The sequence below is a fragment of the Papaver somniferum genome, unplaced genomic scaffold (assembly GCF_003573695.1).
Source record: "Papaver somniferum cultivar HN1 unplaced genomic scaffold, ASM357369v1 unplaced-scaffold_19, whole genome shotgun sequence".
Taxonomy (NCBI): domain Eukaryota; kingdom Viridiplantae; phylum Streptophyta; class Magnoliopsida; order Ranunculales; family Papaveraceae; genus Papaver; species Papaver somniferum.
In genome coordinates, this window is record NW_020628818.1 from 6829071 (window position 1) to 6901159 (window position 72089).

Here is a 72089-nt window from a genome sequence, read left to right on the forward strand (position 1 = left end):
CTTCTTAAGCTCGCAGACTAGGTTCGCGAACTTAAGCAACCGGGCAGAGTTTACAAACTACAGCAGGAAATCTCGGCAAAAGATCTTCCGTCGGTTCGTGGACTGGTACTCACGCAACTAGTTTGTCAACTCCAGCAGAATTTTTCGGGATGAGAATTTCGGCAGTTCGCGGACTGAGTTCGCGGCCTTGGCAACAAGCCATTCTTCCGGTTTCTCTTCATCAACAAAGTTCGCAACCTTGGTTCAAGGAATATGACTTATATATAAATGTGTTTCCACAACAATGCTTATGTCCATCATTGATTATGTAACCTAAACTCTCATTTCAATCATTGAAACATTATTAGAGGACGTTTTATAGTTGTTACACCATTTCTCGTCAAAGCAATTTTCAAAGTGATTGAAACATATCATGACTTTCATCACTAGGTAAAGATAAACTTGATCGAAGCGAAAAGCTTACCAACACATATTTCGAGATATAGATGGGCGAGGTATACTCGTCTCGAAATACCAAGTGTGTATAATCCAAGTCTATATATATAGGATACGACTTCTTGTCTCAAAGAGTAGGATATAGATTAGATATACTTTTGAATGATAGATAAGTTCAAGTCTTCACATACCTTTTTGTCGAGAAGATCCACCGGTTCCTTGAGTAGTTCTTCTGCTTGTACGATGAATCGCCATGAAGTCTTTGAGCTAAACTACACTTTCTATCATAGTCCGAGACTTAGCTATAATAGACTAAAAATCAAGACTTATAGTTTTGATCACTAACATTGACAAACATGCTTGAGATAAAAACGCATGCGAGGTTGACCAAGCAATGCTCTAACAGAGATATTAAACTCTTTAATATACTTTAATCTAGGTTGAGTTTGACTGTCTAGTTTATTCTCTAGAAAGTATATTGGAGTAAGTCCTCTCATATTTCCAAACGAATTGTTGGGTGTGGTTATTGTACCCCGGCATTTTCAATTGGTATCAGAGCAGGCAAACACATTAAAGACCTCATAAGTTTGTGTTTGTAGCGATCTGATATGGACAAAGGTGTTATCTTTATAAACGTACCACCATCATTCGATGGCTATAATTACTTATGGTGGAAACTTGCTATGCGTGCCTTTCTTCAAGCGCGTGATTTTCAATCATGGGTTTATGTAGTTAATGGATATGATGCTCCCGTTTTGACAGTAGGGAATGTGAACGTTCCAAAAAACATTGGTAAATACAATGTTGCCGAGATACTTGCTGCAAAGAAAAACTCCGACGTTTGAATGCCATCATACATGCCATTACCCCAGATCTTCAGCATCATGTGACTATGTGCACTAGGTCTAAAGATACTTGGGATATCTTAGAAACCGTATTCGAAGGTAATACCAGTGAAAAGGAAGCTAGGCTTCAAAACCTTAATTCCGATTGGGAAAACCTTCATATGGCAGATGAAGATTCATTTGATGAGTTTAATCACAAAGTGTCTGAAATTGTTAATGCATCTTTTGCATTGGGTAAGACTATTCCTGAAAAGGACATTGTGATGAAAATTCTCAGATCGCTGCCATCTAGATACGGTTCTAAGAAGCATGCCATCGTTGAAGGAAATAACCTTGACGTTCTTTCCAGAAATACGTTGGTTAGAAAGCTGAAGATCTTTGATCATGAGCACACATACAAAATCAGAAAGGATGTTGCCTTTAAAGCACAAAATAACACTAAATTACTCGACAAAAGTAAAAGTGTTTATGTCTCTGAGAATGATCTTTCTGAGACTGATTCATCAGATGAATATCTTGACAAATCAGTCTCTATGATCACAAGACAGTTTAGGGATTTTCTATTGAAAAGAAGTAAACGGTTTTCAAGAGACAAACCTAGGTCATCAGTTAAACCTCACAATCGCGTTCCTCCTAAAAAAAGGGATGCTGACGAGGCTGATGACGAGGATATGCCTCAGTGCTTTAAGTGTAAAGGTTTTGGTCATTTTTCAAATGAGTGCCCAAATCGTAGAAAATACACTGGAAACAAAGGTCTTCCTGCAACTCTTGATGAAATGTCTGATCACTATGATTCCAATGAAGACGAAAAATTAAGTGTTGCACTTCTCTATGAAGATATCTATTTTGATAACTGTAGCAATACATACATCAATCTTGATATTCTTCCAGAAAGAAACTCAACCAATCTGGAAGAAGAAATTAACATTTCTGTTGGAAACTTTATGTCTGATTTTTCAGGATCCACTATGTGCCTAGCAGCTTAAGGTTAATGAACTCTCAAAGTGTTTCAAGTATAAACACAAGATGAGACATGTCAAGATACTTCAACGAAGAGCAAATCGTCTAGCAAACAATCTCAAACTTGTTCGAAAAACCGCTGAGGTATGTAAGATTTTATCCTCTTCAAAGAAGTTGGTTTCCAAAGATAGGTCAAGACCACCAGAGAAAAGAGTACGGTCTAAACACCTTGATAGACAGGGATCTATGAATTCCATTAAAAAGGGTCATGGTGGACAAATTTTTATTCACCGCATCACAACTTAATTGTGTTGTTTTTGTGCATCTTGTCTCATGTGCCTGATTAAAAGATACAAGAACTTGCACACCTTAGGCTTAAAAAGAAAAGAAAAAAAAATCTTTCTGTTTGCTTTTCTTAGATTTATTATATGGTTTGGAATTCTTTCATATCTAATTGATATTGGAAGGAACCTCCCTGTTTATCAAAAGAGGGTTATTCTCGACTATTCTATTCTCTTTAGGGTCGTGAATCGTGCGTGCGTGAACCGGTGTTAAAAGGTTCCATAACCCTACATTCCTTTTTCCTTCTCTGAAACTCTTTTCATCTTAAGACTGCCTGTTGAGTTTATATTGTGATTTCCTCTCACAAACCCATACACGTATGGAGACTCCAAGCATCATGAGTTCTGATGGAAAGGATGTTAATATGATTGTTAAGCCATCAATCATAAAGGAAAAAGAAAAATCTCAGTTGCTTTCGACTTTGAAAAGAAAAAGAATGAATGTGAGGAAGACAAGAGTTGTTCCTTCAAATTCTCAGAAGTTTTGTGATGTTCTTGAAGAGTTGAAAGAAGCAAGGAAGGAGATTAAGCAAATAAAGGTTTTTGTTATGAGAACTCTCGAAATTCATAAGGCCCTGGTTCGACATCATCATCCTAGAAGGTTTGTTGGAATTGACTCCTTTCTCCATGAACCATATGTACCTATGGTTGTTGACGACAAGGAGTTCGGGGACGATAATGAATTCTTCAGAGGTCTCAATGTCTAGTAAATCTTTTTTTTTGTGTTTTTAGAAGAATAACTTGGGTTTGGAATAGACATTATTGTGAGTACACATAGCTATTTCCAACGATTTTCATCCTCATTATTTTTAGATTTATTTATTTAAATTCTAAAGTATTTTTTGGAAGATGATTTTTGCAATTTTAATATTTATGATTTTATATATTGCGAATTGTTATGGGATATGTTGTTTACGTCCGTGAACCTGTGACTGTCCCATACTTGTTCAAAAGTTATCTCTATTATGTCGATATAAATGTATTGATGAAAGATAGAATGAACTTTTGGCATTACAAAAGTTAAAGCCTTTTATGTCATGTTTTTTGATGGAAGAAAGGATAAAAATTTTGTTTACAAGGATTAAGTCTATTATATATCATTGTGCAAATAGTGATGCAAAATATAATGAATTCTTGTCTATTCCGTAGTATTTGGTCGATCTCCGATCCACAATCTTTGTGCATATACTGTGTTGTTCCATAAGGTTTCTTATGTTTAGAACAATCGACTGAGTTGATTATTTTCTTATGATTAACTTAGTCGTTGCTCCGTGAGGTTCCCTATGTCGAACATGATCAACTAAATTAATCATTCTCTTTTGGTTATTTAGTTGTTGCTCCGTAAGTTTGCATATGTCGAGCATGACCTGTTAAATTGATCATTTTTTGTGATTAATTTGGTTGTGTATTCCAATTAATCATGGGTTCTCTTGTGGTTAATTTGGTTGTTATTGTTTGATTGAACTAACTATGGGTTCCCTTGTGGTTATTTCAATTGAATTTTGTGGATACAAATTCATGTTTTCATGTGATTTGTTTGTCCAAAAGAAATCTTTATTTTCTTGTGAAAGTAAGGTTGGCTTTGTTGTTCCTTCGGGGATGACATTTTATGGGGGAGAGTTCATTTTGAACTTGTGCTTAATTGCCAAATCTTTGTTGGAAGTGCGGCTGTGGAATTTTGAGGGGTTATCTTGTATCTTCATTAACTCCTTGGTGAACGCATTTAGCTTCGGCTTTATGATTGCATCTAAATTTGTTGGTATGTTGATATACCTTTTGGTCATGATGTATCTCCATGGAAATTTCATTAGGATCCCACTAATTTTCGTACCTTTGCCAATTTTGTTGATAAAAAGGGGGAGAATTAATGTGTAGTTCATACTACAAATACATATGGTTTACGGATTATTATGTAAGGGGGAGTGGTTTTCATGTTGAGATATGTATTGACTAAGGGGGAGTGATGCATATCACCATAGTGTTATTGTCAAAGTTGTGATACAATTGAACTTTGATGCTGTGTAATAATACTATGACACTGTATAACAATGACCGAGAATATTCTGTTTTCTCATTGTTATAGCTACGGATCTTCAACAATTGTGATGCTGAACTTACAATCTTTAGGATCATGGAGTACTTGGAAGTGACGAAGATTTGGAGTCGCGTTGAAGATGTCAAGGAGATCAAGCATGTGGATAAGAAGCTTTTTTTTTATCTTTTTTGTAATCTTTATGTATTGATATTTTTGTCACTAAAATTGACAAAGGGGGAGATTGTTAGAGCATTGCTCGGTCAAACTCGCATGCATTGCTATATCAAGCATGTTTGTCAATGTTAGTTATCAAAATTATAAGTCTTGATTTCAATCCTATTTGTAGATGTCTCGGACTAGGACATAGATAGTGTAGTTGAGCTTAAATATCTCGACGTTCATCTCTTGAAGACGAAGAACTACTAAGGGGAGATTGTGGAACTTCTTCGACAAAAGGTATGTGGAGACGAACTTATCTATCACTTGGAAAGTCTATTTATACTATTTCCTATATTGAGACATAAGTCGTGTTACGATATAGTTTTCTCTATACACATTTGAGATTTCGAGCTGAGAATATCTCGCTCACATATTTGGTAAGCTTTCGCTTCGACCAAGTTCATCTTATATCATGAGAAAATTGCCGAGTAACATCTTACATGGTTTGTGTGATACAATCATTTGGTGTAAGACTTGGAAGGTTTCAATATTGATTATTTCAATATCTAGAAAATTGCTTTGATGTTGATAGTGTGTGAGCACGGATATTAACATTATAGAAGAATGTTTCAATGATTGGAATAAAGAGTTGATGATGTAACCATCTTTGGATATAAGCATACATAGTGTGTTCGCACATTAGTGTATAAGTCCGTAAACCGGAAGCCAAGAGTATGCATGTGTGTATACGGATTTGGTGAAGGAGACAGGTTAAGTATGCGTACCCGTACGCATACTGGCAGAAGTTCTCAAACCGAGAATTTCTGCTGAGTTTGGTTTTGGCAAAACTCACAAACCAGTCACCTTAAGTATGCGTACCTGTACGCATACTGGTGAAAGTTTTTGAACCGAAAATTTCTGCTGAGTCTGGAAACTTTACAAACTCAAAACCGGTTGCTTAAATACGCATATCCGTACGCATGCTTAAGATGGTTACTTTGTCAAATCGGTCAAGTCCATGAACTTAAACATTTGAATCATAAGGGATGCAATCTTTGCAAACCGTGGCTATAATGTTCATGATTGATTCAAGTGAATCAAACCGTTCTGATTTCAATTGTGTTTTCTAAACAATTGAACAACTTTTAACTAGTTTCATTTGAGTCATTTGAACTAGTTGTGTTTAAGATGAATAAGGTTGATATGAGAGTAATTATATGGCTAACCTCGGTTAACTATTTGTGAACCAACATGGTGTACACGTTTAGGTACGACTACATAAACCTAAATGAGGGTACATTTCATTTGTGTGTAACAAGATAAGTTAGATTAACGGTTGAAAGATATTAGCTTGGTTGAATCAGGTTTTTCATCTAACGGTGAATATTGAATGCTTTTTTACCAAGGTAACTTGGATTGCAAACCCTGATTTGAAAACTATATAAAGGAGAACTCTAGTAACTGGGAAAACTAACCCCCACACCTCATGTGTGTTACTAGTTGCATAACTAGAGTCAATTCTCCTTTAACCTTAGGTTTCTTCTCGAGACCCTGTAGGTTAACGACTTGAAGACTTCATTGGGATTGTGAAGCCAGACCCAACTATTATTTTTGTAGTTGCGTGATTTGATCTTCCTGTTTCCATCGTGTTGAGTGCAATTGAAATAATTGGCTCGAGATTGTATATCTCCGATAGGCAAGATAGAAAAGTAATCACAAACAAAATTCGTCTCATCGTTTGTGATTCCACAATAACTTGTTTCGCTAGTCGATTAAGTTTATTGTGGGGTGATTGATAATACTAGGTTTTTCTTCGGGAATATATGTCTGGTTTATCAATTGGTTCCTGTTCACCTTGATTTATCAAAAGACGGAACAAAAACTGTTGGGTATTTCTGTGGGAGACAGATTTATTCAATCCTATAGACTTTTCTGTGAGAGACAAATTTGTCTATCAAGTCTTCGACTTTGGTTCGTAGCAACTCTTAGTTGTGGGTGAGATCAGCTAAGGGAATCAAGTGGGTAGTATCCTGCTGGGATCAGAGACGTAAGGAGTGCAACTGTACCTTGAATTAGTGTGAGATTGATTAGGGTTCAACTACATTTCAGTCCGAAGTTAATTGGTAGTAAGCTAGTGTCTATAGCGGCTTAATACAGTGTGGTGTTCAATCTGGACTTGGTCTCGGGGTTTTTATGCATTTGCGGTTTCCTCGTTAACAAAATTTTGGTGTTTGTGTTATTTCTTATCCGCATTATATTTTGTTATATAATTGAAATATCACAGGTTGTGCGTTAAGATCAATCAATTAGAATATCCAACCTTTGGTTGTTGATTTACGTTGATTGACACTTGAACATTGGTATTTGGTACCGTTCAAGTAATTCCTCGTATATTCAATCAGGCTCGCATATTTCTATTTGCTGATTGCGGACGGAATTAATAGTTAGATATATTAAACTCTTTGATATACTTTAATCTAGATTGAGTCTGACTGTCTAGTTGATTCTCTAGAAAGTGCATTGGAGTAAGTCATCTCAGGTTTCCAAACGAATTGTTGGGTATGGTTGTTGTACCCCCACATTTTCAAGATGGGGTGTGAATATCCATCACTTGCATATACTCTTACTAGAGAATTATAGAACCAGAAAGTAATCTAGGAGAATGGATTTCATTAGTGGGAGAAAATCGGTTTTATTAGTTGAAGAAAATGAAAAGATTGAATTAGAAATTGAAACGTAAGGGTTATATATTGTCTTACTCACTGAAAGGCTGAAGCTAGGGCGTGAAAATAATTCTAGGGGAGCGTTTGGGTTCAAGCGATTTAGCGGTAGGTTTACTACTCATTCTCTTTGAGAATCTTTCTTACTTGTGTGATTTTAATTGAGATTTGAATTCCATGGTTTCTATGTGATTGTCTTCTACTTGCTCAATCTGATTTGAAGTAATGGTTTTGTTATCATGAATTTAAAATAAGGATATTTTGGTACTATGAAGGGAAGAAAAATAGGGTTTCAAATGATTGTTCTTACTGTTTCTTTTGGAACTTAAGGTGTTTGTGAAAAATCTTATTAGAACTTCAATTCCTGTATCCTGAGATTGTAGAATTTCTTGTGAACTTAAACCTTTTATTTTTCAGTTTATAATAGTGGATAGATTGCTTATTTGTTTCACGAGAATTTCGATTTTATCTATTAAAGTTTGCTGATTTTTGGTAAATGGAAATGAACTCCATATGCATAGACGTTTTCTTGTCGACGAATACCTTTCATGTTTGTGTGTTTTGATAAAGAAAGTCAGTTGAGTCCCTTTTGTGAATGAACTACACTGGATGTGAATGAAAATGAGATTTATTAAGAAAACTAATTGAGTTCATGTCTTCCGTTAGTTGGAACGTAGTTCTAACGTAGTTTCTTTACATTCAATCCCTTATGTTTTTCTGAGATTTTCCGCATATCTTTAAGGATGGGGACGTAATACTATTGAGTTATCATCTCACCCCAATTGACGTTTTGCAGATTTTATCGAAGGACGAAGCAAATGAGGAGTCTTTAGTTTAAGCGTGCCTGCTTCTTGTTTTATTTCCATGTACTTTGGTGTTCTTATTTGAGAGAGTGAATGTTCAAGACTTAGAAACATGAATTTATTCCATAAAGAGTTTATCTACTGACATTTGAAAGGATTTCCACTTTTAATAAATGTTTTTTATAAGTTAGCTTGAGGATTATAGTTGAAAACTCTATTTTCTGACAACTGTTATTGTGGCATGTTGCCTTTAAAACTGGACAATGGGCAGGGATTTAGGCAACACTTTCTTAACGAAAAATGTTCATCTATGTATCTTCTATAATATGATCAAAGGTATTAGTGTTTCGGTTCATAGTTTAGGATTTGTAGCGTTCAACGTTTAGTATGTCAGAACTGAAAAACTGTAGGTTCGCAGTTATGTGACCATCTTAGCACACTTGTTTCATAGACCAAAAATACTCCAAATCTTGATTTTTAACATGCATATGAAAGGTGGTTCTTTATACTTTCTAAATTGGGGTCAATCTCTATATTCCGACTTCTAACGGATCTTGTGGAGCCTTCCCAAGGCAGGTTGTCTGAGACGTGTTACTGCAACATTTTACCCATACTTTTACTGTGTACTTTTGACAGTCATTCCATTTTGTTTTCTTTCGATCTTCCCACATGTTAGGTTGATAAGAATTCTCTAAAATATGCTTAGTAAACCTGGTTTTCAAAATGAGAGCTTAAAATGTAAGCTTTAGAAAATGAACTAGAGTTCCGAGACCCTACCGTAACCCCGAGAATTCAGGTTAAATCCATGACCCGAATTTTGGAGTGTCACAAGTTGGTATCAGAGTATTAGATCTAACATAGGACCTTAGATACATTTTTTATTATAAAAACTCTCTGATTGATTTCTTGTTAAGTTTGTTTGAATCGCTTGGCCTGATTGATTGCTTATTAAGTTTGTTTGAATCGTTTGGCTTGATTGTCGCTTTTGTGATATTAACGGAACTCATTTGGATTGGTAGTTGTGAACCTAAGTACCTTGTTAAACTGTTTGTGAGTGATATAGATTATTTTATTCGTGTTGTTTATGAGAATTGCATTTCGAACCATTTGGGAAAATGTTCATTTGTCAACTCCAATTTTAAGTGTTAGTTTAAGCCGCATTTATCCGGTTGGTGACTATGAACTACCTAGAGATTTTTTTATCTTAAGAACGACGTCGTTGGATGTTATTTCAGGAAGGGATTGGCTTTCCAAGTATCCAAAAATAGTGGATTGTTATAAGAAACGATTAAATTTCTTTCCAAGGATGGTGTATCCTTTTGTTTTGATGTCGTAAGGAGTCCTTCTGATATCCCAAGTATTTAGTAGGGGGTTTTCCACTTTTATATCTACCATTTCAATTGTGCCTTTTTAATTTTGCGTTTCGTTTTATGTAAATAAATACGTGAAGTACGGTGTTTTCTTCACTGCCATGAATTGGTTTTGTTCTGGTTTCATTTTGGTTAAACTAATTCTTGATTTGCTTAAAGACCACAAAATACTAGGTGCATTTGTGTGTAGTTCTCGTATTTGGTTTCAATTGATTTACAAAATTTATATGCAACTCTAGCTTCCTTCCATTTGGCTCTGTGTTAAGAACTTAATTTTTTCAGTAACTATATTTTTCTTTGTGTCTTTTGTTTTGTTGATAACATCCTATTCATCTCCGTATCCTAGTATTGAACATCACCATTCTATCCAAAACCCTTTATACGTATCTGAAATTTGTATTTGGATGTGTGTGTTACCACAAATTTGATAAGCTTTTTCCACACATTTTCTCCAACCTCTCTATGTTTTTGATAACCTTGTATAACAATGAATTTAAGTACTGAATTGAGTTTCTAAAATAGACCAACACTTGTTTGTGAAAGTGACCCAATGAGATTTTGGCTTGAAACTCCAGCATTGGCGGAAACTAAAATTTTAAAGTGTTCCTACCATGTTTTATTGAGGCTTTTCAAAACAAATATATACTTCACTTCTTTTGTTATCAATTTTATTTCAAAAATGGCTTCCTATAGTTTCCAACAAGACCAAAAAAAATCCGAAATCCAACACCAAATGAATTTCTAACAAATTTTCTATTAGGGACTTACGAAAATGAACATTTCTAAACATGATGCTGCTATCATGTTTTGTCGAGATTGTTCTGCGCAACTATATATCTTATTAATTTTGTTTATCATTTTTATTTTAAAGAGGAATCTGTCATCTTTCTAACCAAAACAAATTTGCCTTATTCCATTTCCTAATGTTTTTTTTTGTATGAATTTTTGATTATACTATAGACTGTCAAAACTGCAATTTATGAAATTGTGATTTCTATCCTGTTGGTAGAGATGTTACGTCATTTCTATGAACTCATTACTTCTTCCTATAATTTTTATATGAAACAAGGGTCTCTAAGGTTTCCAACGAGACCAAATTTGCTTCATTTCATCGTGTAATGAATTTTAAATGAATTTTGGAAAATAGGTATGCAAACTGAATTTTTGTGTGGATTCTATGCCGTACAGTTGATGTGATGCACTTGTTGGCTCAACTCCTTTGTTCAGATTTCATAGGTTTAACTTTCCATTTACCATTTTTATATTAAAGAAAGTTATACAAGTTTTATTATCTGGCGTTTATATGGAATTTTCGGTTTAATGAATGAATGGGTTATTTGCTCCCTAATTTTGAATTGTTTTCTATCTTGTTTCCTTCCACACCTATTGTCTAGGAATTATTTTATTTTTTATTCAGCGATCTCCATCGGAGCTAATGATAGGTTATCTTCTGTTATGTTTTGAAATATGAGAATATTTTTTTATAATTTATGGATGTTTTAATGAATGCTTTATTGAAGTCACTCATTGCTTTGCCTACTGTGTGTTGTACAATTTTTTTTTTTTAGGTATGCCTAATCTTAATTTTTTGACGAAATTCCTATAAGGGTAGGAGGATGTGATACCATGTATCTTCCGCCACCCGTTTTATGTGCTTTCTGGCTCGGGTATCAACCATATTTGATAACATGTTTTTCATTTAGACCAAATTGAAGTTTGGTCTTGCCATATGTTTGTAATGTCCACTGGTTATTGTTGCGATACTAGCCCAGAAAAGTTTCTGCAAGCCCATACTACATAGGTAAAATTTAGAAATGTGACTAACTGAGACCCACCCACTTTGTATTAGTAAGATGGGGTGTGAATATCCATCACTTGCATATACTCTTACTAGAGAATTCTAGAACCAGAAAGTAATCTAGGAGAATGGATTTCATTAATAGGAGAAAATAGGTTTTATTAGTTGAAGAAAATGAAAAGATTGAATTATAAATTGAAACGTAAGGGTTATATATTGATGATTCTACTAAAGGCTGAAGCTAGGGCGTGAGAAGAATTCTAGGGGAGGAAGACATTTGGGTTCAGCGATTTAGAGGTAGGTTTACTACTCATTCTCTTTGAGAATCTTTCTTACTTGTGTGATTTTAATTGAAATTTGAATTCCATGGTTGCTATGTGATTGTTTTCTACTTGCTGAATCTGATTTGAATTAATGGTTTTGTTATCATGAATTTAAAATAAGGATGTTTTGGTACTGCGAATAGGGTTTCAAATGATTGTTCTTACTGTTTCTTTTGGAACTTAAGGTGTTTGTGAAAATGCTTATTAGAACTTCAATTCCTATATGCTGAGGTTGTAGAATTTCTTGTCAACTTGACCCTTTTACTTGTCAGTTTATAATAGTGGATAGATTGTTTATTTGTTTCCCGGGAATGTCGATTTTATCTATTAAAGTTTGCTGATTTTTGGTAAATGGAAATGAACTCCATATGCATAGACGTTTTCTTGTAGAAGAATACTTTTCATGTTTGTGTGTTTTGATAAACAAAGTCAGTTGAGTCCCTTTTGTGAATGAACTACACTGGATGTGAATGCAAATGAGATTTATTAAGAAAACTGATTGAGTTCATGTCTTCCGTTAGTTGGAACGTAGTTCCATCTTACGCCGGGTAATGATCCCCGATATAGAGAAATGGGTAACGATACTCATGGGAACTTAGCTTCCCGACCATCGATGGCGACTGTCCGTACCGAGAAATGGTAGGTGGATGTACGAACCAAGGTTTTCGTGCCGTGGACTCAATGTGTCAAAATCTAAATGACTTGATTTGTTGAAAACTTCATTGGTATTGTTACTTTTATTTGTTGAATATACCATTTACTATTCGAATTCTAATGTAGTTTCTTTACATTCAATCCCTTATGTTTTTCTGAGATTTTTCCGCATCTCTTTGAGGATGGCGACATAAGATTATTGAGCTGTCATCTCACCCCAATCGACGTTTTGCAGATTTTATCGAAGGGCGAAGCAAATGAGGAATCTTTAGTTTAAGCGTGCCAGCTTCTTGTTTTATTTCCATGTACTTTGGTGTTTTTATTTGAGAGAGTGAACGTTCAAGACTTAGAAACATGATTTTATTCCCTAAAGAGTTTACCTACTGACATTTGAAAGGATTTTCACTTTTAATAAATGTGTTTTATAAGTTAGCTTGAGGATTATAGTTGAAAACTCTATTTTCTGACAACTGTTATTGTGGCATGTTGCCTTCAAAACTGGCACCAATGGGTAGGGATTTAGGCAACACTTTCTTAACAAAAAAAGTTCATCTATGTCTCTTCTATAATGTGTTCAAAGGTCTTAGTGTTTCGATTCATAGTTTAGGATTTGTTGCCTTCAACATTCAGTATGTCAGAACTGAAAAACTGTAGGTTCACAGTTCTGTGACCATCTTAGCACACTCCTTTGATAGACCAAAAACTCCAAATCTAGATTCTTAACATGCTTATGAAAGATGGTTCTTTCTACTTTCTAAATTAGGTTCAAGCTCTATATTCCGACTTCTAACGGATCTTGTGGAGCCTCGCCAAGGCAGGCTGTCTGAGATGTGTTACTGCGACATTTTACCTATATTTCTACTGTGTACTTTTGGAAGTCATTCCATTGTGTTTTCTTTCGATCATCCCACATTAAGAATTCTCTAAAATATGCTTAGTAAACCTGGTTTTTAAAATGAGATCATAAAATGTAAGCTTTAGAAAATGAAATAGAGTTCCGAGACCCAACCGTAACACCTAGAATTTGGGTCAAATCCATGACCCGAATTTTTGGGTGTTACACCCAATCTTCTTACAATTATATCACTTCATTGGCGTCATATCCTTCTCATAAGGACTGCGAATACGCTTCTTTGGTGATTTTCCTGGAGCTGGCCTAGGAATACCAAGTAGAACTATGTCTTCAGGTTCATACACTTCAGGCCTATCGAAGTTGGGAATGGGTCGAATTACAGGAGCATAAGAATTACGAAAATGATTTGAACCAAAGTAAGGCTGAATATACATCAACATCTTAGCATCCTTGAGAGTAATAGCAGCAGTGGCATGAGCACAAGGTAAACCAAACACTTTCCATCTCTGGCAAGTACAAGTCATCTTCATAAGATCAACAACATGAGAGCTGGGAGAGTGCACCCTCATAGATATCGTTACCTGACTCGGTAACATTCCGTAGACGATCTATATCGACATGTTTCTTGAGTATAGCTTTGTATATGGGAGTCAAACTATCTAGATAAGTTCTACCAAGATCGCGTTTTTCTGAACTTATCCTCATAATCTTTATCCTGAGATCATCAACAAGAGAAGCTGGAAGCAAATTCCTTTCACGATGAATCCAGCTATTGAAAGATTCTGCAATACTTGATGAGTGTGTCCCATACCTACATCCTACGAAGAAAGCATTTTCCCATTGCTTGGGATCGATAATTATGAGGTACTCGACAGCCCAAACACATCCAATAATACATCTCATCCAAAGCAGACTCATATTTAGCAACGCTGTAACAATGCGCAGCTTTATGGAACAAATCCAGTGCTTGTTTATACTTCTCATGTCCTTTCTTGATCGGGAGGTTATTCTTCAAATGATAAAAACAGTAACTATGATGCAAGTTAGGAAAAACCTTAGGAATACTTTGCTTCTGCCCTTTATGAAGATCAGTGATAAAGTATATAGGACGATCGTCGACACAATACTGCAAGTTTTCCATGAACCACTCCCAACCTTCAATGTCCTCTGAAGGAACTAAAGCAAACGCGAAAGGAAAAAAAAACCCTATAGAATGAAAGAAAACAAAAGAACTAAAATTGTCAGTTCATTGAGAAAACTATCAGTTCATTTAGAAGTATGAACTAAAAGTTATAAGTTCATTAGGAACTATTAAGCTAGAAAAATAAACTAATCAAGAAGAAAAATAATCAGTTCGTTAAGAACTCAATGCATAAAGGTTCATTCTTAAAATAAAGACTTTCTTCTTAACAAAATAACAAAGTAACAGATAAACAAGCAGTATGAATACTTCTTAAAATGAAGACCTTAACAAAGTAAAAGATAAACAAGCAGCAAGAGTTCATTCCCACTTATGAACAGCTAAAAAACTTAACAAAAATAAAGGTTCACTCTTAAATTGAAGACATTCTTCTTAAAACAAATAACAAAGTAACAAATAAACAAGCAGCACGAATACTTCTTCTTTAACAAAGAAAGAGTTCATTCTAAAAAATGAAATCCTTAACAGAGAAACTTCATTTATTCACATTGCTCTTAAAATCAAACAACAAACTAACGTACAATGCATAAACTTAAACATGATTCGTTTCGTTAGTTCACTAAAACTAACTGAAAAGAATAGAACTTGTAGATTAGTTTGTTGCATCAAAATAAAGGTCTTAAACTCAATATGAACAGCTAAAAAACTTAACAAAAATAAAGGTTCATTCTTAAAATGAAGACCTTCTTCTTAACAAAATAACAAATTAATAGATAAACAAGCAGCATGAATACTTCCTCTTTAACAAAGAAAGAGTTCATAACTTACACTCTATATGAACTAATCAATAGAAAATAGTCAGTTCAGTAACAACTACAAACTAAAAATCAAATAATGCAGTCAGTTTATTTTAGGAAAAATATGAAACAAAAATATGAGTTATACAGAAAAGAAAGAAAATTTACCTTGGTTCCCATTCACGCCAGTGGAAGCCATCAACGTTCCCTTGAATCTCCTAGTGAGAAATGTTGCATCATAATAAGGCGTAGGGAAAATGAACTTGTATCCTTTGATACAGGCAGCAAAACAAATGAAAAGCCTCTCAAACCGTTTAGTCTGTTTATTATATTCAAAATTAACATAGCTACCAGGATTGATAGCCTTTATTGCTTCGACATACCAAACAAGATCTGTATAAATTTTTACATCATCGTCATATATCTTTTCCTGTGATGATTCCTTCTCTTTATAAGCATGATGGTATTTTATGTTAATACCGTAACAAATCTTCACCTGAGCAACCATGTCCAAAGGGTTTATCGACGGATTTGACTGTATTTGATCCTTGAATAGATGTTAAATCAATATCTTCTTCACAGGGGGATCCTTCAGCTTATAAGCACCACCACATGTATGATTCCTATTGAATTCCTTGATAGCAAAGACACTTTTATCAATATCAATTGGAATAGCGTGCAAATACCAAGGAAAATCTTCATTCCTACCACACTTGACTGTGAACCTAAGTCTATCATTCTTAACCTTTGCAACTGTATAACCAGACTTGCTGCAATATTTGTTGACAACTAAGCAAACCTCATTAACATCACCATGAAAAACTTGACCAACACCTTTAAAAAAATATCCTCTCAACCGTTGGACAAAAGAGTTTTTAATTCCTCATGACCTTCCGTCAGGTATTTAATCTTTGAACAATCAGTGAACCCACTACGTGATTCATTTTCACTGAGCGACTGCGTGGAAATACCAGATGAAGAGCTAGAAGCACCACCATTAGAAGCCTCCTCAACGAACAAATCAAAATGTGACAATTGCTTTGAACAAGAAACAACAATTAGACCTTGAAGAGCAAAATCACAATTGATGAACATTTTATCACAACCTTCGCCATGGAGTCAAATTTATCCAATAATCACAAACATAAATTTTCAGGTCACGAAGCATCGGCGGTAAAGAAACTTCCAATGGAATGCCATGTCCATTGTAGTGCATAACTGCATGACAACTTGAAAGAGACATACTGAACCTGAAAAATGAAGACACACAACAAGATGAACTTCATTCCAATAAATGAACACCTAAAATTCATAATAAAAAAAAGAGTTCATTCCAACATATGAACATCTAATAAACTTTAAAAAAATAAAGGTTCATTCTTAAAATGAAGACCTTCTTCTTAACAAAATAACAAAGTAAAAGATAAACAAAGCAGCGGGAATACTTATTCTTAAACAAAGAAAGAGTTAGTTCTAAAAAATGAAGCTTTTACAGAGTTCATTCACATTGCTCTTAAAATCAAACAACAAACTAATCTACAATGCATAAACTTAAGGTTCATTCTTAAAATGAAGACCTTCTTCTTAACAAAATAACAAAGTCAAAGATAAACAAAGCAGCAGGAATACTTCTACTTATACAAATAAAGAGTTCATTCTAAGAAGATAAAGCCTTAACAGAGTTAATTCACATTGCTCTTAAATCGAACAACAAACTAAGCTACAATGCATAAACTTAAACATGATTCGTAAACACACATTAGGTTTCATTAGTTCACTAAATCTAATGAACTCCTGATATAAAGAGAAACACAGTCGATCTACAAAATTAATAAAAAAAAAATACTATCAGAAAAGGAATTAGTATGAATACTCACCAGAAACAAGAAGAATTCAAATCAACTCCAAATCAACTCCAATCTTCAAATATCAAATCAACTCCAATCTTCGAATATCAAATCTTCGTAAATTTGATCTGTAATTCCGAAATCAACTCTGTCAAATCGAATAAATCTTCGAAAACCAAAATCAAATCCGTAAAAATTGAATCAAATCAGATTTGTAAATTCCAAAATCAACTCCGTTAAAATCGAATCAGTCTTCTAAATCCAGAATATCAAGTCCGTAAATCAAATCAGTCTTCGTAACAATGATTTCCACATTAATCTGCTATAAATCGAATGAATCTTCGTATCAAAAACAGAATCAATCTTCGTAAACCCTAGAAAAATGATTATACAGCAGCAGAAAAAAAACGAGAGCAGCATATGGAGTAGGAGAGAGAAAACAAAAGTGAAACTGACTCAGTTTTTCTGGTTATATATGGTAGTAAAGGGGTATTTTAGTAACAGAAAAAGAATATTCTATATGGGTGGACAAAACCCTATGATCAAGCATTAATTTGCAGGACCAAACTGTAAAAATTATTTTTAAAATGGACCAAAAAGATAGTTGACTCAGTCAACTGGACCAAACTCTCTCCAATATATTATTTTTAGGACCTATTGGTATTTCCTACTTTAATGAATACTTCGGTTCTCATCCCTTCACACGTTTAGCTTTGGGAAGCCAATCTGTTGAATTCAGCTAAGCCAATTAGTTGAACCCAGCTAATGCATATTGTGTGTGGTTGTGGATCATATTGTTGTTGGAGATAGGCTAAAACTAAAAGCTAGTCAGTGGCTAAAGCTTGATTTCTTGTATTATTGGCTTCTTAAGAAAGCTTTGAAAATTTACCTATAAGAAAATTTACTTTTCACCACCTCCTAAATTAAGTCAATTTGATTATGCAATTACGAAAAATCCATCCCGGAAATTGACTTGTGCAAAACGTATTTTTTTTCCTGATTGAGATAATTATGTAATTTAGTGTTTGTCACAGTTCATTTAGAAAACGGGTGGGTTATTTGCAGTTTGGTGTTTGGGGTATGGTTGAATTTCTCCATCAACACTCATCTACCCAAAGGGTGTTCATCACAAACACTTAACTTCTGCTTTTCCAAATTAGATACGATCATACATGAAGTTTAGTATTTTTTGTTTTCATGATCTGGTGAATCAAATTTATAATTAAAAATGAAAAGAAAGACCAGGCAAATACAATTTAGTGTACGTAGTGGTTTAAGCTAGATATTAATAGCATGCATTCTGTTATCAAATTTTGTGTCTCTTGATTTCTATTAATGAAATAATTATGTTCATGTTCATGTTCTTGTGTTTTTTTTTTCGTTTCTTTTCAGATGGCCAGTCCTAGATATAAGAGATTATCAACCAAAAAACATGTTTTAGGACTTTGTACGAGAAACGATGCTTAATTAGTAAACGTTATCTGATGATATCTATCTTTAATTTATACTATTATTATCAGTAAAATCCTTTCCTTTCCATATTTTTATGTAATTTTGAGATGTTTATGTTCAAACAATTTCGCACAGCTTCAAACAGAAATTCTAACGGTGTTGTCTGTTGTCCTATGTATGAAAATGCCAAAATACAGACAGGAATTCTCCACCATGTAGAAACCCAGAGATGGTTTTGTTTCGTAGATTTTTGTGCGTATTCTGTAAAATCAGCTTTGTTTCCCTGATCAGTTTTGGATGAAAGCTCAAAATGGTACGGTAAAACCTATCCGGAAGAATACTCCATATACGAATAAACTCCATACAAGAATAAAAATTTACGGTCCGGATTTGGGCTAGCTAGTTATATTTAAGAACAAACTCCATATTGCAATAAGGCATAATTTTTTGTGGTCCTGTCTTAAGGAACCTACCTCCATATAAGAATAATTGGTTCATAATATAAATATATAGCACTTGTCATACATCAAAGTTTAAGATGAAGAGATTCTTGTAGCCATATTACAAGTTCGTTTTGCTTCAAAATGGATTTTTTGATTTTTTGTGCACAACTTAATACGAATATCTTTATACTCATTTGATCTCATTTATCAATTTTCAATGTGATAATTGTGATGTATGTGAAAATCCTCATTTAAATAGTTTTTGTTTATACTTAGATACATTTTTGTGTTTCCTATGCATATGCATGAATATCCCCAAATACACATATGAAAAAAATTTCTTTTGGTTTACTCAAGTCAAACCTCCATATAAAAATAGCCTTCACATAAGAGTATTTTTTTTGTGGTCCCTAGGATATTCTTATACAAAGGTTTTACTGTAATGATTCAGAGGCAAGTTAAAGTCATACCAAAAAGCAAGATGAAACCCTAAAAATCGTGTTGCTTGACTAGAGCTGTCAAACGGGCAAGCTAGGGTCAACCCGGCCCTAGCTTGCCAACCCGTACTAGGGTTAGGGTCAACCCTAGCCCTAGTACTATTCACGAACAAGCTCAAAACCCCAACCCTAGCCCTAGACGGGTCAACCCTGACGGGTTGGCGGGTTGGCTTGTTAATGTTATCAATTTAAAAATTAAATTTAAAATTTAGGATTGTTTAGGATTATTCATTTAGTAAAGGTCGAACCTAGGTCAATTTGGTGTTTAACTAGAAGCCCCACCACTGAGTTGTAAAGTGGACGTTTTTATTGCCACTTAATCAACGATATAGCCGGTTACGGCGCTTTAGTTTTCTTAGGCAGAGAACCCTAACATCAACTAAGCATTTTACTTTTTTTTTTTATCATTTTATAAGTTTAAATTAATGTGAGTAAGACTAACTCACTGTTTAAATTATTCTAGTCCTTTTATTAATTTAGGACATCCCGAATAAATATGTGATTGATGAATCTAAGATGTAATTTAATTTATTGATTGATTATTTAAAATCTAAAAATTGTTATATTTGTTTGGATATATCCAAAATTAGCTTTATTTATTGATTTAAAATTAACTAATTCTAATATATGTTTGCAAATCATGGATTTTAAAGAGTTGGTGGGATTGAGGGATATATTTATTAATTTTGACGGGTTGACGGGTAACCCGCGGGTTGGACCTAGCCCGGCTTGTTTTCTAGTAGGGTTGTATATGCCAACCCTAACCCGGCCCGTTTAGACAACAAGCCAAGCCGGGCCGGGTTGAAACAAGCCGGGTTAGGGTCAACCCGCAAGCCGGGTTATAAATTGACAGCTCTATGCTTGACTCTTACTGATCACACTTGTACCTTCAAATCCAAAGTGTAAAGTTTATTAGACGGAATTATCCATGCATGTGCATACCAGGTAGGTAGAGGGGATCCGCTGCTTATTTTGGATTGAGTCTTCAAAATATCATCCAATTTTCATATTTTTTTTTATTCAGCTTGTAGCTTTGAATGTTTGCATATTTGATAAATCTGCAAATGTTTACTTCTTTTATTTGGTTGTATGTGAATGTCAATCTGGTGAGAATGAGCTGCACAATGTTTTACTAAAAATTAGGCACAAAGGCCCTATGGTACATGAGTATATGACCATATTTATATACACAAACGCAAATCCCACATGTGTGTTTGATAGATTGTAATGGAATTTTCTTTACTCGAGTGTGCATGTAAAAGGGAAATATCAGCATATTTGGAAGAAAAAAAAGTCTCTCTGTCAAAAGGAAACTTGATGATACTAGTAATGACAGTAAAAAGTAATAGCGGTGTGAGATCTGAAAAACAAGCTTCTCTTCATCATCTTGGAGTTTGTTCACTTCATAAGCCTTTCTGCAAAAAGTTTGAGCTTAGGAAATTGCTATGCACTCAGTTGGCTTTTGATGTATATAGAACTATCTTGTTTTTGTAACTACAACTCTCAATGGTGAGAACATTTTTTCCTGGTTCACCAACTTTTAATTTGTTGCAAATGACTTGTTCATCACTTGAGCAGATAAATTTCGTTTTGTTCATTTTAACTGTGTATCCAGGTTCATTATCAGATACAAATTCAGCACAACAACTCACTTCCCCTTCCCAGCCCACTACTCTCACTACAAGAAAACCTTGCTTAAGCGACCAAAAAATTTCCAACTGCCCAGTATTTTGGTCCCTCCAACAGTTGAGCAGTTAAACTTGCGACTGCCTTACATACTAGTTGCTCTATAACTATATCCATTAATTTTTAGCGATTAAAGTAAGTTGTTTGCTGCTACAACAGTTTTTCCAAGTAATGTAGAGCAACTACTATAGTAGGTTAATAGCTATTAACTTAGAGCTACCATGTGCCAGCGATTCAAAATATCTTAGGTTGGTATAACCAGTCTCAGCGACGAAATCTGGCCACCCCCACCACATTGAGAATAATTTTAATCCAAGTTTGAGAGATATATATCTGACGGTTTGCATCAGTTAACCAATTTCCTCCCTACCCAATAAAATCATGCCAGCATAAATTAGTTAAAAACAGCTAAATGAGAAACGTAATAGGGATGGGTTTGACGGGACCAATACTTAATCTGTGTCGCGGCAACTTTTCCACCGTTGGATAAGATAGTTATCCGTGTGAATTTTGTGTTTGCAAGCACATGCGTCCGATTTAAGATTCTAGCTCTCTATTGGCCAATTACATTTCATGCGGATCCTAAATGATAGATTGTGTGATTAGGCTCCGATTTTTCCTCCGTTGGATAAGGTAATTATCCGTGTGAACTTTTGTGTTTGCCTATAAGTCGTCCGATCTAGAGGCCCTAGCTTTCTATTAGCAGATCATATACCATGCGGATGGCAAATGTTAGATTGTGTGAGTTAGGCTGTGAGTATTTACATGTCCGTCTGACCGACGTCCGTCCCTAACACATGTTAATATCAAAAGAATTTATTAATCTAAATGATTATCAATTTCGGGCATCTCGGCCGGAATTCCGGCGAATTTCGGATCACCATAAAACGAAACACAAGATTTCGCCGAAACAGAAAGGAATCGACAATTCCGGGTATCTTGGCCGGAATTTCGGATATTAGAACATTTCGAGAACAATGGAACCAATGATCCTGTTTTAAAAAATTTCCTTCTTTGGAGTTGAACCGAGATTACACCGAGATTTGGAAACGGAATCTCCCCGAGACAATGTTGTACAGTGTCTCGCTCGGGACCGAGACAAACCGGAATCCGAGATCGGCTACATTGGGCGTAGCTAGTAAAAATTTATGATGGTTAATAAATTCAATTTTTATTATTTACTGCGGTAAGTTCATCGATTATCAGAGTCGAGCTTAATCTTATGTATAAAATTTAAGACAACATAACATTTTGAGTATGGGGGAAGCTGAAATTGAATTAAAATCAAAAAGCAAAAAAAGTTGCGGGGAAAAATAAATTGAAGTGAATGTTATAGGAAAAAGGAAATTTTGGTCAACAAACTGGACCGGATTTGTATGTTGATTGTTATTACCTCATTCAAATTAACATTTGTATTTTTACCATAAAGAAATGGTAGATAAACACACTTTCCGGTTTAATCATTGTACAATTAACGCTGATATAACCGGTCTACGATGTGAATTTTTTTATTCAGATTTGCAGAAGAATATTTTTAAAAACTAAGTTTGATCTTCTTTTACAAAAAAATGATGTTGGAGAGATTTTTGAAAAGGACCTACCATGAAAAACTGATACTTAGAATTACCAAATTTAATTTTCATCAACGAATTAAATTCCTCTAATAGTCACGGGGAGGATAAATTAAAAGCGAGCTACATAATATATCAATGGCATCTGAGCAAGGGACGTGCCCTTGAGACCGCATGAGGTTTTACAAGAACACTAAGTGTCAGCTTAAAATTTGGAAGCTCCGACCGAACTTAGATTCTCTTATATATCCCTATAGGAAAATCTAGTTGACATATAACAGTTGAATTTGTGTTAGGTCGATATGGAATGTTTATGTTTTAATGTGGGTACAAAATGAAATTAGGAACTAAGAACTAAAAAGGAAAGAATCTAGTTAAAGAAGATTCTGACTAGTTAAAGCAGATTTTGTGGTTCATTGCTGAATTTAAAAGTTTTCGTATAAATATTCCAACTAATCAAAGACCGGACAAGCATATTTTGGTTCACATTGTTAGATTATGACGTTCGATAGATTTAGTGTTTTCGTATAAATATTCCCGAAAAACCTAATTGGTGAGGCATATTTTGGTTCACCCTGATAGATATCGACCTCCGATATACATTCCGATTAAAGGAATATGAAACAAAGAAGATTTATTATTTATTGCTAGATTTAGGATTTCAATATAGATAATTCGACTAATTAGAGATAGACGATTATATCACCCTCAGATTCTATCAAAATTTCGTGAAAGCGATCGTCTAATGTAGAATAAATTTATGATTTTCGAGAAAATACAAGAATCACATGGATTACCACTCCGTCCAACGACCACAAATATGTTCATGGGATCTCTCTTCTAGGCGAGAACTAGAGAAAATATAGGAATCATATGGATTACCACTCCATCCAACAACCACACATATATTCTAAGGAGCAATGCTATTGATGCAGGAATTTCAGTTGTAGAAAATTATAATTGACCATTTTATCCCGATTTTATCTTATTTTATCCATTTTATCTTGATTACACCATGTTATTTCATTCAATGTATTGTTCAGTTTTTTACAAGTGGCATTCATCCATGTCAATGAATTTCATACTTTTTTTATATTTTCCTAGCATATAGTTTTAGTTTTCATTATTTCGTTTACATTTAGTCTTGTATAACCCACAATTCATAAATTTATTAAAAATCATATACAAAGGGTGCATCATGTATGAATAAAAACACAAATTTACTTTGAAAATAATCGTGATCCGTATGACATTAGTCCTGCCAATAAGAAAATCAAATGTATAATCCGACGGACATTAACTCAAACGGAAAACTCATATACGGATTTACCATAAGAACATTTATGCCGTATGCATACAGATTTTGAGGGAACATAATTGCAAGTTAACAAAAAATGAAGTATGACGCTACTTATTTTCTCTGTAAAGTGTACAATGTTTAATCGGTCTATTCATTTTAAGATCTTTGGGGATCACACTTTGGGTACTCTAATATATATGTAATCGGGAATATTTTATTGGTCGCAGCTGATTTTTTTTTTTATGTACACTTAGCATCTATCGTTTTGATGATTGTTATTTCTTAATCAATTTAGCCCTTTTCCTCTTAAAGAAAAAAAACGAAAGAGAGAAATTCTAAATACGTTTTGGTAAGCGGGCATGTTTAAGAAGGTAACATCTGAGAAATTCTAAATACGTTTTGGTAAGCGGGCATGTTTAAGTCTAAATACTGTATTTATTTTGTAGTTCAATAAAATTGCAAAACCACATCTACACTTATATAAAATTTATTTTCTTATCACTTAGTATACCCCGAATTTTCTCTACCGAATTCATATATTTAAAATGAATTATATGCGTACATATCACGTTCCGAACCACATTTCCTGAACATTTCCTGAACCACAAATTGCTAATTAGGCATCGGACCGGGAATGGTTATCGGGAAAAAAATAAAAAATAATGTTCCCAAGAAGACAACCACGTAATATGCGTGCTCTTTTTTTTGACCACACGATTATGAGTTAACGGCTCAGATTATGGTGAGCAAACGTAGTTGACTTCTCTTTATCTCGACGAGTCAAAAATTCAAAGTTCTGTATTTTAGAGCAACTGCAGTGGTGCGACCAAAACCAAAGATCAAAGATCAAAAAAAAGACCAAAATTTGGGTTTAGTCCGTGTTGTGACGCAACGGTACATGATTAAAATTTCATCAGGCGGACTTTAAAAGTCCGCCCCATTTTTTTTTTGTAAAATTTCATCAGGCGGACTTTAAAAGTCCGCCCCATTTTTTGTAAATTTCATCAGGCGGACTTTAAAAGTCCGCCCCATTAAAATTTCATCAGGCGGACTTTAAAAGTCCGCCCCATTCTTTGTAACTTTCATCAGGCGGACTTAAAAGTCCGCCTCATTCTTTTTTTTTTATTTAATTAAAATTTCATCGGGCGTAATTTAAATCTCCGCCCGTTAACAAGCGTACTTTTAATTTACGCCCAGCAACAAGCGTACTTTAAATTTACGCCCGACTATATTAGAATTTGGGATTTAGTCGCGACCATATTTGGTCTGGAATTTGATCTCCCAAGTTAAAGTTATCCTTGCGGAGTTCCGAGGAAAGAATCGAGAAAATATATTATATATCTTCTTTTGATCACTAGATTTAGAGTAAACTTTAACTATTCTTGACCCTTAACTACAGCAGCCACTGTTGCTACTATCGGCAGTAACTAAATTAAAATATATTATATATCTTCTTTTGATCTCTAGATTTAGAGTAAACTTTAACTTCGACAAGCACATTTACACATGAAAAAAATCTCACTGAAAAAAACGAGGACAAATTATAACTCGAACTTATTAGAATAGGCAGTTTGGATTTTCTGAAAATCCATGCACATAATTATACCTGATTCTCTAAGGAAATGTCGTTAGTGAAGTAATAAATCATAATGTAGTTAAATTTTGTTGAAGGTTGCGTATTGAGGATATATAAAAGAATGGTCATAATCACTTTGTACCGATAATAATATCAAATTGGACGAAAACTTTTTCCATCCTAAATTCGATTTCCATGCTGGTGTCACAATAGCATAGTGGTAAAATTACTTGGTGATGATATTAGTAATTTGAGTACGAAATTTGTTGGCACCAAAATTCTTTATCGATAAAATAAAATCGGTTTCTATTCGTTAAAAGTTTAGTGAATTTTATTGAGATTGGAAAGAAAATAATTCCATTTTTCTTTTATTTTATGAGACACCAAATTGTATGATTATTGAAATTAAAATATTAGTATCAACAATCAAATGTAATCGAATTCAAGAGAGCGGCACTAGTGCTTCCACAAATTTTATGTTAAGAATTTTAGTGCTATTAAATTTGTACGTTCCTTCAAAAAAAAAAAAATTAAATTTGTAGGGTTTGGCAGCTTTGGCTAGAACGATGCCGGTCAACGAAGACCAAAAAAAAAGGCACACCCAACTATAAACTATCAAGTACTTCGTATGCACTTAAACCTTCACATGGTCCCAAGATTGGAGACACAGATTGTAGAAAATCTTAGTCAAACTTATCAGCATCTGTACGTGTTTAATGATTAGTAACTATATATCAAAAATGGATGTAATTTATATAACAAAAAATTAAGATATAAAACATTCATACCCACCGAACCCTATTCTTGAGTCTCTAACTCAATCCGCCTCCTCTTCCCTTCTTCTCTAGAAATGCCTCCTTCTTTCTCTGCAACTCTTTCTCTCTCTTAAAATCAAATCATATCAATGAATCTGTAATGATAATTGGAGGGTATAGATTCTGATTTTCTTTTCTTTCATTTTCACTTTAATCATATCATTTAATCTGCGATGATAATTGGAGGGTGTAGATTCTGATTTTGTTTCATCTTTTACTTTAATCATTCAATTCTATTTACATGAAATTAGTTCTCAGATCTAGTGATTTTTCATAAGATTTTGTATTTTAAACCCAATAATGGGTATTTTTTATTTCTGTAATTTGTTTGTTGTTGCTAAAGAAATTCAAGGTTTAGATCTTGAGTTTTGGTTTTATTTATCCGGTTGGGTTTCCTCAAAACTTGTTATCCTGGTTTAAGATGTTTCTGGTAGTAACCTTATTCATGGATTAAGGAGCTATTTTGACCAATCTTTGGACGGTAACTGAAATTTGTTTATATCTGGTCTTTTTCTGTGATGATAATACAAGGATTAAAGTTATGATTGCTATTCATTTTCACTGTATTTATTCAATTCTATTTACTTGAAATTAGCATTCAGTTCTCTTTACATAAAATTAGTATTCAGATTTTGGGATTTTTCAATAAATTTTGTTTTTCAACTCAATAATGGCTGTTTCTGATCTCTTTAATTTGTTTGTTGTTACCAAAACTATTACAAATGATTCAGAATTTCATATCTTGAATGTTGGCTTTATTTATCCGGTTGGGTTTCCTCAAAAATTTCTCGGTTTGCATTGATTGTGGTAGTAACCTTATTCATGGATTAAGACGTTATTTTTGACCAAGATTCGGAAGTAATTGAAGATTATATCGATTTTCTGAAGATCTATTTTTTTGGTCAGATTGTATAAATTCTTGTATTTCTTTGATTTTTGTAAAGGGTCTGAAAATTTATGTTATCTGGATTTGTTCTAATGAACAAATCTGGTTTGAAGAATGTGTTTGAAAATTGTCAAATATCAGGTATTGTTGTTTTGTTTCTTGATTCTTTTGTTAATATTACTTGAGTATCAGTTTCTAGGTTTAATGCTATTTTTGTTTTAATTTGATTTTCTTATTCTTCATAGCAATAATCTTCTGTGTTTATTTGGGTGTTTTTGTAAATGCAGGACCCGGTTTTTATCATTTTAGGGAGGGAGGAACGAGATCCCAATGATGAGAAAAGAAATTTAAACGCATTGATGGGTGATTCAAAGTAGAAAGCGTTCTTTATCTTTTGTTTTAAAACTGTGGAGATTGTAATTTTTTTTCTTAAGGAATTGATTAGATTTGTATTTTTGTTCTTTTTTTTTCTTTTCTGTAAAGACTATAATTTACTTAAGAAATGATGTAAAATGAATTCTCTGATATAATAAAATTTAATTATTTTCTTAATTTGGTTCATCATTTGTTGTAGTTATTAATTTTAAATAATAATTACAATTTTGGATTGTAAAATCATCATCGGCGTTTAGGGAGGCAAAAATTTGCTAGCTTAGATACTTAAGCAACCTACTTCAAGCCAGTTGCTCCATGTATCTATGGACTCGGTATTCTAATTGCTTGTTGGGTGGTTGGTCTAACTTTTAAGCGATGGGTAGTCTACTTGCTCTAGGATGGTTGGTCTAACTATGGAGGCATTGGTGTTTAACTTGCTCTAGAACGGTTGGTCTAGCTTTAAAGTGATGGTTATTTTGCTTGCTCTAAGTAGGTCGGTCTAGCTATGAAGCGATGAACAAAGAAGACGCTACATGATAATTGGTTGATTATTAAAGCAATTGCCTAGCTGCTCTAGACCTATAGAGATCCCACTTTTTGCAACTCAAGAGCGAGAGCCAAATTAAGTCGCTCTAAAGGTTAGAGCGACTCAATATGGGCTTTTGCAACCAAAACTGCCTGGTTGCTTAATCCAGTTTTTCTTGTAGTGTCTTACTTCCCAAACCACAACACAATTCTGGAATTCCAAAATCCATCAGAATTCATTAAGGCATTCCAACCCTAAAATTATAAAAACTGCAACCAAAAATGGGAATTAAAATGCAAAAGTGTAAAATCCATACCTTAGATATTGGGATCTCAATGGTTTAACAAGCAGTATCACTTCAGCAAGATCAGCACAGCTGAATTCGTTATTACCTTCTCTGTATAAACCACCATACTGAACTGGTACTTGTTCAGGTGATAAGTATCTGTTTATGCAAATTGACAAAAATTTATTAAATCAGTTCATAACATTTTACTAAAACATAGCATCGTATAGTTCTAAAATGGAGGACAATTACTTACTTGAAAAGGGTTTCAGGACATTTTGAAGGTCCAGCGAAAACAAACTTGCTATTAGTTCTTTGTGATTGAAATAGACTAATCATTTTCAGAGTGAAAGATACCACCATGGCACATTGATGAACACACATAATAGTTTCCAAACCCATTCATTATCAATTAGATGCACAGACAAACAAACTAGAAATTCAATGAACATCCAAGAAACTAATTAAGGTCAATGCAAGTCAGCTCTGGTGAATTTAATCAAAAACACATGCAATAAACCAAAAGTAATAACCTAAGCAATTGATGAAAATGATCACGAAGAAATACACCATTTGGGATAATCCCAAGTACATCTAGCATTTTTGGTGTGTTCTTTGGGATAATCCCAAGTACATCTAGCATTTTTGGTGTTGTTTGGTTTGGTGTCCCTCAACCTCAAAGTTTTCGTTCAATTTTTGTAAAAATTGCGCCTCCGTGTTTTCTTTCATGCTTGCGGCTTTACCATATTTTCGTTATTCTCACACGACCTAAGAGAAAATACCTATCTTCATTACTCTTTCTACTAAAACAAAAATGAACAACACCAATAATTTCCTTCTACTCTCTCGATTCCTTTATTCTCCATCGAAATCAAAATCTCTCTTCAAGTGTGTTTGATTAAAGTTAGGTTTCCATTTTTGGTTTCATTTAGTTTTGAAATTGGATTAGGTATATTTGAATGAACTCGGGGTTCTGTTTTAGTATTTTTGGTTTCATTTAATTTTGAAATTGGGGTGTTTTAGAAAATATTGAATGACACATGCTAGATTACTGCCCCAATAGTAGGGCCGACGAAGAAACAACCGCAAACATACCAAACCCACCATCGTTTAAATTTACCAAACCATCACCTCGCTACAAAACTATCCCCAAATCTTTCGTCAACAATTGAACTGATCAAATTTTTTTTTAGACATTTGTAAAAGCTTGCAATAACTACCCCAGAAGATGACATTGGAGTACTAAGGTTACAATATTCATTTAAAATCTCATCATATGTGGAACCATCTAAAACTTTCACAACACAAAACATTCTGAAAAGTTAAAATTTAAAATAGTCTCCGATGTAATGAACAAATTAAATTTTTATACTGCCTAAAAAAACAAATACTACAGTCAAATGAAAAACAAGCAAAAAAACAAGTTAGGTAGATAAGGAGAAAATGTACTGTGTCAGCCACACTAATAAACAAAATTTCAATAATTCTTAGATTGCAAAGATGATCGCTGCAAGTGGTTCTGTATTAACAAGAAATTTGTTTGTACCCTTAAATATTCTACACGAAAAATGGCCTAAGTAAGGCCTATAAAACTCCTCCTATTAGCAAAGTATGGTTCATTGGGACTAATTTGCTCATCTAGTTAGCCTATACTTGGCCTTACAAACACTCCATGTGCAAGAACCCCCAAACTAGGGTGAGAAATCAGCCCACGGTGACATCATCCTGACATCAGCAACAGTGACGTCAATGTGCCACTGAGCAGGAGTGTCCAACCAGCAACTACCACGTCATCAGCCTTCCACGTCAGCAAGGCGCCACGTCAGTAGGAGTGGCCGACCAGCAATTGACACTGCATCAGTGCCGCCACGTCAGCGTGTCGCGTCAACAAATTGGACGAATCGGTATCCCCACGTCAGCAGCGTCAACTAACCAGAGACTGACACGTCATCAACAAAGCATGGTCAACAGTTGACTATGCAATGACGTCAGCAGATGCAGATTCCTAAGCATATTCCGTTACCGTTACTAACGACGTTAGCATATGTGGATATTCTGTTAACTTTAACGTCGTTAGAATATGCTCGGAATATTCCGTCGACGACGTCAGCTCGACGTCAGCAGCGCCGACAACTTCATCTTCTCCGTCAGCAACGCCGACAAGTTCATCTTCTCCGTCTACGGTACCGGCACCTTCATCTTCTCCGTCAATGGTACCGGAGCTGCAGCAGCAGGTAGTCGGCGGCCAGTTGACCCTGATTTGGTGTGGCACGATGCAGGTTAATATCATGAATCCGATTCGGTGCAGCACGACGCAGCTTAATATTGTGAACCTGATCCGGTACATCACGGTGCGGCATAATTCTGTAGTCCTTGGATTTATATACCCCTATGAGTTATGTGATTATATGATTTTTGATTGTGATTTTAGTAAATAGGATTCGTTTCAGACTTGTGAAGGAAATGGAATTTTTAGATTTAATAAAAATATATATACAAAAATATTAACAATGGGTGCGAGAGGTAACCAAGACATTAGATTCCACTATTATGCAAAATTGAATGATAAATATTTCAAAATTCTATTCAATTCTTAAGTCCTCTTTTATCTGTAATTCACTATCAATCATATAGATTCTCAAACATTATTTGTAAACCTTAAGCATAGATTATCAAGAGATTAAACCAAGCATAACCTATCAAACTGAATAACAAATAATTAAGAGTCTCTTACAGTCTATTGTTCTTCGTGTTCATCTTCATGCAGCAGCAGAAACAGAATTTTGTTAAACTCTGATTTCGTCTTCTATAGCTCTCCCTAGCTCCCAAAACTCTCGACACCCTTCTCTTGTACCTTGATAAATATATTTATACTCCTAATCCTCATTTAATCACGCCATATCTCCCAAATAATCTTCATTTATCAATATTATTCTCCACGGCTAAAGTTTCCATTTTTTGATCTTCCACGCGCATGCAGCTGTATTTCTTTCCCTCTATACCTTCTTCACGCTACATAATATCGATTAACTCTTCCAAACACGTGCAGTACACGTTTAAATTCCTCACAACCCGTGCAAGCTCATGTTTTTCCTCTAACTCCCTGTTTGGATTAAAACCAAGTTATCTAGCCAAATTCGATCGAAACAAACACCCATAATAGCTTTGTTAGGACATATCACAACTACCCATGAAGTTTCAGCCCTTTAGTCTACCCAGAACTCCTTCGAACTTTGATCGAAAAATCACACAGTAGATGAGAACCGTTTTCCCGCCAAAATTCATTTTTTGAATTTTTGGGAAAAAGATGCCTTCCCCCTAATCCTATATGGGTGTCCCTTTAGCACTTGCCTTATGGGGTGCAAATAGTAATTTTTGGGCGTGAATAGTAATTTTTTTTTGGGTTTCTCCGGCACATTTTTGGGGCGCTTTTAACACTCCTCTGGGGTGTTTCCTGGGTGCCTTTAGTACTTTATCCTGGGGTGTAAAACACCACTTTTCGAGCCAATTTTTCCGCAAGAGCTTATTTCTCTAAAAATACCTACAAAGACATAAAATAACAAAATAAATAGAAAATCGAGTACTAACAATACATACAATTGAGACATAATAGACACATAAATGCGTCTATCAACACCCCCAAACTTATTATTTTCTAGTCCTCGAGCAAAACTAATATGGAAAATAAAATCATAACTCACTAGGTGTCCCTAGTGACCGAGTTAATCTGGGGAGGGTTTACCAGAGGTGTACCCACAAAACCAATACTCCAGACCCTAGCTATCTATGCAGAACCTTGGAAGGCACTAAAGAATCTCCTTGGTTGGCATACAATCATTGACTTTAGGAGGAAGTACCCTGATGCGAAATTCCAATTGTTGTACACGAGTTTGCACTCAAGCATACTAAAATTCATATAAAGTGACAAAGCTCTACTCAGATAGTTGCACTATGGACATCATATTCGGAGTCAAACTAATCATATGGATAGAAAAAAGAGATGGAAATAGAAAAATGTAGATGGTTTTGATGTTAACCAAATGATCGATGTTTCACATATCTTTCTGAAGGCCACTGCCAGAATGAACCTATCCTAATGGACTGAGATACCGGTCTGACTAATATCAACACAACTGGCATATACAAGGGAATCAGTGGTCAATAACTTAAATCTAGATCAACAAACTGGCAAATACAAGGGAACCAGCAGTTGACTACACAGAACAATAACCATTTTTTTTTATTTTTTTTTAACTTAACGGCATGAATAGATCTTTTTGATCCAAGCGCATGCTTCTTGTCAGCAGATTACACGATAGTTCCCACGGGTCCTGCATTCCACGCTTGCTTAGGCGACGGAAACAGGGAGAACACACGCATATTGCTACCCAAGTGTTAATACTTATTCTGATTGGTCTAACTGGTCCGATCTCTCTCTTCTTCTTTTTTTTAGTAACTCAGTCACTCTAATTCACCCTAGCAGTGGTAACAACTTGAATCGTGTGCCCCACCTAATCACTTAGAGAAACAAGTTTAAAATGAAAAAATAAAATGAAAAGGACTCAACGAGATATGGTGCAACTATCATGTTATTTCTAACACCTGAGATCTGTGCTTTTATGAATAGACTCTATAGATGTTTCCATCTAATCAGATTGGTTCCTCAACTCCTACAACCAAGATGCTTCCATCCACTTAGATTAGTTAGTGTCATCCTGAATACGCATAAATTTCTAGGCTCTGGAGTTTATTAATTGCAACTAAAAAGTTTCTCCCATACCCCCAAACTTAAATCTAAGATTGTCCTCAATGTTCTAAAGATGAAACTAAAAGCATGAACAAGGAGAAACTGTTACCATTTGAAACGAAAGAGTTAAGGAAAGATATTACCGTGTTGCATGAGCATGGGATACCTCCCAAGAAGTGCTAAGTTTAAAGTCTTCAGCCAGACTTAGGAAAGGATTAGTTGATAGACGCATTTATGTGTCTATTTTGTTCTCAATTTTCTGTATTATTAGACTCGATTAAGTACTTATTGTGTTATTTTGTGTTCTTGTAGGAAATTTTAGAGAAATAAGCCCTTGCGGCGAACTGGGCTCAAAAAGCAGTGTTTTACACCCCGGAGAAATGTACCGTAGGCACCCCAGAAATGCACCGGAAACGTCCCAGAAATATCCCGGAGGAACCCAGAAAAATTACTATTTCCACCCCAAAATTACTATTTCCACCCCAGTTGCTAAAGGGACACCCGTACAGGATTAGGGGGAGGACATTTTCTTCTCAAAATTCAAATTCTGTTTTTGGCGGGAAAGTTTCTTCACACTCTGGTAGATTTTCCAATCAATTTTTGAAGGTGTTAGACAGAGATTAAATGGCTGAAACTTTGTGGAAAGTTGTGATATGTCATAAAATATATGTCATGGGAGTTTTGATCGATCAAATTTGGCTGGAAATCGTGTTTTAATCCACGAGTTGAAAACAAGGTGAAACACGCACGCGTCCACGGGATTTGGAGAAGATTTTTAGCGTGTACTGAACGTGCTTAGCTGACTCAATCAATTATATGGAGCGTGAAGAAGGTTTATAAGGAAAGAAATACAGCTGCATGCGTGTGGAAGATCAAAAAATGAAAATTTTGGCCGTGGAGAATATTTTTAATAAATGAAGATTATTTGGGAGATATGGACGGATTAAATGAGGATTAAGAGTATAAATAGATGGATATTGGTACAAGGGAGGGGTGTCGAGAGTGGGGAGGAGAAGAGAGGAAGCTGCAGAGGAAGAATCATCAATTCTCTGCTGCTGCTGCTGCTGTTCGTGATGAAGATGAATAACACGAAGAACAGACTTGCAACAACCGTCGTTTATTGACAGTCGTAGTTACAACGCGCGACAACGACACTTCAGCTTTTTATCGTTCCTTTTGTAACGGTTGAACAGCGCCTTTGCAACAGTTATTTTTGTTGCGATTTTTCTGTTCAATTTTTTTACTCCCTTTAATCAACTTTTGAGCTTTATACATGTATTTTGAGATTATGATTAATATGAGGAGCTAAACCCCAACACTGGGGCGATGGAGGAAGCCTTATTTCACACTTGGGTAATTATATTTAATTCTTTTCATGACTTTTGTATTAATTTTAATTGAAATTATGATTTAAATTAAATAGTTGTGATTTGATTTGATGGGTCATGCTTAGCTTAGATGATTTGATGTCTCATGCTTAACATTTACACCTAATATTTTGAGAATCTATCTTGGCAATAAATTAGAGTCGATAAATTTAATATATTTTTCGAGATATTATTGATAAAATAATTATTATTTGAACCTTAAGAAATGAATTTGGCGGAATCCTAGTCCCAGTACCTCTCTACCAATTTGTCAATATTTTTGTATATAATTTTTATAAATCTAAAAATCCTTCACCTTCACAAGTCTTGGAGTTCGAACCATCCTTACCACTACTACTACAACCCCCATTAAATCTTTAATCATTTTGGCGCCTCCGACGCGGATTTGTGCTTAGCTAGAATTTTTAGGTTTTTATTATTTGTTTTACTATTATTTGTTCCTTTTTACGTTTCTTTGTGTCTTTGATTTACAGGTTCGAAGTGGAATACTAAGGACTTGGGAACAAAAAGCTTAAAGCTAAAAGCTAAAAGAGAAGAAAAAAAAGACATAATTTTTTTTTTAGGATTTGTAAATAGGCTTTATTTTTCATAACTTTCATAACTTTTGTAATTTTTGGACTTTTTATTTGGACTTTATTCTGGACAATTGGACTTTATTTTTTTTTTAACCCTGCGGAAGGGTATTATTATTAAAAAAAAATTATATAAACTGTGTGCAGGGAAGGACGACGATTACTATATCGTCTCGGCCCCTCGGGTTCGTACATGACATAGGAGTCGTGGCCCGAGTCGACTTCAACGGTTCATCCCCCGTCTGGTACGGGAGGTAAGTCCATCGAAACACTCGCGAATCTCCTGTCAGCGGGTTTACTGTATTCCTTAAGGTGATTCATTGATTGAGGACGAATTTGGACTGTTTTTAAATTCCTAGTAAAGGGCAAGGCCTGACCAATACAAGATAAGGGTTCGGATTTCATCACCGCTCCCTTCTTGCCCGCCTTAGGAAAACGAAACCTAACGCGAACCCAAGCTTTAAAATTTGGAATAGAACGAGACCGATAGGGTAACGAGCTTAATAGGAAACTCGTTCGAAAAATATTGGTTGCTCTTTAAGCACACTTCAAAGTTCATGATGGTTTCTGTGAGTTGAATGCCTGACTGCGCCGCCTTCTAATGCAGTGAGGCCTTGGGTATCAAAGCTCTACTAAGCTTCACTCGCCTCGATTCAACTTACATTAGCTCGGATTGATTCCAGAGGGGTGTGATCAAATTGTAACGAATTCCTTTTCGAAGGAATAGAATCTGATCTAGAAAACAATCTAAGTGAAGCCATCATGCTTTTTGTTTGCTAGAAATCTTTAGGTTTGTTTTGGTAGAGTCGAGTCGGCCTTTTTTGTGGTTGTGTAGAATTCCCTTGCAATTAAGTATGTCGAACTGGTATGATAGAAGCCAATACAATGAGTATCGACCTGAATTTGAATATGGACATCATCAGTTTTATGACCATGGTGGGAATAGTAGTTGGGAACGCCAACCTTTTCAAGGTTATGGTTCATACCATGGTGAGCCCAATTACTATCCACACGCGAATTGGTCTTACGAGCAAGAAAATCAGGAACACTGTAGTACTGGTTACTCGTTTTTGGAAACTAGTCCTGATTATGATATTTCTGAACCTGTTCCATCTCTAGAAGAGACCCAACAACGGATTGAAAGGACGTATAAACGTTTAGTTGCAATGAATAGTTCAAAAGAAGAGTGTACACGATATTCTGAGATGATAAACGAGAGTGGTGAATGTATAAATTTTATGCTCAGTGAAATTCAGTCACATCTAGAGGCAGAAAATGAACAGTTGGCTAATGCTGCTCGAAATAATCTAAATTTCCAAAATAGGGTTTCTAATTCTACCCTTGATATCAATAGTGAATATTTGCCTAATTTAGAGGACGAGGCTAGAATAAAAGACACTACTTATTTTGATAAGGTTCGATCATTTTCATGTTATTATAGTGATGATTATGATGAGGATAGTATTGATGAAGAACATGAAATATGTAGGCATAGTGATCAGGAATTTGTTACTCCGATTGAGCTTTATAATGATAGTGTTGTTTCTAATACAAATCCAAATAATTTTAATAATTATTCACCTATTCAAAAGGATGTGGATTTGACTAGAGATACCACCGTTTTAGACGATGTAGTTCATGATCCTTTAGCCTGCAGTATGTTGGATAATCCATTATTTGATGTGCCTATCAGTGAATCGGAGGTGGTAACTATGATTAAAACCTTAGTTTATGAGCCTTTCTCTGGTAATCCTTTATATGATTGTGATGATGGTTTAGAGGAAAGAGTTTACCCTGAGAATACTGTTTTAGAATCTAGCGATTTAGAAACACTAGTCTTAGAAGATGATAAACTCGTAGAAATGATTGAGGATGAACCCAACTTAGAAGAATCTATTGACCATTTCCAGGAATCTGTTGACCTAGAAATTAGGGAAGTTGTGACTAGTCTTCCTAGGACACAGAAAACTCTAAGTTTGGGGGTGATTATCATTCTCCGTGTGCTTTAACTCTTAGAAAGTACCCTCCTGTAGGACTTGACATTTGTGCCTCAACCATCTTACAAGATTATCTTCATACACGTTTTCCCGAACCTAATGATGTCCAGAAAGAAGCTCAGTTGTTAGAAACCCATCCTCTGGTTGATGTGGTTAACCTAGGCTATGATACCAAGATTGACTTTGTTTTCCCACCAAAAAATTTTCAACCAATTGTGGGAACTTTTGATTTTAAGATGTGTCGATTATTAAGTTTTGAGACTAAACCTAATCACTTTAGGATATTAGGGTCGACACATTTTCTTAAGGAAGACCACCTCTTTCACTGTGGTCAACTATGTAAGTCATATCTGATTGACTTAGAGGATCCGCAATTATTTAGGTTATTACTTCGTGATTCTAAGTTCGTATTTGAGTTTTTACAGACTCTAAGACCTAGGGATTCGGATCCCATCTATGAAAAAACGCAGCCAATGAAAATATTCTATTTAGACCCTTTCATAGAACCTGAACCGCAATTAGCGATACTTTTCAGGAAACTAGGTAAGGGCATGCTTTTCTTGTCCATTTTCTTGGTTCACTGCAGTTTCCTATGGTCAACTCTATTTGGTTTGAAGACCCACAGTTATTTCGACTATTACTTTATGGTTCGAGTTGACCAATCCTTTTCTAAGTCTGGCTGAAGACTTTAAACTTAGCACTTCTTGGGAGGTAACCCAATCTCATGCAACACGGTAATATCCTTCCTTAACTCTTTTTCTTCAAATAATAACCGTTTCTCCTTGTTCATGCTTTTAATTTCATCTTTAAATCATTGAGGAAAATGTTAGATTTAAGTTTGGGGGTATGGGAGAAACTTTTTAGTTGCAATTAGTAAACTCCAGAGCCTAGAAATTTATGCCTATTAAGGTTTGCACTAACCAATCTAAGTGGATGGGAAAATATTGGTTATAGGAATTGAGGAACCAATCTGATTAGATGGAAACATCGAAAGAGTCTATTCATAAAAGCACAGAGCTCAGGTGTTAGAAATAACATGATAGTTGCACCATATCTCGTTGAGTCCTTTTCATTTCTGTTTTATTTTTTTCATTTTAAACTATGTTTCTCTAAGTGATTAGGTGGGGCGCACGATTAAAGTTGTTACCACTGCTAGGGTGAATTAGAGTGACTGAGTTACTAAAAAAAAGGTTATTGTTCTGTGTAGTCAACTGCTGGTTCCCTTGTATTTGCCAGTTTGTTGATCTAGATTTAAGTTATTGACCACTGGTTCCCTTGTATATTCCAGTTGTGTTGATATTAGTCAGACCGGTATCTCAGTCCATTAGGATAGGTTCATTTTGGCAGTGGCCTTCAGACAGATATGTGAAACATCGATCATTTGGTTAACATCAAAACCATCTACATTTTCTATTTCCATCTCCTTTTTCTATCCATATGATTAGTTTGACTCCGAATATGATGTCCATAGTGCAACTATCTGAGTAGAGCTCTGTCAATTTATATGAATTTTAGTATGCTTGAGTATAAACTCGTGTACAACAATTGGAATTTCGCATCAGGGTACTTCCTCCTGTAGTCAGTGATTGTAAGCCAACCAAGGAGATTCTTTAGTGCCTTCCAAGGTTCTGCGTAGATAGCTAGGGTCTGGAGTAAAGGTTTTGTGGGTACACCTCTGGTAAACCCTCCGGAGACAACACTCCGCCACGAGGGCCACCTAGGGGTTCAAATGATTTTCCTTTCTAGAATAAATTTGCTCGAGGACTAGAAAATAATAAGTTTGGGGGTATTCGATAGACGCATTTATGTGTCTATTTGGTTCTCAATTTTCTGTATTATTAGACTCGATTAAGTACTTATTGTGTTCTTGTAGGAAATTTTAGAGAAATAAGCCCTTGCGGCGAAATGGGCTCAAAAAGCAGTGTTTTACACCCCGGAGAAATGTACCGTAGGCACCCCAGAAATGCACCGGAAGCGTCCCAGAAATGTCCCGGAGGAACCCAGAAAAATTACTATTTCCACCCCAATTGCTAAAGGGACACCCGTACAGGATTAGGGGGAGGACATTTTCTTCTCAAAATTCAAATTCTGTGTTTGGCGGGAAAGTTTCTTCACACTCTGGTAGATTTTCCAATCAATTTTTGAAGGTGTTAGACAGAGATTAAATGGCTGAAACTTTGTGGAAAGTTGTGGTATGTCATAAAATATCTGTCATGGGTGTTTTGATCGATCAAATTTAGCTGGAAAACGTGTTTTAATCCACGAGTTGAAAACAAGGTGAAACACGCACGCGTACACGGGATTTGGAGAAGATTTTTAGCGTGTACTGAACGTGCTTAGCTGACTCAATCAATTATATGGAGCGTGAAGAAGGTTTATAAGGAAAGAAATACAGTTGCATGCGTGTGGAAGATCAAAAAATGAAAATTTTGGCCGTGGAGAATATTTTTAATAAATGAAGATTATTTGGGAGATATGGACGGATTAAATGAGGATTAAGAGTATAAATAGATGGATATTGGTACAAGGGAGGGGTGTTGAGAGTGGGGAGGAGAAGAGAGGAAGTTGCAGAGGAAGAATCACCAATTCTCTCTGCTGCTGCTGTTGTTCGTGATGAAGATGAAGAACACGAAGAACAGACTTGCAAGAACCGTCGTTTATTGACAGTCGTAGTTACAACGCGCGACAACGACACTTTAGCTTTTTATCGTTCCTTTTGTAACGGTTGAACAGCGCCTTTGTAACAGTTATTTCTGTTGCGATTTTTCTGTTCAATTTTTTTACTTCCTTTAATCAACTTTTGAGCTTTATACATGTATTTTGAGATTATGATTAATATGAGGAGCTAAACCCCAACACTGGGGCGATGGAGGAAGCCTTATTTCACACTTGGGTAATTATATTTAATTCTTTTCATGACTTTTGCATTAATTTTAATTGAAATTATGATTTAAATTAATTAGTTGTGATTTGATTTGATTTGATTTGATTTGATGAGTCATGCTTAGCTTAGATGATTTGATGTCCCATGCTTAACATTTACACCTAATATTTTGAGAATCTATCTTGGCAATAAATTAGAGTCGATATATTTAATATATTTTTCGAGCTATTATTGATAAAAGAATTATTATTTGAACCTTAAGAAATGAATTTGGCGGAATCCTAGTCTCAGTACCTCTCTACCAATTTGTCAATATTTTTGTATATAATTTTTATAAATCTAAAAATCTTTCACCTTCACAAGTCTTAGAGTTCGAACCATCCTTACCACTACTACTACAACCCCCATTAAATCTTTAATCATTAGTCAACTCGAACCATAAAGTAACAGTCGAAATAATTGTGGGTCTTCAAAAATAAATAGAGCTGACCAAAGGAAACTGCAATGAACCAAGAAAGTGAACAAGACTAGCATGCCCTTACTTAGTTTCCTGATTAAGATATTTATATATAATTGTGGTTAAGGTTCTAAGAAAGGGTCTAAATAAAATATTTTCATTGGTTGCGTTTCTTCATAGGTGGGATCCGAATCATTAGGTCCTAGAGTCTGGAAAAACTCAAATATGATCTTAGAAGCGCACAATAATAACCTAAATAACTGAGGATCCTCTAAGTCAATAAGATTTGACTTACAAAATTGACCACAATGAGAGTAGTGGTCACTCTTAAGCAAATGTGTCGATTCTAATTTCCTAAAGCATTTAGGTTTAGTCTCACAACTTAATATTCGACACATTTGAAATATAAACGTTCCCACATTTGGAAGAAAACTATTTGGTGGGAAAACAAAGTCAATCTGGGTATCATATCCTGGGAAAACCACATCAACCAGAAGATGGGTTTCTAACGACTGAACTTCTTCCTGGACATCATTAGGTTCGGGAAAACGTGTATGAAGATAATCTTGTAAAATGGTTGAGGCACGTATGTAAAGTCCCAAGTGAGGGACCTTTATAAGAGTGAAATCACACGGATAATAACCACCCCCAAACTTAGAATTTTGGGTGTCTCTAGATAGACCAGCTACAATTTCCCTAATTTCTAGATCATCAAAATCCTGAAAATGGTCAATTGCTACTTGTAAATTATACTCAGGTGATGCATCCTCACTCATATTTAAAATCTCTACGAGTTCATCTTCTTCGTCTAAGACTATTGTTTCTAAATCGCTAGACTCTAAAACATTATTCTCAGAATAAACTCGTTCCTTTAAATCATTATCGGCTTTGTAAACAGGAAATACTACATCGTCTAAAACGAGGGTATCTCTAGTCAAATCCTCGTCCTTTTGAATAGGTGAATAATTATTAAAATTATTTGGATTTGAACTAGAAATAATATTATCATTGTAAAGCTCAATTGGAGTAACCATTTCCTGATCACTATTCCTACATAAGTATGATTCTCCATCAACACTATCCTCATCATAATAACATGAAAAAGATTGAACCTCATCAAAACAAGTAATGCTACCAATAATTTCGAGCAATTCTTTCGTTCTCAAGGGTATTATTGGATATACTATATTGGCAATTCAAGTAATTTCGAGCAATTCTTTCGTTCGTCTCAGCTATCCGCTTGAGGTGGTCTTCTAAAGAAGGTTCACTCATTATTGTAGTTCTTTCGACTATAATTATACTATTCATCTCAGCTAACTTATGCGTCGACTCATCTAACTTCCTGAGGGACTCTTCTAAAGGAGGATTAGGAACAAAGGGATCATAAAAAGGACTATTTTTCAATAGTTTGATTGTATCCTATAGAGACGAAGAACTAGTACTATAATCTTCTTGCTCGTAAGACTGATGCATGTGTGGATAGTAATTGGACTCACCAGGGTATGACCCATATCCTTCCAAAAGATGGCGTTCCCAACCACTATTCCCAACATGGTCATAAAAAGGATGATGTCCATATTCAAATTCAGGTCGATACTCATTGTATTGGCTTCTATCATACCAGTTCGACATTCTTAATTGCAAGGGAATTCTACCCAATCACAAACAAGGCTGACTCGACCAAATCAAACCTACTGATTTCTAGCAAACAAAAAGCATGATGGCTCCACTTAGATTGTTTCTAGACCATCTTCTAATCCTTCGAAAGGGAATTCGTTACAATTTAAGCAAACCCCTCTGGAATCAATCCGAGTCAAAGTAAGTTGAATTGAGGCGAGGGAAGCTCAGTGGAGCTTTGATACCCAAGGACTCACCGCTATCACAAGGCGGCGCAATCACGCATTCAACTCACAGAAACCATCATGAACTTCGAAGTATGCTAAAAGAGTAACCAATATTTTTCGAACGGCTTTCCTACTAAGCTCGTTACCCTATAGGTCTCGTTCTAGTCAAAATTTTAAGCTTAGGTTCGCGTTTGGTTTCGTTTTCCTAAAGCGGGCAAGAAGGGAGCGGTGATGAAATCCGAACCCTTATCTTGTATTGGCCATGCCTTGCCCTTTACTAGGAATTTAAAAATAGTCCAAATTCGTCCTCAATCAATGAATCACCTTAAGGAATACAGTAACTCTCTTACAGGAGATTCGCGAGTGTTTCGATGGACTTACCTCCCGTACCAGACGGGGGATGAACCGTTGAAGTCGACTCGGGCCACGACTCCTATGTCATGTACGAACCCGAGGGGCCGAGACGATATAGTAATCGTCGTCCTTCCCTGCAAACAGTTTGTATTTAATTTTTATTTTTTTTTAATATAACCCTTCCGTAGGGTTTAAAATTAAAATAAATTGTCCAAAGTCCAGTCCAATGAAAAGAAATACAAAAAATAATAATAATAATTACAAAAAAAAATGGAAAGTCTCTTAAAAAAATAAAAAAATAATAATTCTCTCTCTTTTTTTTTTCTCTTTTTTTTTCTCTCTTTTTTTCTTTATTTTTTTTGCTTTGTCTTTTTTCCTTCTCTTTTAGCTTTAAGCTTTGATTCCAAGGTCTTTAGTATCCAACTTCAAACCTGTAATAAAAAGACACAACCAAAGAGACGTAAAAAAGAACAAATGGAATAATAAAAAATAATAAAAATTTAAAAATTCTACCTAAGCACAAATCTGCTTCGGCGGCGCCAAAATGATTATATGATTTTTGATTGTGATTGTAGTAAATAGGATTCGTTTCAGACTTGTGAAGGAAATGGAATTTTTAGATTTAATAAAAATATATATACAAAAATATTAACAATGGGTGTGAGAGGTAACCAAGACACTAGATTCCACTATTATGCAAAATTGAATGATAAATATTTCAAAACTCTATCCAATTCTTAAGTCCTCTTTTATCTTTAATTCACTATCAATCATACAGATTCTCAAACATTATTTGTAAACCTTAAGCATAGATTATCAAGAGATTAAACCAAGCATAACCTATCAAACTGAATAACAAATAATTAAGACAATCATTCAAACAATTTAAAACTATGCAAAAGCAGCGATTAGGTGAATTATATAATTAAATGAAATAGTTACCCATTTATGTTGCGTGAATAGCTTCCTCCATTGCCTTGGTTACGATGGAATTAGCTCATCATAGTATAAATGCTCTCAAAATAATTTATTATGGCTCAAAAATGGTTTACAAATGATGAGAAGAAGAGAAAATGGTGTAAATAGCTAATGTGCGACCCACAGGAAGCGTCACACAAGAACGATACATATGAAATGCTGTAGTCTTTGGGAAACTACGACCCACATTCCACTGTCGCTGTCACTGTTGAAGAACGACAGTCTCTTACAGTCTATTGTTCTTCGTGTTCATCTTCATGCAGCAGCATAAACAGAGTTTTTTAAACTTTGATTTCGCCTTCTCTAGCTCTCCCTAGCTCCCAAAACTCTCGACACCCCTCTCTTGTACCTTGATAAATATATTTATACTCCGAATCCTCATTTAATCACGCCATATCTCCCAAATAATCTTCATTATCAATATTATTCTCCACGGCCAAAGTTTCCATTTTTTGATCTTCCACGCGCATGCAGCTGTATTTCCTTCCCTCTATACCTTCTTCACGCTACATAATATCGATTAACTCTTCCAAACACGTGCAGTACACGTTTAAATTCCTCACAACCCGTGCAAGCTCATGTTTTTCCTCTAACTCCCTGTTTGGATTAAAACCAAGTTATCTAGCCAAATTCGATCGAAACAAACACCCATAATAGCTTTGTTAGGACATATCACAACTACCCATGAAGTTTCAGCCCTTTAGACTACCCAGAACTCCTTCAAACTTTGATCGAAAAATCACACAGTAGATGAGAACCGTTCTCCCGCCAAAATTCATTTTTTGAATTTTTGGGAAGAAGATGCCCTCCCCCTAATCCTCTACGGGTGTCCCTTTAGCACTTGCCTTATGGGGTGGAAATAGTAATTTTTTGGGCATGAATAGTAAAAAAAATTTGGGTTTCTCCGGCACATTTTTGGGGCGCTTTTAACACTCCTCCGGGGTGTTTCCTGGGTGCCTTTAGTACTTTATCCTGGGATGTAAAACACCACTTTTCGAGCCAATTTTGCCGCAAGAGCTTATTTCTCTAAAAATACCTACAAAGACATAAAATAACAAAATAAATAGAAAATCGAGTACTAACAATACATACAATCAAGACATAATAGACACATAAATGCGTCTATCATTATGCATTAGATATTTTCGCCCCAACCTAGCCAAACCAAAGCAACTCAGCCGAGTTGGCTCACTAGGCGAGCCAAGCCATGGCTCACTGAATTTTTTCACCCCTTCTTGATTTGCCTTGCAGATATTATCCCCTACTGTGGGCTTATGCACACTTCTTTCGTTTGGGCTTTTTTACCATTTTGACTTGGCTAGTTTCATAACCCTAGAGGAGGTTTTTGGAACATCCCAGGAGGCATGTAGGAGCCAGTCAATGCAATTCATGACTGGAGACATGCAAGGAACAGTTATTCCAGAGCCATACAGTCATGCAGAATATCAATGCAGGGAGGCATGCAAGGGATTTATGACAATCATATTCATTTTGAGAAGAAGCAAAACTCTGAAGTTCAGTCGGTGTCTGAGTTGGAAACCCAGACAAGGGTCGTGAACAAACAAAATTTCGTGGCTAAATATGTGAACAAAGATGGGATACAGGCCGTGAACAAACCAAAACCTAAATCTTTTAAAACTACAGAAACTGTTGGGTCTCGTGAAACTACAGCTAAAGAAGATAATGCACGTACATATTCTTTCAATGCAGGCCATGCAGATACACTTGATCAGTCTGGTGCTCAGTCCGTGGTTGAATTGATAAAACATAAAAACACTCCTACTGAAGTTATTGATGAAGCTAATCAGTTGGAAAAGGAGCTTGCTAAATCTGCTGTTGAGTTACGTGAAGCTCAGATGAAGTTTATTCATTGTAAAAATACTATTGCAGCTCAGAAAGATATAGCTTTACATAAAAATCAGGAACACATGGCTGCACAGAGTTTTTCTAAAGACGAATGGACTGAAGTGAAAGGAAAGAAATCCCCTAGTAAAGGTACTTATTTCTCTTTTACTCCTTTTGAGAATGATTATACTCCTTTTGTGGATGAGTTGATGCAAACTGAAGTTGTGGTTAAAAACAAATTTGATGTCCTAGCATCTGAGTTAGGCCTTGATAATGTTATTATTGAGGAGGAGGAGGAACAATTGGAATCTAGTGACTCAGATGTTAGTATGGGCTCTAAAAATTGGGGTGAGGTTGATGCTGACATTTTAGCAAGGAAAAAAGCTAGGAAAGTTGCCAAACAGGCTGCTAATATTATAGCAAAGCGTTCTTTGCAATCTGATTCAAGTTTGGAATCTTCTCCCAGCAAGTCTATTGAAGCACGTGATTTCGTGTGCAGGGATGTGTCGGGCCGGCACGTTTTACACCTCTATGAGAGACTGACTAGCTAGAAAACAAAACCTACTCTGATCTCTACATTGTGTGGAGAATCTTTGTATGCATTTTGGTATTTTTATACGTATTTTCTTGAACAAGTTACAAGTACTCCTATTCTTACACTTGACACGTTTAGATATACGAAAATTGGGCCGATAAGATCAACACCTATCTATACTACAGTATTTACTAGTTAATGAGACAATTAATTGAACCTAGAGTTACCTACTATGCGAGTTGTGTTGTTACGGTGGTGTTGGATCATTTTATTTTATTTTAGGAAATTAACCATGGAGTAGTTATATAAGGGTGAAAGTTCCAAATTTACCTCAAGGAAGACCAACTGGAACTGGGCTTAGAAGATGAGGCATGTTCACTTTTCTATGAACGATTTTTGGGGACCATGGTTTTTTTGGGGACCATTGTTCTATTTTTAGTAAGACATATAGAAGTAAATCTAGGTCACCCCTTATCTAGATATTTATATTAATATCTAAACTATCCTCCTGATTAATTTTGGGTAATGATTAGTGAAATCATTAGTGAAATGATTAAGCTAAAGAAGTAGAATTATTGAGAGAGTAAAATTAGAGAAGATGAAGAAGAAAAACATGAAAAATAATTTTTTTTTCCAATTCAGTAAGCTTGAGTATTCAAGTGATGATAGCTCATCTTATTCTTCATCTCCATCCTCTCCTGGAGTATTTGTTAATCTTCACAATGATCTAGATATGAGTTATTTCTTAGATGGTGAATGTATTCTTCCACAAACTCAATCTAAAGATGAAAATGATGGATTTTACCAACCACAACCGGAGGAAGAGTATTTGGGTACCCAAGTATGCTTCAGACTTAAATAATGGTGTTTGAATTGGTCCAAATATTCATAAAAATTCCTGCTAGGTTCAGGTAGTTCGGTTACCAAGTGTGAAGAACAGGTAACCGAACACGGAGTTCGGTTAATAAATGTCAAGAACATATAACCGAACACAGAGTTCGGTTTCTTTCTTCAAACACGCAGGTAGCTGAACTTTAATAATATAAAGATATTGTTAGTTGTCTGGATGATTGATGATTACATTTGTGAAATCCATATTATGAGCACCTCCTGATCATCAGTTTATCAACCTCTAAACAACCTCCAAATCCCCTACAAACTGAAATTAAATAAACCCTAAAACAAAATGAAAAAACTAGAAAGAAAGTTCAAAAGGCAACAGCCGCAGAAAACTTAAAAACCAAAAGACTAGACCACCTTCCGTTTCCCCTTTTCACTAGTAATCCAGATCAGAGATTCTTCCTGCTGATAATTCCTTCTTCAACTTGAATTTAGTAATTAAAAAATTTGCGGTACAACCATGATCTGCAGATACACTGTAAGGAGCAGGATCACTGTTATGTTCATATTTGAGGAATTTTGGATTCATTTCAATACTAAAGTTCTTCATCCCATCCTGATGATCAAAACCAGCAGCCTTTTCCTTGTTTTCTACATCTACTTCAATATTAACAATATTTTCTTTTGTCATAATGAAAACACGATCTCCGATGCGAACCATATTGATACTCAGAACAAGAACATCTTCCGTTTAGCTTTAGGAAGATTGTGCCGATAAGATCAAAAGCAACTGCAGTATTTGTATACCGGCGAAATATTGAGTTTGAAATGTACCGGAGATATTTTTAGTCTCATGTATGCATTTCTCTTTTCTCTGCAGTGTGTGTGTGTTAGAGGCAATGAGACAAAGAAAGAGAACCGGTGGTTTTAATAGAGGAATGGAGTCGTGAGATATTCGTTGAGTTGGGGGAGAATATTTTGGGTATTCTGTGTAGGATTGGTCAACTACTTACTCCTCTTCTCATCACTTGACACGTGTAGCTTTAGGAAGATTGTACCTATAAGATGAACACCAACTACTACCTAAGCCAATCAATTGAACCCAGAATTACCTAGGTGTGACTTACAGTGTGGATAGGCTTAAGCCAGTCCGACTCACTGGTTAAATAGCTACTTTTATGAGACTTGTGTGGAGTACATACAAACATGCTACACCAGTACCAGTACCAGTACCACCACTATCTATGAAATTAACCCTCATGACTGCTGTAGTCGTTTTACTAAAAGTTGCCGCACCAAGGCCCCATGATACATGATTCTATGACCACATTGACCAGACACAAACGCGATACCCTCGATGATGGGTTATATTTTATAGAATATATATAGTTCAGCACCTTGCTGCAATTTGTGAAGACTCAATTCAGTTGGACTTGGACGTCACATGCCATCCAGTATTGTTTGCATACACGATCCCCTAGCAACCTAATTGGCATACATTCCGACTGGAGTTTACGCTTTGGATAGAATTTGAAAGGAACTTGAGTGAGCTGTCATTTGTGATCAGACAAGCTCAACATATTTTCTTGAACAAAAACATATCAACAAATTCACTAAATCAAGACATTTTAATATGGAAATGGAAGATATATAGAGATCATCAGTTGTTGATGATTGATTACATTGTGGGATCCATATCGAATATCAATCTTTAAACAAACTAGACGAAAAGACATTTCCTACACACTGAAAGTGCAAAAGACAAACTAGACGAAAAAGAAAAACTAGAAAGAAATTTCAAAAGACAGCAGCAGCAAAGTAACTTAAAAACCAAGGACTAGACCGCCACCTTACCAGTACTACTAAATAAAAATTCAGACAACACCTGTTCTTCTCCATTTCTTCAGGTTTGAGTTAAAGAATATTGAACGTTTCAACATAGAACTTCTTATTTCCTTGAGCTTTGGGTTTAGAAACATTCATCCTTGTAGTAGTAGTATTCTTGATTTCTTCAGGTGTGAGTTTAGAAACATGCATCCTTCGAGCATTATTCTTGATTTCTTCAGCATTGAGTTTAGAGATATACATCCTTGCAATACTCTCTGGGCCTTTGGTATAATCACCCTTAGTTCCTAACTTAAGGAAGTTAGCATTCAATTCAATACTGAAATTCCTCATCCCGTTCTTATCAGCATAACCATCAGGCATCTTGTATGCATCTATTCCTACATTGATATTAATAAACTTTGATTGTTTTACCGAAAGATATATTGGATCCCCAAATGCACGCATATGAAATGTCAAATTAATAACATCTTCATGTTCAACAGCACTCCACTTAGATGCCATCTTCCATAGATTCTCAGATGGATTCAGATAGTAATTGTTAGGACTTCCAGCTGCTATTGCTGCATAAGCATAGAAAAAATCCATATTAAACTTTCAAAACCAATAGTAAAAAAGAAAAAAACAGATTTCAAAGTCTAAGAAGATACCCAGTTTCTTGAAGAGGTGGATTTTTGAAGCAGCAGCCATTAAAGTGTAGAAATTAAGAAGAAGCTCTAGACTAGTCTCTTTTCTCTGTAGGTTCTGTGTGCAAGTGAGGTAATGAGACAATGAGTCCGGTGGTATGTACTAAGAGAAGGAGGTCATGAGTTGAGCGAATATTTTGGTTATTGTGCTCTGAGTATGTAATAGTAGAATGGGATGTATACTCCGTTTCTCATCGCTTGACACGTTTATCTTTAAGAATTTGTGGTGATAAGATCAACGCCCACTACATTATTTTCTAGTAGCTGAGCCAATCAACCAACCCCGGCAAATGCATTTTTTATTTATTCACTGTGATTTTTTGGAGATTTTGTTGGAAATAGGCTAAAAGATGGCCACCGGCTAAAGCTTAATATCTTGTAGGAAAAAAAAGGATTTTTGTGTCCTCGGGCTCCATTCAATAACCTCTGTGCCCTTCTTCCCACCACCAGTAACCAAAGAATTCACAGCTTGAAGAGTGACCTGATTTTTAGGGTTTCAAAATTTTACTCAAAATGTGCTATTTTGCTTTTGTTAGCTAGCCTCTTTAATATTTGGAGCTTTCAACCAAAACTGAGACTAAAAAATACGTTTGACCAACTAGTGGATTTTTGAAAACTCAATTCAGTTCATTGTGGGCATAACATGCAATCCAAAATGTCTACATACCCCCTACCTAACTGGCATGCACTGGATAATTCGCTCTAACAAACTCAGTCAAGTAACGTGATATTTAGGGTTTGAATTTCAATACCTAAAATGTGTTATTCTGCTTTTTTAAAGCTTTACCATTTTGAGCTTTCATACAAAATTGAGGGCAATAAAGCTGATTTTACAGAATACACTCATAAGACACCAGCTACAAAACAAAACCATCTCTGTTGTCTATATTATTTGTGGAGAATCTTTGTACCACTGTATGTATTCTGGTATTTTCATATCACCATTAAAATCTCTGCTCCAAGCTGAACATATTTTCTTGAGCAAAAGCATATCAAAAAAATTCACTAAAAAAATTAAATCAAGACATTGATTTTAATATGGAAATGGAAGGATTTTAATCAACATACTAAAGATACTGTTGTAGTTGTTTGGATGATTGATTACATATTGAAATTCATATTATGAGCTCCGCCTGATCATCAAATTATCAACCTCAAAACAACTACCAGAACCCCTAAAACTGAAATATCAAAGACATAAATAACCCTAAAACAAGATGAAAAACTAGAAAGAAACATCAAAAGACAGCAGCAACAAGCTTGAAAACTAAAAGACTAGACCACCTTCCATTTCCCTTAATTTACCACTCTACTAATCCAGATAAGAGATTCTTCCTCCTTTTTCCTTCAACTTGAATTTATTAACGAACAGCTTTCCAATACCGTTTCCAGACATTTTGTAAGATTCATTCTTAATTCGAAAGTTGAGGAATTTTGGATTCATTTCAATACTAAAGTTCTTCATCCCATCCTTATGTTCAAAACGAGCAGCGCCCGTTTCCTACAATATAAATAATGTGTTGTTTTGCCACCACGAAAACTCGTTCTCCAATCCCAAACATATTGAAACTCAACTCAAGAACATCTTCATGTTCAACAACACTCCAATCAGATGCTATCTTCATCAAGTTATCCGATGATCCAGATAGTAATCTTCAGGGGTTCCAGCTTCAATTGCTGAATCGATCAAACACGTACATAAGCATATTGTTAAAATCTATTACACCACATAAACAAAAGAGAAATTGATCTTCAGAGTGTAAATTAATATACCTGATTTCTTGAAGAGGTGGATTTTTGGAGAAGAAGAAGAAGCCATTACAGTGCAGAAACTAAGAAACCCTAAACTTTCTTTTTGCTCTGCAGAGTATGTGTGGGTGAGGAAATGAGACAAAAAAACGGGTGGTTTTTAAAGAGAGGGAGGTATAGAGTCATGCGATATTCGTTGAGTTGGAGGAGAATAGTTTGGGTACTCTGTGTGTAGGATTGGTCAATTACGTACTCCTATTCTCATCACCTGACACGTGTAGCTTTAGGAAGATTGTGTGCCGATAAGATCAACACCAACTACAGTATTTACTAGCTAAGCCAATCAATAGAACCCAGAGAGTTACCTAGCCGTGACTTACTGTGTAGGCTAAAGCCAGTCCGACTCACTGGCTAAATAGAGACTAACCCCCATGACTGCTGCAGTCGTTTTACTAAAAGTTACCGCACCAAGTCCCCATGATACATGATTCTATGACCACATTGACCAGACACAAACGCGATACCCATGATTCTACACAGCCGTGTGCCAACTGATGACGTGGTTGTATTTTCTAGAATTAGTTAAGCTCCTTGCTGCAATTTGTGAAGACTCATTCAGTTGAACAAAATCATAATCAAAAAATTCATTAAAAAATGAACAAAGAGATTTTTAATATGGAAATGGAAGGATTTTACTCATATGGAAATCACTAGTACACTACAAAAAAGAAGGGTTCTAGGGACGGCCACTTCTCAAAAAACCGTCCCTAGAAAGGAGCAGTTGGGACACTCCAACCTAACCGTCCCTAGTGTGTGTATTTGGGACGGCTGGCAAAAAACCATCCCAATTACTAGGGACGAATTTCTTCTTCCGTCCCCAGTGGTTAGATTCATTCAAGGGATGGCATTATGACGTCGGTAATATAACTATCTTACACCCAATACACAATAAAACATTCCCCATTTTTACTTTGGTTATATCGTCGAAGAAAAACTTCCCCTGTGAATTAAATCTCTCGATTTCACCTTCTTCCTATTCTGCTGAAAAACTTCCCCTGTGACTTAAATCTCTCGATCTGAAGTTAAATCTCAGGTAAATTCTTTCGTGCTAGCATATCTCGTTGATTTGATTTTAGGGTTTGCAGGTTATGTTTTGAAAATCTCGTTGTTGTTTGTGGTTTTCGATGTTAGGGTTTTCAAATCAGAATTACAATTACAAGAGCACACTCTCCCTATCTCCGTCGATTTTGGGTTTGAATTCAGGTAAATTCTTAAATCACAAATGGAAATCAGAATTCCTTCAACAAATTAGTACTACTGATATGAAAATCTCTCTTATAGTGTCCTAGAAATGTTTACAAATAACTTAAATCACATCTTATTTACATTGATTTGTGTTAGTGCCCTAAAAATGTTTAGCAAACCAATTCCTCAGGTATCCTTAGGGCAATTGTTTTGTTACTGATGCTTCTATTTCTGCTTTATGATTGCACAATCATCCGAGTAATACCCTGACTAAGAAACATTTTGCACTGTAGAGTCTAACCAGGTTTATTCTTCAATTTTGAAAGTTTTTATTGCTAGTATATACAGTCCTGCATCACTTGGGGATTCAGATTTGTTTGTGTGTGAGGCTATATGCTGAGCACAATATTTTCCTTCAATTTCCGTATATTCAGTTGTTAGTAGCAGGTCATGTACCTCTTTTTGTGCTAGAATTGCATCTGTTTTGCAAAACTTTTCCTATGATTGCAAGATTACTCGTGATTAATCTGTAGCTTTCAATTTATTTTGTTTTTCTCAGACCTCATTGTAAACAATTAGGATGTGCTTGGTTGGAGTTTGGCATTTGGTAGTTGTTTAGGTGACAACTTTCAAAATTTACAGAACAGTTAGCTAGAAATGGTGGGGATGAAGGGGGTTCTTGATGCCTTATGTGATCTTCACTGGTTATATTTGGTTGCTTTGTGCTCCCTGAACTATTCTCTATCTAGTGTACTATATCCCTGTCCAATGTACTACATCTGTCTTCATATCTAGCCTGTACTTAATTTATTTTATTTCTATCAATGTACTCACTGAATTAAGGTGTGTTGCGCCAGGTGCATATTGCTGGTGTTAGCGATTAGGTTCATTTCATCCCAGGATCATTCTCTGGCTTACATGCTCATAATCGTCGATTGATGTTAACTTATAAAGGTAATGTTGGGGACAAGGAAGAATCAGAAGATGAAGATTACATAGATGGGGTTACATATGAAGATGATGGTAGTGATGGTGATAGTGATAGTGAAGATGATGGTGATAGTGTTGACCTGAACAATTGAATCGATGTTGATTAAACTAGATATTTGTAACTTAAGATTTTTTATTTGCGAACTAGATCTGTATATGCTTTGAACCTTTATTTATGCTTATTATTTGTGATATTGTTTGATGAGTTTGATTTAGTAAATCAGTTGTTTTCTTTACTAACATCATTGGTTCCCTTTATGTCTCTATTTCTATTTGGTAAATGTTTGTAGGATGACTGATCAAGAAGGGACAACTGGAAAGAGGGTGCGAGAGAAAGGAGAGTTGTCTTTCCTACAAGAAATCGAAGAGGGAGAGACGCTATCAGTGGAAAACTTCACCGTCAGCCTTCTGGGGAGCACCGATCAAATTTAGCTCATTATATCGGTAAACTAGCTAGAGATGGTCACATGCTGCCATTGTCCGTATCCAGTTGGAATTATATGCCGCCTCATCGGATTCAGAGAGTTATGGATGATATAAAGGTGAAGTTCAATGCCCTTCAAATTATTTGGTAATAATTCAGGACAATAGTTCAAGTTGACATTTATTGGTTTCATCTAATTGGTTTCATTATGTTCAAGTTTGCATCAAATTTATTGATGGAGCCATTCATTTCCTAACAATTGTGTTGTTTTTGTGTTTAATGACAGAACGTATTTGACTACCCCCAGCAACTTGATGTTCCCATCAGGAGTAGGCTCAATGAATACCGGAGGGAACTCAAACACACAATGAAATCATTAGGGTTTGATGCAACAAGAAGTGAAGCTCAAAATCTTCGATACCGACCCGAAGGTGTTGTAGAAAGTCAGTGGGGGCCATTAGTTAAAACGTGGAGTACCGAGAAAAATGAAGTACGTATTTTTCCTGTAGTCTGTTAGGGTTATGTATCATCTTTATAACCTGTAGTTTGTATGACACTATATTATGGTGCTTTCTGTATCGTCTTGGTTGTCAGACTCGTTTTGACCTGGTTCCCTAACTCACAACAAGCATCGTTTGTTATTATTATGTTGTTTTGAAATAGGAGTTGGCAGCTAAGAATAAAAAAATAGGTCCGAACAAAGAACTCAACACACTGTTGGCTCCAAGCCTCATATGGAATATGCAAAAGAGGTAAATCTTCTGTTCAGTTTGATCTTGGTGAGGGTGTTTCATAAGTTATATACAAATGCAACCAACAACACTAAATTTCATTTTACAGATGCTAGCCGAAACAGAACTATTTCCTGAACAACATGGAGTATTTCGAAGGACCAGGACAAAGAAAAGGAAAACATCAGACCAGAAGTGATGGATCATGTTGTTGCTGAACTATACGTATACCTTTATACTTTTGAGTTTTCTTTCGGGTCATCTGTTTTTTGTATTTGTAATTCGGATTGGCCTAACTTTTGAGATTGATTTACTTTCAGGGTCGAATGGTGGAAATACACAACCAGGATAGCCAACCTGGATCTGGAGTCGTTTTAGGTGGTCGAAATGATGCATTTTCGGCTGTAATGGGACTAGATAGACGTGGTCGGGTTCGTTTCTTTGGCAGCACTGTGAAGCCGAAACAGTTTCGGGGCGAGTCATCATCATCAAATAAAGGGTTGCAGAATTGGAGGCTCAAGTTGCGGCATTACCACCAAACCATAACAATGAAGGACTCGAGGTATCACATCATTCACTCTTTTTTTGGAAGTATTTCATATAGACTCAGAAGTATGAAACAGTTTGGCATGACATGTATTTCACCATAGAATCATGGACCACTTATTTCTGAAATGAGTACCCCGCATGACACCCCAGAAGTACCCCGCATAATAGGAAGACCTGAACCAATTCCATTAGCAAGATTTAAATCTGTCTATATAAAAAACATCAAAATAGATGAGGTGAACATCAGGACATGACACATTCAGAACTTTAACATTTGAAAATAGGACACTGCAAGAAGATGAATGAGACTAAACTTAGATTGTTGACTAAGAAGATGATGTATTGAGTAGATTGATGATGTTGTTTACAACAAATTCTGTTTTTTGGAGGATATGTGACAGCAAAGGTGCAGGAAGGTTCTAATCCGCTACAGTAGCTTATTACATTTGCTGTTGAAGAAAAATAGCACCCAAATTGTAGTTAACAGATGATACACAGACACTATTTACTGTAGAGAGTATATGAAAATCTAAATTTTTGCTTGTTTTTTGAGAACAACTTGTTTTTGAGAATGAGTGGGTCTCTTTTGTAAACAAATAACTTGGTTTTTGAGAATCTATACAACAAATTCTTCTATGTATTCGTCTCTGATTCTCTGTTTTGTGGATGTATAGCATTCTAATCCTAGTTGTCTCTGGTTTTATGATGTATGGCATCTAATATGCATGAGGGGATGGCATTCTGCCAATTAAAATAGGGAATGGGGGTTTTGGTAATATTCAAATATTAGGGACGGTTTCTTAACCGTCCCTACTGTTTCAATTTATACTGGGGACCGTTTTGTTAAACCATCCCTATTATGATGCACTTGGGACGGTTTTAACCTGTTTTATCTGCGGTTTCGAAACCGTCCCTAGAAATATTAGTGACGGCTAATAGGAACCGTCCCTAGAAATATTGGTGACGGCCAGTCAGAACCATCCCTAGAAAGTTAAACCGTCCCAAGTAGTATTAGCGACGGTGGATGAGGGGACGATACTAAAAACGTCCCTAATCACTTTTTGGGACGGCTTTAGGCCTCATGGGACGCTTTTTTGACCGTCCCAAGAGGCCTTCTGTTTTGTAGTCGTAGTTTGATGTAAATCGATGATTGACTACATTGTAGGATCCATATAATAATCATTTGATTATCAATCTCCAAACAACTTTCTAAAACCCCTATCTAAAAATTGAAATCACAAATGACATAAATAAACCCTAGAAGAAAAAGAAAATCTAGAAAGAAATTTCAAAAGACACCGACGGCAGACTTGAAAACAAAGGACTAGACCACCTTCCATTTCCCTTACCACTATTAAATAAAAACTCAGCCAACATCTGTTCTTCTTCTTCCTCGTTTCTTCAGGTTTGAATCAAGGAGTACGAACCTTTGCAAGATAGAAATTCTTATTTTCTTCAGCTTTGGGTTTAGAAAACATTCATCCTTGTAATAGTATTATTCTTGATATCTTCAGCATTGAGTTTAGAGATAAGCCACCTTGAAATACCTTCAGAAGCTTTGGTATAATCACACTCAACTCCCAATTGAAGGAAGCTAAGATTCAACTCAACAGTGAAATTATTCATACCATTGTTATCAGCATAACCAGCAGGCATCTTGTATCCATCTTTTCCTATGTTGATATTAATAAACTTTTCTCTTACAGAAATGAAAACTCCATCCAGTGCTAAACCACGCATATGAATTGTAAAATCAAGAACATCTCCATGTTCAACCACATTCCACCTCCATGGTATCTTCCACAAATTCTCAGATGGATTCAGATAATAGTTATTAGGACTTCCTGATGTTAGAACTATTGTTGATTTCACTCTTGAAAAACAAAGGTTAAACACAAAAACTGGATTGCGGCTGAGTCACGACCAGGTCGCTCTCTTTAAGACGTTTCGTGGCTCTGTCTTGAATTTTGTGCAAACAGTCTTTCTTTGTCACAATGTCCCCAGGATAAAACAGCTGAGAAAAACTCTCGTCGATCTCTCACGCACACAGTGAGAGATCGATCACTCTCACTCTTTTAATCTTCCTCAGAAAAAACTTGGTCTCTTGATTCACAAAAACAGTATATGGAAAACTCTTACTTTTCTGTTTCTCAAAACTGGCTTATTATAGCCTTCGCAATTAAGACAAAATTAATGGGAATAAATTTTGGTTTTAATTGTCTCCATAAAATCCTGTGTAACAGTCCAAAAACGGTCAAGTAATTTATCCCAGAATAAATACTATTTAATATGTAATTAAAAACTGCGAAAACGTTTTGAAAAAAAAAAACTTTTTAAAAAGGAGCAAAAACTACTTTCCAAATTCAAGAGACCTCCCGGACCCCCAAGGCCCCGCTCCCGGACTAATGTTATATATATTATTTATATATATACACCCATTAGGAGGGGGAGGGATTCGATCCTGAGATCTATCCCTCCGGACCCAAAATGTTTAACCACTAGGCCAAGCTCGAATTGTTGATATAAATGTAAAAAATAATTATTTCAAAACATATATGCCAACAATCCCCCACTTATATTTTTAAAATCATTGAGCAAGATCCGTATAGTTATGTGCATAAGCAAAGGTACCTTTCAGTTTTGAACCTTTACATAATATTAAATTCTCCGAACTCTGACACAGAGTGAACATATGTCTTTGAACTCTATGTAGAGAACGAATTACTTAATACACACACAACTATACTAAGAGTAAAGTCCTAAATGCCAGCACATTACGGCCTTGTGCCTATCCCAGTTTTAATGAATGTTCTAGAGAACTGCCCATGTTCTCATAGAAAGCGGCCACACTTTCTCATTCACATAGGTGAATCTATAAAAATTACTCCTGTAGCTTGGTACCCCACTCTATACAGAGCTATATAATTCATTAAGAGTTAAACATTCCATCAGCAGCATAACCCTTTCCTACAAACACTCTGTTTTTAGTAATTGTGTAAACATCAGATCCAATAGTTTGATACAACCCAGCCTTGTTGAGAAGATATCCGGAAACAAGATTCTTTGTCATTTCTGGAGTGTGGAGGACATCTTTCAGCATAATTGTCTTCCCAGAAGTAAACTTCAGTTCTACCGTACCAGAACCTTTCACATTAGTGGTATGGGAGTCTCCCAACAACACTTTCTTATCCTTGATTTCTGCATAGCTCTAAATAGGGACCTATCAAAACAACAATGGCGCGAAGCACCACTGTCTATCCACGACCCATCGGTTCCACCAACCATGTGAATCTCTGGATCAAAAACCATGGCAATTATAACGCTTTCAGCAGCATTAGCTTGTGCGTTATTCTTTCCTTTGTTATTCCTGCAATCCCTAGCCATGTGGTTTGGTTTACCGCATGCATAATAAAGGAACTCAGAATCAGAATTCTGAAATCTCTTGGATGGGTGTGGGTTCTTGTTTTGATTAGGTTTTCCTTTCCTTTGGTTCTGATCAGGTTTCATTGGTTTTTTCTTAGGTTTCAAACTCGGTTGAGTCTGATTCTTATTATTGGAAACAATAAGAATCTCTTCCTTTCTGTCTTGTTTCCGTGCTTCCTCTTCAACCCTGAGCTTAGAAATCAAACTTTCAAGAGAAAACTCTTTAGTTTTATGACGCAACGTATTACGAAAATCTTTCCAAGATGGGGGTAATTTATCAATCAATACAGATACTTGAAATTGTTCATCAGTTTTCATACCTTCCGTCATAATTTCATGAGCTATTTTCTGAAGTTCATGAGCCTGAGCAACGACTGAGTTTTCATCCACCATTTTATATCTCAGGTAGCGGCTTACATCATATTTCTTTGATCCGGCTTCTTCAGTATCGTATTTCTTCTGTAAGGCATCCCACACATCTTTAGAAGCATCAAATGTAGAGTAATATTCGTATAGATCGTCAGACAAAGCATTCAAAATATAGTTTTTGCAATCAAAGTCATTATCAATCCATTTTTCATAGGCTTTTTGTTTTTCTTCAGCAGTTTGGGTCTCAACAGGTCCTTCAGTTGGTTGAGGAGTTGCAATTGTTGCGGCTGGAGTTGCTTTTTTCGCAGCTTCTACATCTTGTGGATTAGCTAGTTTGATGGAGTCCACCATCATGTGCAACTTTATCAGTTTGAGGTAGAAAAACAACTTTAGCTTCCATTTTCTGAAATGAAGTCCTTCAAACTTGAACGGCTTATTGATATCAGCAACTGTTTTCTTTTCAGATTCCATGGCAGAAAGACACGTCTTAAAATTGTTAGAATTGTTGTTGATTTCACTCCTGCAAAACAAAGGTTAAACACAAAAACTGGATTGCGGCTGAGTCACGACCAGGTCGCTCTCTTTAAGACGTTTCGTGGATCTGCCTTGATTTTTGTGCAAGCAGTCTTTCTTCAGAAAAGTAGTGTCTCTTACCAGTCATGTGATTGTTGGCTCCATTATCTAAATACCAGATTCCTTCTTCTCCATCCTTTGATTCTTAGTTCTTTGGTATTAGGTTCCCTTCTTTTAAGAATACAACTTCGTGCATGAAAAGAGTTGTATCTGCTTCCCTTGTTTCATTCTTGTTTGTTTCTTCCAACTTTTGTATTCTTTCAGGGCATACATAGGAGAAGTGTCCTGGTTTATCACATCTGTAACAAATAATGTTTTATATATCCTTCTTTTCTTTCCCTTGGTTATCATTCTGACTTGTTGTTCTATCTTGTGAGTTAAACCTTCCTCCCCTTCCTCGGCCTCTGTTTCCTCTACCACCTCTTCCACGACCTCTTCCTCTTGTCGCAGAGTTTTGTTGGTAAGAGTTTGTGTACAAGAGTTTTCCTTGAGTTTCTCCATTGTTTTCTTCATCAAGGATTCTCTCTTCATATGCTTTCAATCTTCCAATTATATCTTCATAGCTAGTCTTCTTTAAATCTAAGACTTGTTCGAGAGAAGCTATGATATGAATATACTTGGATCTTGGTAAACTATTGAGGAACTTCTTTACCAATTTATCTTCATCAATGGATTATCCAAGTGACGCAGCTTTTGAGGCTATCTCTGATAGCTTTCCTGCAAAGCTATCAATAGTATCAGTTTCTTTCATCTTCATTCTTTCAAATTCAGACATTAAGGTTTGCAGACGGTCTTCTTTAACTCGATCAGCTCCGAGATTACGTGCCTTTATTGCATCCCAAATTTTCTTTGAAGTTTCATGTTCACCAACTTGTAGAACAAGACATTCTGGTATTGCTTGAAAGAGTAATCCAATGGAAACATTATTTTTTTCTGGGTCCAATGTACCAGGATCAATTGTTTCCCAAACTTTGTAGATTTTCATCAGTACCTTCATTCTCATGGCCCATACTGCGTAGTTTGTGGCGTTGAGGATTGGAACTTGTATTGATGGTGGCGTGAACTATTTTGCACCCACAATGGTAGTTTCGTTTTCCATGGCTCAGAAACAAGCTCTGATACCAATTAATGGCAACTGCAAGATGAAACTTAGCTTATATAAAGACAACTCTCTTTATTGATGTTTAGAAAATCTCTCAAAACTAAACACAAGCTCTAATCTTGCTCATATGATCAACCACAACTTTGGTGATCATATATATATAGAACTATGAATTCCTTTTCCTAGTCCTATTACCTTATTACATGTCTTTCCTTTTCTTAGAACTAGATGACTTCTAATTCCCTTAGGATTACATCAATTTCCTAATCTTGTCCTAACCAGCTTGTTAGTGACTTCTATGTTGAAGTTTAACCAACACAAACAAACACACATAAGCATAATGTTAAAATTTATTACACCATATTCGTTGAGTCGTCATGTGTATTCTGTGTATGTAATAGTAGGATTGCTCGGAGGACTCCTCTTCTCATCACTTGACACGTTTAGCTTTATGGAGATTGTGCCGATAAGATCAACAGTATTTACTAGATAATCCCCATGACTGCTATACTGGCGAAATATAATGAGTTGCACAATGATACCGGAAGCTCAGTGTGTGATAGATGAGGTGTTATCAATGTAACTATACTCATGATACTTGTTTCACCGAAAGATATTTCTACCAAGAAAATCCAGTCATTAAAGGGAGATATTTACAGTCTCATGTATGCATTGCTTGTCTTTGTTATACTCCCCTTTGTATTTATATGTTTTTTCTTGAGCGTAAGACTTAGAATTTACACGGCACCTTGACTACATGGATAACATCATAACACTTCACCCATGATACTGGGCTTCTGGTAACTCCATCAACTTGGGGAGGAGTAGAGCTTCACGTAGAGATAACCAAATGATAGATTTTTTATTTTTTTTATGGTGCCAATGCTACTACTTAATTAGAAACTTTGTTATTTGCATAAAAACATGGTAACCCTTACTAAAGGTATTTTCTACTCCTTCTCTTTAACTGCTGCTTAGAAATTTTAGAAAAATTCCTTTTTGTTCAAACGGCCGGCTTAAAAATCAAATACGTCACATGGAAGAAAATTATTTCATATCTTTCGGAAACAATGTTGCTGCTGTTGGATTACAGTTTGTTGGCGCACTGCTCGAGCATAGCATCCTCACACACCCAACCTTTGAGATGCATGATTAGTGGATGCTGCTGCTTGAAATGATTAGTGGAAAAAATCTGTTCACTTGAGTTGATTAAATACTGGTAGTATTTATGTCTAAATTTGTGCTACTGAAAAACGAAAATGCACACCAGAGCAAAAATATTTACTTTGTGGTTGTTCTCTGTCTGAGTACAACACAGGGAATCACGTTTGTGCCTGGTCGCCCCATGGGGCCTTGGTGCGGTAACTTTTACTCCAGTAAAACATCTACAGCTCATGATTGTGCGCAGGAGTGCTTAATCACGTGAAGTCCAAATTGTATTTTAAAGTGATTGGGTGCAATCCATCTATGAATAAGCCTAGGAATAGAATTACGTTTGAGCGACATGGTAAAAGGATTTTTTGAAGTCTCGATCCAAAATGAGCAGCAGACACCCTACCCAACTGACCTGCATTGCATTGGATAAGGTACAAGAGTGAGTTGTCGGAATACACACAAGAGACTAGAAAAACAAAACCTTCTCTAGTCTCGTCTCGTCTCTACATTGTGGAGAATCTCTGTATGCATTATATTGGTGTTTGAATAGACAAGACAGCACCATTAAAAACTTTGTTTGAATTGAATCTCTACATATCTCATATTGTCTTTAACAGAGTCATAGCCATATAAAAAAACATTAAAAAAATTAGTGTATAAGAAATGGAAGGATTTTACTCACAATTAAAGATAGATAGCTGTTTCCTGTTTGTGATGATACAGACTGATGATTGATTTAACGTTGTGGTATCCATATTATGAGCTCCTCCTGATCATCATAATATACCAATCTCAAAACAACAACTATAACACTTAGAAACTGAAATTGTAAGACGCATGCATACCTTAAAGAAAATGAAAAACTAGGAACAAACATCAAAAGACAGCAGCAACAAATTTAAAACCAAAAGACAGGATCACCCTCCATTTCCCTTACACTACTAGAACAGATCAGACAACATTCTTCTTCATTTCTTCAACTTGAGTTTGGAAATGAACAGCCTTACAGTACCATCACTCATTCTGAGAGTAGGATCATCCTTAACTCCTAAGTTGAGGAATTTTGGATTCATTTCAATACTAAACTTCTTCATCCCATCCTTATGTTCAAAACCAGCAGCCTTCTCCTTGTTTTCTTGTGTTATTTCAAAATTTATAAACTTTTCTTTTACCTCAATCAAAAATCCATTCCCAAAGCCATACATATGGATAGTCACAGCAAGAACGAACATCTTCATGTTCGACGACTCTCCATTCAGATACCATCTTCCATAAGTTATCAGATGGATTCAGATAGTAATCTTCAGGGGTTCCAGCTTCAATTGCTGAATCAACACACATAAAGAATCCATGTTAAAATTCATTACAACACAAAATAAACACATAAGATTTCAAAGTCTAAAAGCATACCTGATTTCTTGAAGAGGTGGATTTTTGAAGATGATAAAGAAGAAGCCATTATAGTGAAGAAATTGAGAAGCTTTTATTAAACTTTCTTTTAATTTGCTCTGCAGAGTAAAGTGTGTGGGTGTGAGGAAATGGGTCGGTAAAGAGGTTGCATTTATAGAGGAGAGGAGGATATCTTGGGCATTCTGTGTATGATTGATCAAGTACTCCTATTTTCATCATTTGTCACGTTATATGCACGCACTATGGCTAAGGCCTATCCTTATGCCCACGCCAAAATCTGATATTTGGCACATATGCACCCATTATGGGTATGCCAAACTATCAAACTTATGTCCATATGTCAAAAATAACATATAGGCATATATGATGGAGTTTCCAGAGAGTGTCTATCGTTCGATGGTCATAATAATGCTCGCTAGTAAAACATCTGCAGCTCATTGTTACTGGGATTGACATACAAAAAAATAAAAATGTAAACCTTTACAGATTCATGAAAATGCAAACATTTATTTGAAAACTGAATAATACTTGTTGAATTCTTATGAAAATGCAAAAGAAATAAATAGAAATTCTCTAGTCTCTCCTGAAAGCATTGCGGATTCTTCTTAAGGATACATTGGAACAGACCCAAATCAAATCTCTTCAAGTTCAATGTTCTCGCTTCATCTCACTAACGTTGGTGATGAGCTCCACAGAAACATAAAACCTTCACTGAACTGTCTTGTTGCATCTTGTTGCCTAATATTAAAACAAACTGTCTCTTGTGTGTTGAAATAATTTTGGCGATTGCACTCTGTATACATACAATTACATCCAGTATTCACACCTTCAAAAATTAATCATGTACCAATTTTATCTAGTATTATTAATCGTAAGACTACGAATATTCAAATTTCTTTCCTCTTTTTCTGTCATGTCGTATATGCAGTTCTGCAGTAACGGCTTTGGTATAGTCAAATTTATCTACTAATAGTTTTTGAGTAATACAATATGGTGGAATATTGTTAATCAATTCCAAAACTGAATTTATAGGTCTAACAAATTTTGCTAAAGTATCTGCCACCATATTTTCTGTCCTAGGAGCAAAATGAAAACCTAAATATTCAGGGCAAGTTCAACCTATTTTTTCCGTTTCCTCAACGATATTTTTACAATGCCAAGAGATCTCTCTGGTTCTTCCAGTGAGATGGTTGATGAGTATTTCGTAATCTCCCTCAATAATGAAGTTGTTGATTCCTTTTTATTTAGCCCAAAAAGATGCCTGTAAAATGCTTACTGCTTCTGCCTCTTGTGGATCTGCACTAGACGAGTGACCTGTTCTTGCTCTCCCTCATTCGACTTCATCTGTGTCATTTCTTAGTATTAAGGCATAACTAAATAAGGAATTTTCAAAGATCCATGAAGCATTTATATTGATTTGTCTACAATGTGTATTAGGTGTTGTCCAAGGAGTTTTAGTTTTCTTTTGTGTGTTACTGGTGGTCTTCTTAGAAGATGGTTTCTTAAACCATAATAGGATATGTTTCTGGATTTCAAATTAACGGTTTGATATACTTTTCTTAAGATTGAGTCTGACTGTCTAGTTGATTCTCTTGAAAGTATATTGGAATTAGTCCATACACATTCTTAAGCGAAATATTGGGTGAGTTTGTTAGACCCCGCTTTTTCACGAGCCATTACTTCTTTATTAAGAATAATTCTGCTAGATTGGGGTAACACTTTACCTTTCCATCCCTGTGACTTAGATTCCATTCTTTCTAAGATTGGTTCAAAAGTGTTAATCTTAGATTTTTCCATGAAGAGAACGGCTCCTAAATAAGGATCTGTAAGATTTATATATTTTATTTTTTAGTAGCTTTGACATGCATGGTTCTTTGATTTTTTTGGTGGAACCTTTTTATTGAAAAAAAACTCTCGATGTTTCAAAATTTATGAGCTGACCTTATGTTTTACAAAATATGTCAATTGTTGATAAAAGGTTTTTACATTCTACTAAATCAGCTTTAACAAAAAGCAGACAATCATCTGCAAAGAAAACATGAGAGATAGGTTCACTCTTAGGTGTTATTTTAATCCCATCAAGTTTCTTGGATTGTTCCTGTGTAAGGACAAGTTTAGAAAAAACTTTCATACAGATTATGAATAAGGAAGGAGTGAGTGGATATATTTGTCTTAGACCTCTTTTAGGATTGAAGAAATTCCCAGGTAGACCATTTAGCAAGATGCCTATTGAAGTTGTTGAGATACATTGTTCTACTAAAGCACACACTTCCTGATTAAAACCAAAATATTTTAAATCCTTTAAAAGAAACTTCCAACTGAGTCTATCAAAATCTTTTGACATGTCAATTTTGATTCCCAATCCTCCAGTTTTTGCTTTCTTTTTCTCGAAAGAGTGGACTATATTTTCATATGCTACAATAATGTTATCAGGAATTTGTATAGAGGATAAGAAGGCAGACTGGAAAGATGAGATAATTTTATCTAAGAGAAGTTTTATTTTATTGGCTATAATTCTTGCTATTAATTTATAAAATTTGTTGCAGAGGACTGTTGGACGGAATTGACTTGGATTTTTGGGGGTTTTAGGTTTGGGTATAAGGAAGAGACGTGTTTTGTTTATATCCTGGTTCATCAGTTTCGTTTCAAAAGATTTTTGTACTGTTTGAACTACCTATTGACCTAAAATATCCCAATTATTTTTGAAGAAACTTACCGGAAATCCATCAGGCCTTGGAGATTTATTAGGTTTCATTTTCTTTAGAACTGAGAGAATTTCATCCTCTAGGGGAATGGTTGTAATATTTAAGTTATCTTGATCAGTAACTGATGGTAGAAAATTTTGAAATATTGAATCATCCGAGGAGGAATCTGTGTTTTTTTCTGTAAAAAGTTTTTTAAAATATTCAGTAAGAATAGTGCTAACTTCTCCCATATTCCCTGTGACTATGTTATCATTATTTAGAATAGTCTATATTATTCAATTTCCTTCTTCTTAGTGTCACTGCATGAAAGTACTTAGTGTTTTTTTCTCATAATAAACCTTAATTTTACAAGTTAGTTTTGATATTACTTTTACTTAGTAATTTTTTTCTCAAAACAAACATAAGATTTCCAAAACCTTGATTCACATCTAAAGGGAAATCGAATCGGTGTTTTGTGAAAACAAAAGATCGAAAAGTGTCAAAGTTGTTGTTACATCTTCTAAAGAGAACTTACATTCTTCTAGAATATTTTTGAGAGTGCTTCTGAAGAGAACCTTTTTCTGCCATAAGATTTTCGAGAATAACTTCTAAAGAAAATTGGTGTTCTGCTAGGAGATTTATAAGTGCTTGAATATAGCTGAAGCAAGTATTACATCTAGTCTGAATAGGTAGTAGGAAATTGGTGTAACAGCTTATAATCAGTGTGTGTTTATTCTGGACTAGGTCCCGGGGTTTTTCTGCATTTGCGGTTTCCTCGTTAACAAAATTTCTGGTGTCTGTGTTATTTCTTTTCTGCATTATATTGTTTATCTTTATAATTGAGATATCATAGGTTGTGCGTTAATCAATCACCATTGATAAATCCGACCTTGTTTGCTGGATAGGAGTTTGATTGATCTTGGATATTGGTCTTTGGTACCGTCCAAGTATTTCTCACATCAATCAAACTCATAGATTTCTATATGTTTGATTTGCTTATTGATTTGAGAAAAAGATATAAACTCTTTAGTGTTATTCTTTGATTGAGTTTTTACTCTTGGAATATTATTACGGTTTAGTCCATATAGATTGCCGAATGAAATATTGAGTGTGGTGTAGCACCCCCGCTTTTTCAGTATCCTTCCGAAGTTGTGTTGCCTGTTGCACTGGTGCCGCACGTTTGGGTTGTTGTTCGGTAGTTGCAGGTTTTCTCTTTCCTCCTTCACTCACCACGTTCACGGTGGGTTGACTATTGTATTGTTTGTTGACGAGACACCTAATTCTTCGAGTTTCACTCGCATCTTCATTCCTAGAAGGCCTGGTTCTTTCCAACAAGGAAGTGTTGTTGTAGTTGAGCGCTTGGAAGCTTCATGAAGTTCAGATGTCTGGAAACGCAGGTTTTCCAGCAAAGCGCGGTAGACAGGTACCATACCATTGATGCACCATTCCACCAACTGTTGTTTAGTCATATTTGGATCGTGACAATCTAATGCCTGAATTCTGAATCTCTTTACATAATCATTTGGATGTTCATTGTTTCGCTGAAACATCCTTCCCAAATCTGATAGAGTGACTTGTTCAGACATAAAAAAAAATATTTCCTGTAGAAAACGTTAACAATCTCACACCAATTGGCTATGTTGTTTGGCGCAATGTTGTTGTACCAGGTGTATGCTCTCCCAGTAAGTGATTTCGAGAACTCTTTCAAGTGAAGGACATGATTGTATTCGTGCTCTGCTAACTGTTAGAGCATAGCTCGGTTGAACCCACCAAGCGTTGGTATGTCAAGTTTGGTTGTCATATTTTAGTGAATCAAAACTCATTTAAAGAGTCTCTTGATTATATAATAGAGTCAACTTCATATAGGCTAGCTTGAAAGTTTTGGGATATGAGACTTACAAGTATTACATCAAGACTTGAAGAATGTGAAGAAGTATGGAGCTACAACGACAACATCATCCTTCCTCTTGAGGTTAGTAATATTTGACTTGAACTGTTTCATTCCCTAACGTATCTTTCAAGTCATGCATATTGAAAACATAACTGCGAAGCGGTGTATGATACTCTAGTTAGACATAATATTAAGGAATACAATAAGAGGTTTACTACTTAACCATTAAACTTTATATATAAGACATCGACATGATCATATGAATGCTATTGTAATTATGTACGGGTATGAGTGAAGATTTCATCCTAGGAAACAATGTTTTACATTCATTTATAGGAAGTAAGTTCATAAACTTGTTTTGTGAATCGAAAGGGAAATCGCTAGGCTTATTGGTATTGTTATTCATTGTAAATCTATTTTGAATTACCAATATGCGTGTTTAGTATAACCGCTCATAAACTTGTTTATGTATCTTGGTAAAACTACTCACAAGGGCTGACTTATGTATTGGTATGACTTTTATTAGTGAAACCGATCTTAAGTAATCACTCAAGATAGTATGATCGATGCCTTATAAATAACAAATTTTATCTAGTCATTGGGAATCGATCTTAGTAAGAGGTGCAACAAATTTACAAGAGGGAATCGATCCTTGTAAGAGGTACAACACGTGTTTAGTAGATGGGGGAACCGGTCCTATAAACATGTGCAACAAGTTTGTAGTTTTGGGGGAACCGATCCTGTGGACATGTGCAAGCGAATACAGGTAGTTACCATAAGTTGTGGGGAACCGATCCTAGTACCTAGTCAACCGAATTTGGTAACTAGCGTGACTATGCACAGTACTCACATAGAGGTAGAACCGAACTTGTTTTGGTATAACCGTGAAACCCATAATTGGTGATTTGATAGGATAATCAATCACATAGTTCTTGAAATTCAGACGAACCAACTCTAAACTTGTTTGGAAGTGTATGAAAAAGGACTTGCAAAGTAAAGATGTCGACATACTTTGAACATGTGCAGTAACTCTTATCATTAATTGTTCAAAGATATTCCTTAGTATCTCAAGGAGAATCCCATGATCAAAATAAATTGAGAACCTTTTAATTAAGGTTTCTTAGTTTTTATATGCTATTTAATTTCCAGCAATTAAATGCATATCTTTAAGAAAATAATAATTAGTAATGTACATTTACTAATTATATATTTTTATTGGGATTTCGGTAAATAAGAAATCTCCATGTGGGACCCCCCAAAGTTTCTCTATACCATGAGAATCCATGGGATTATCTCCCGGTATGTGTAGCATTAATCGAGTTAGAAATCAAATGTCACGTGGAAGAAAATTTATTTCATATCTTGGCGGGGCCAATGTTGCGGTCGGAGAAGAGTTTGTTCTGCACTGCTCTCGAGCATAGCATTCTCACAAACAACCTCTTAAACACATGATTGGTCGAACCGTGACGATGCTTGCAAATTCACTTGATTTAATTGACTAGTTACTGTCCATATGTCTCAAACTGCTGGATCAAAAAAAAAACACGCGAGCAAAAAAAAGAAATTCCAATCCGGTCAACTAGGGCTGGCAATGGATAAATATCCCCCGGACATTGTCCATACCGATAAGATTAAGTTTAAGGGTTAGCGGATATCCGATATCCGATAACATCCGACGGAACCCAAAAATTACAATCCGATAAGGTTAAGATTAAGTTATCGGATACCGGATTTTTATCCGATAAAATCCGGTAAAAGAAGTAAATGTTCAAACAAAGTACACCCATAGGTTTCTCAAACAGAACCCATCACTAGACTACTCTTCTTCTTCACTTTTCATATCTTCACTCGATGAGTTCTGTTTTCTTGGTCTAAGATCACAAAAGAAATCTGCCAAAACAAATTCATAATCAGGCATCTTCTCATACCCAGGGTCATAATTAATGTCAAAAACGAGATAATGATTACTATCTCTTGAATCCCTAATGGAATCAAAGTTAATCAGATGCAGTCTCGTAGCTTTGCTCAACCCTATAAGATGAATTAACATCCAATTCTTGTGATTCGTCGAAATAAGAAAAAAGTTGAGGTAATTCAATAATTTCAGTTAATTCATCTTCAGTTATGGTAGTATATATCGAAGTATCAGAAGAATAAGATGTTGCGGTTGGAGTAGGAGAACATAGAGATGAAAACGACGTTAATGGTGATAATGTGGGTGATGTTGCTGTTGGTGACGGAGATGATATGGAATTATTGAAGTTTTCCATTGTTGCAGCTTTAGTAGTAGCATCTTGGATATCATGAGGTGATTAGAAGCTGGATGGGGTAATGAAGAAGCGAGTTCTGGGAAATTAAAAGTTAATCAGATGCACTCCCGAGGTAATGAATCCCTAATGACAGGGCGACATATAATTACCTAGGGGTAGGAAATTACAAGTACACCCCTAGGCTATCAGATGTCATATATTAACCTAACGGAAACAGCCTATTCCAATTATAATAGGGTTAAGAGGTAAAATCCGATATAATATCCGATTCTGATATCTGATATGTCGGATAAAACCATATAGGATGTCGGATTTTCGGAAACGGATATCGGACTTCTGTTATCCATTTCCATCCCTACGGTCAACTAACTACTAAAGACACGGTGGTTGTTCTCTAAGACCAAGCGAGGCATTCGCATTTGTGTCTGGTGATAGACTCATGTATCATGAGGCCTTGGTGCGGTAATTTGTAGTAAAACATCTGCATGCAGCTCATTCTTAAGGGGATTGACATACAAAAAAATAAAAAAGCAAACATTTGCAATAAAAATGCCAAAAATTACCTAAAAACTGAAAATATTATTTTTTCAGTTCTTCTGGAAAAAAAATGAAAACTCTCTAGATTTTAATCTCTCCAAAAAATTCCATCTTTGTGGAGTCTTCTTTAGGATACATTGGAAAGAACCCAAATCAATACTCTTCGAATTCAATGTTTTCTTTTTGAATCTTTAATGTTGGTGATAAGCTCAACAGAAACATAAAACCTTCCATCTTGTTGCCTCGTATTAAAACAAATTGTCGCTTTGTGTTGAAACAATTTTTTGGAAACTTCCCTATAGTAATGGATGGCTTTCATGGTGGCCGTTGGGTCATGCTGAATAACATGGAGACACAGAATGCTTCAGGAACTATATTGATCCATTGGTAGAAGAAGATTATGATATTTAGACCTTCGCATAGTACTCCTCAAAACGGTGAAAGAGAGTTTAGAGACGAACAAAAACATAGACATAACTTAATGATAACAATATAAAAACAAAAAATGAAAATGTAGGAGACATCTTTCTTTTCTTTTTTTTTATTTTTTTGTCGGAGGTAATGTAGATGTTACTCGAAATAATTGAGATAAGGTGATGCCAAAGAGAGATGTATTTGTTTGTATGGCCTAATTTTAGTGGTAGTTTAGTCATGTAATTGAAGACGGAGATGGTAGAATCATTCCATGAGACTCTGATAGGGAGAGAGTAGTTTAGTCATGGCTGTTGGAAGTTAAGTTCAAACGAGACTATTGGATCTGCAACTAGTTAGGAAACCAGTTATACTTGGTTGTTACGTTTTGAGTTCTGTCTAGAACATTCTGGAAGTTTGCAGAATAAACTTGGAAGTCACGTCTGTTCTTATTTTTAGTAGTTTGCTTGTCTAGGAAGTTTAGTTATATATAGAACTTTTGCTTAGTGTTCTAGAATTTTGTTTTCCTTTGAACTAGTATAAATAGGCTACAATCCTTAATAGTTTTATATGCGCATCAGAAGGGTTATTTGTTTTAATAGATTCTTGTTTGGCAAATTTCTTTGAGTGTTCTACATCTGGTATCAGAGCTACAAGATCCTAGGACTGTGACGAAGAAATTGCAGGGAGGATGGCATCCAGTTCAAGTTCAATAAAGGTTCCAGTATTTGAAGAAAAGAATTTTGAGCATTGGAGAATACAGATGGAGAACATATTCAAATACCAAGAGGTGTGGGATATTGTTGATGTAGGTTATGTTAAACCTGCAGAGGATGCAGCCTTAAGTGCTGAACAAACATCAGCTTTACAAGAAAATAAGAAAAAGAATGCGAAAGCTACCTATATTCCTCATCAAGGTATACATGAATCTCTCTTCGACGGAATTGTGTACATCAGCCAAAAAATCTTGGGATACTTTGAAAACCTATCACAAAGGGTCTGACAAAGTAAAGAAGATAAGATTATAAACGTTAAGAAGAAAATATGAGTTATTACAGATGGAATATACAGAGAAAGTGTCGGATTTTTTTCTCACGAACATTGAGTATA

The 72089-nt window shown here is 35.5% G+C and overlaps 2 protein-coding genes and 2 long non-coding RNA genes across 4 annotated transcripts; 1 reads left to right on the forward strand and 3 right to left on the reverse strand.

The window, feature by feature from the left end:
* Positions 1–13830: 13830 nt before the first annotated feature.
* On the reverse strand, positions 13831–15742 carry LOC113338463. Its single transcript, XM_026583882.1, has 3 exons — positions 15403–15742; positions 14351–14502; positions 13831–14241 (listed from the first exon to the last, which is right to left on the reverse strand). Exons 1-3 carry the CDS (start codon positions 15740–15742, stop codon positions 13831–13833), a joined length of 903 nt encoding a protein of 300 aa, XP_026439667.1.
* Positions 15743–26403: 10661 nt separating this feature from the next.
* Positions 26404–27859, forward strand: LOC113338418. Its single transcript, XR_003354779.1, has 2 exons — positions 26404–27448; positions 27595–27859. It is a non-coding gene; the product is annotated as an uncharacterized LOC113338418 (long non-coding RNA).
* A 20768-nt stretch (positions 27860–48627) lies between these two features.
* Positions 48628–49522, reverse strand: LOC113338420. The gene is made up of 2 exons (XM_026583850.1): positions 49431–49522; positions 48628–49343 (listed from the first exon to the last, which is right to left on the reverse strand). Exons 1-2 carry the CDS (start codon positions 49468–49470, stop codon positions 48850–48852), a joined length of 534 nt encoding a protein of 177 aa, XP_026439635.1. The 5' UTR covers positions 49471–49522; the 3' UTR covers positions 48628–48849.
* A 1009-nt stretch (positions 49523–50531) lies between these two features.
* On the reverse strand, positions 50532–51333 carry LOC113338390. Its single transcript, XR_003354755.1, has 2 exons — positions 51240–51333; positions 50532–51143 (listed from the first exon to the last, which is right to left on the reverse strand). It is a non-coding gene; the product is annotated as an uncharacterized LOC113338390 (long non-coding RNA).
* Positions 51334–72089: the final 20756 nt, after the last annotated feature.

Excerpts from the sequence above, each read along its gene's own strand:
- LOC113338463 (XM_026583882.1), bottom strand. The coding sequence starts at position 15,742 with ATGGTTGCTCAGGTGAAGATTTGTTACGGTATTAACATAAAATACCAT. Across the intron at positions 14,503-15,402 it reads TGGCGTGAATGGGAACCAAG|GGTTTTTTTTTCCTTTCGCG; the intron begins GTAAATTTTCTT and ends TTCATTCTATAG. Across the intron at positions 14,242-14,350 it reads AGAAGCAAAGTATTCCTAAG|CTGCGCATTGTTACAGCGTT; the intron begins GTTTTTCCTAAC and ends TGTTCCATAAAG.
- LOC113338420 (XM_026583850.1), bottom strand. The coding sequence starts at position 49,470 with ATGGCTGCTGCTTCAAAAATCCACCTCTTCAAGAAACTGG. Across the intron at positions 49,344-49,430 it reads CCACCTCTTCAAGAAACTGG|CAATAGCAGCTGGAAGTCCT; the intron begins GTATCTTCTTAG and ends ATGCTTATGCAG.